We start from the raw sequence: 72,089 nt of genomic DNA on the forward strand, positions 1-72,089 counted from the left end.
GATGCTTATAGGTGAACTTCATAGCACCTATAATTTAACATTCATGTTCACAGAAAAAGTGATTTTTCTATGCTAGGCAAAATTTTCGCATTAAAAATAGTTCAACTATATCATAAAATAAATTTCTTTCCAATAGACTTTACACTTCCAAAACCCCTTTCCATTTAGTCCCATTTACACTAAAATGCTTACAAATTGTTTTTTTTTAAGTATGTTTTTATAGATTTTTAGAGAGAGAGGGAGGGAGAGGGATATATAGAGAGAAACATCATTGATTGCCTGCCTCCTGCACACCCCATACTGGGAATCAAGGCTGCAACCCAAGCATGTGCCCTGACTGGAATCAAACCAGTGACTTCTTGGTGCATGGGTTGACACTCGACCACTGAGCAAAACTGGCCTAGCAAATGGTTCTTAATTTGAAAGGCACTTACCGAAAATCATGGATCTATGGCTTACTGGTAGATTTATGAAGCTGACTCAAACAATGTTACTTTTCAAAGTGATATTATTAGAAATACCCCTTTTCATATTGGTATGCTGGCTTATTATGTAACCTTTCAGGTCTATTGTTTTTGTCTTCATCCATTTAAAATTTTTGTCATTCTCCCTGGCCTCAGTGGGTCGAGTGTCATCCTGTGCATCTAAGCATTGCTGGTTGGATTTGATCCCACACAGGAGGCAGACAATCTCACACTGATGTTTCTTTCTCTCCTTTTTCTCTTCCTCTCCCTCTAAAAGTTGATAAAAAGTAAAAAATAAAAAATAAAATTTACTTGTTATTCATAATACTAGAGGCCCAGTGCATTAAATTCATGCACGTGTAGGGTCCCTAGGCCTGGCTGTTGATCAGGGCCAATCTGTGTGGTGACCAGCGGGGCAATTGGGGGGCCCCCGCTGGCACCTGCCTTGGCTGGCCTGTGGCCTGCGGGCTGGGGGGAGCTCCTGTGTTGAGCATCTGCCCCCTGGTGGTCAGTGTGCATCATAGTGACCAGTCTTGAACAGGTCATTCCACCGTTAGGTTGATTTGCATATTAGGCTTTTATTATATAGGATTACTTATATAGTAGTCTTTCCCCTACCTCAAGAGGACTATGTATATTCCTTCAATTACATTGTGCAATTTGTTCAAAGGACAGAAATTTCAAGTCTATTTTTAATTGAAAATATGTTTATTCAAGGCAAATATTTGACAAAATTATTATTGGGTTTTCACTAGGTCTCCTACCTTTACTAAACTGTCAGAATCTGCCAGCAGAGCATAAGTCATGAAATAAAATGATATAGTTTGCTATTAGCATTTCAGGAACCCTAGTCTTGGTGGGATGAGGGACGTGGACCTAGAAAAAACTCTCCTAGAAGCGATGGCATCTCTATATGATTGGTGAACTGGGTTTGTTGAGGATGCGGAGTCAGTGACCAGCAATCCATACTTAATTTTCAATGTGGCCTGGGATCTATGCTGGGCCCCAACATGCCTGAGACTGTCATTCTTCCTCCTGTGATTGCCTCTTTAACTGGAGAATACCTGCTCCAATAGGAGAGGACTATGCTCTATTGGGAAAAAATTAAGATGTGGACATTCAGAGTGAGAAAGATTTATTTAAAAGAAAGGACTTTGGATTTGACATAGTTATTTTTGGTTTTCAATACCATGTATCAATGCCATCAAGTGATGTTGACCCTCCTCCCCTTTGAAAGGGGTGGGGGGGGGGGAGTTGCAAAAGGAAAACCCTTCAACTTAATCAGAATTCCAGTCCTTGATTCTCCAAATTATAGACTAATTGGTAAAAATCTGCTAATGTGTTACCTGTGCTCCATACATTTTTTTCACTATATTTTTAAATTAAATGCATTGGGTTGACCTTGGTTAATAAGGTTACATAGGTTTCAAGTACACATTCCTATGGTACATGATCTGTATATTGCATTGTGTACACATCATCCAAAGTCAACATGTGGGTCTAGCAGCCAACTGGGCCGCAGCAGACCATGCAGGCTCCAAAGGACTACGCATTAATATGAAACAAAACTCTGGACACTGGCCTTTGTTTTGGTCTTCATGAAGATAAAATTGGACTTTTTCTATGGAGGGACAGTCAGAGATGGGAAATTCGAAACCCAGGTAAAGCCTTCTATTTCCTGAATAAGCTGAATAAATCTTGCCACACAACCATCTCCCTGCATGGGTCTGTAGAATGCTTTCCACGCAATCCTGTGAAAGAACACAATCTCCCCCAGCAACAAAAGGAAAAGAAAGGATAAACAGAAGCAAACAGGAAGAAAAACACAATAATGAATGAGATCAGTTTCTTGTGGGAGGTGAGGAAAATAGGTTGAAAATGAAGGAGAGATTAATAGGGGAGAGAATGGATACAAGAAAGTGGCATTCAATATAAATATGCAAGTACAGTGGGGTCTTGACTTACAAGTTTAATTTGTTCTGTGACAGAGATCATAACTCAAATTACTCATATGTCAAATCAAAGAGTGAACGAGTGAGACACGTGATGCTGGGCTGATGTGGTGGCGTTCACTGTGACGTTCGCTGCACCAACTAGCGGTGGGGCATCTGAAGCTGGCTCATAACCCAAATTTTAGCTCGCAACTCAAAGCAAAAAATCGGCCAAGAGATGGCTCATATCTCGAAAAACTCGTTAATCGGGACACTTGTAAGTCAAGGCCCCACTGTACAATAATCTGAGATGCATGTTTAAAGAGTCACTCTAGCTACTTATTAGCAGCTTCGGAGAGAAATTTCTTTAAGGAAAAGATTTAAAGCTCGAGGCTAAAAGGAATTTTTTGGATTGTCTGTGGCTTTAATTCCACTCTTGATAATCAGGAACTTGGATTCTTTTCGGATACAAATCAGAAGTCAGCTTCTGGAAGGCTGGCCTTGCATATTCATTTCACCTTTCCTAGGGGATTTAATTTATCATATATTCTTCTATCTATATTATAAGTTGGGGATAATGTGGCTTAATTTAAAATCCCTTTTCTAAAACTACAATATTTTAAAAAATAATATGAAAATGTTTGATTTTAAAAGATTTTCATTAAAACACTTTTCTTCTCACCCAATCCCCAGAGGTATACCGTAATAACATGGGAAGGTAGTTTGAGATACAGTCCAAAAAAATAAAGAAAAGAGGGATTTCCTCTAAGTGTCTATTATATGTAAGAGAGATAACATTCTTGCAAGGAGAATAATGCTATTCAAGAAGACTTTCTGAATAAAGATTGTTAAGCCAATAGTAAAAATTATAGGAATCACTTTGAACCAGTTTTACGCCTCTTGAAATTTAAAAATCAAGCCGTTAAAATTAACAGTTGCAGTGTTAACAGTGAATGCCTGTTAAAATGAAGCAGTTAATCACCAGGAACAGCATATTAAAACTGTTAATTTGTAGGTTTGAAGCTTCCTTTAATTGGAGCTGTAGGAAAAGTTTCTTGTTCAGAGCAAAGCTGAGATCTCATGGCTCTGTCATGCTTGGGAAATTTCACAAAGAGAAGTCCTTTTAGAGGGGAGGGTCAGGGTAATGAAGGGGAAATTCAAACTGCTTGATTTGGAGGATTAACCGGTTTGTTTCTCGTGGCCTTTAGCAATAACCTATACTGAATGGCAACGCTTTTGATTTCTGGGAAGTGACAAAAGCCTACCGACTGGATAAGCATTATGTAGAGTAGCGGTTGCATCTAGATGACATACGTATTAAATGAGAAAGCAAGAAGACATTTCCAGAAATAAGGTCTAAAACGCTACCATCAAGAGGCCGCTTTTAGGAATAAAGGAGTTGTTGATGATGTATTTGAGGTCAGTAAGTTTTGGTTCCTGAGGGCAGCTTCTCTAATCAGTACCTTGCTGATTCTAGTATTACCTGGGAGGGGTTTGTAAAATGCAGGTTCCTTGGCCATTGCAAACAGAGATTGTGGTTCCATCAGTTTGAGGTTAGCCAGGATTCTGCATTTAGTATGCATGGTAAGAGATGTTTATGCAGGCGCTTCAGAGATTGACTTTAAGATATGCTTCCTTTGGCACATCCTGGAGAACGTTTTAGCCTCTGATTTTGGTGAGCTCTCTGTATGAATGAGAAGAACCAGAAGAAAGCAGAGGGTACTGTAGAAACTACATTCATAAATAAATGACAATTACAGCTATTGTAGAATTTATAATACCAAGAGGTGAAAATAGCAATAAGCTAAAGAAATGAAACTATTTCTAATATAGGTACATTTATACCAACTAATTAAATTAAAAATGTGCAGTGAAAATGGACAACCTCAAAAAACCCAACAACCAGGAAAAGTTACATCAAACTACTTCATGCTATTGAGTTCACACATGGACTTCTAATTCTATCCTATATAATAAAAGGCTAATATGCAAATTAACCAAACGGTGGAACAACCAGTTGCTATTATGTGCACTGACCACCAGGGGGCAGACACTCAATGCAGGAGCTGCCCCCTGGTGGTCAGTACACTTCCACAGGGGGAGAACCGCTCAGCCAGAAGCCAAGCTCACTGCTGGCGAGTGCAGCGGTAGCAGTGGCAGGAGTGCTAAGGATGTCCAACTGACTGATGTCCCTGGGGAGCGGGCCTAAGCCATCAGTCGCACATCCCCTGAGGGCTCCTGGACTGCGAGAGAGTGCAGGCCAGGCTGAGGGACCCCCCCTCCCCCGAGTGCACAAATTTTGTGCACCAGACCTCTAGTTTAAAAATAAAATAATAACAAATATTTTGTGTATATGTGTTTTGAGCATTTATCACTCATTCTGTGCCTAACCAAATAAAAATGTATTTCTAGGTTCTCAGTTCTAGCAAAATATATGGAATATAGAAGATGCTCTGTAAATGTTTTAGATTGTGATCAATTTCTATGAATATTCCTCGATTTCTTTCCACCTGTTACAGCCCAGCTAAAATACCCAACTTCACTTCCGGCAGCTGCCTGGCAGCAACGGCAGTATAGGGTGGCAGAAAATGATGCCAGCCCTGAGCCAACCTGACTAAATTGGTAACATTTAATATCCATGTGCAGTTACTCATGCCTTTACTTCACTTCTCTGAGTCTCACTATACTTAGTTATAAAATTAAATGATAAAAATAACTCCCTTAAAGGATGTTTCATAGATTAAAGTAAGATTGTGTCACATAAATGCATAATAAATATAACTTATTCATCAGAACAGTCATATAGAGTTATGAAAATTCTATTTACTAAAGGAAAACTTAATGTTTTAATCATATACTAGTATATGTTAGACTATTCATTATGTTGATGATTGTCAAGTCAGAAAACTAAAAATTCAGGCTATGCCAGTACATTGTAATATAAAGAAAGATAGTTATGGAGAATGCATGTACTCTTTTTAATGTTAGGAAAAGATCATTCAGAAGTAAATGCTACCAGGAACTCTTAGTAAAACTGTGATGTATATTTATTCACATACACTACACTCCAATACCTATGTGCATGTACATATGCATACAAACACTCCATACATATGTCCAGTAATACTTTTTTATATATAGGAATAACTATAATTGTTAACAGCTTTATTGAGATGTAATTGACATACAATAAAGCTATACATATTTAAAGTTTATAATTTGATAAGTTTTAGCACATGTATATTGGTGTGAAATAGTTTTTAAAATGTGTGTGCTTTTTATTTCTTCCAGTTTAGTCCATCAGCAATCATGTCAAACTCAAAGGCTAACATGGGCCAAATAAACAAGGTTTAAGTTTAAGTGGGCCACAAAAAAACAAAAGCTTCAATTTGCATAGAAATGCAGGTCTATTTCAATAGGGACATGCTAAATACAAATGGCTGAAATAAATGAGTAATCGTTAACATAAAATAATAGAACATTTTAATAAAAATTAAGATTTTTTTTGAACATTAACTTACCAGACACGGAATAACTGCACAAATTAATAAGCGTAACACAAATAAACCTATTTTTCTTGTTCTCCGATAGTGAAATATTTCCTGTTGGACACACCAAAGAAGTCAGTCCAAGACTAATGATGTGGCAATCGGCTGCTAAAATATTCACTGCTAGTATTAGTGGCAAGAAATGGTGCACCTGTGTGTAAGGTGCATAAGGAAATGAATGCAACACGATTATAGTAATCAGTCATTGGCGAACATTGTAGTTCATTGTTAATAATTATGTGTAACAGGATATTGTAAAAATTTAAGTAATGAAATTTTTATTAAAACGTTTCTTACAAATCGTTATATTGGCTGGGCTGCAAAAATATTCATTGTGGGCCACATGCAGCCCACGGGACATGAGTTTAACATGCTTGGTCTAGAGATTTATCCATTTTAATGATATTTTCTAAGAATCAACTTTCAGTGTCATTGGCTTTCTTCCTATTGAATTATGCTTTCTATTTTATTTTTTGTGTTAAAATATCTTATTATGTTTCTAATGTGGGAGTTTAGATCAGTGGTTTGTACACTTTTTAAATTAAGCATTAAAAGCTATAAATTTTCCTCTAAATACTTTTTTTACCTACATTTCACAAATTTTGAATGTTTTATTTTTGAGGAGATCAAGTTTAGTCTTCATCTTAGAGTGAATTCATCTCCTCATTTTTTTTATCATGTTATTCTTATACAACAAAATAGGTTTAACCCTCTGTATACACCTACAGGCAAAGTTTCATGAGGACCCCTATGCAGAATTCTGGACCTCTTTATCTGCCTAGCCTACATTTGGTGAATAAAAAATCCCACAAATAATAATGCTAATGTCTCACTCTACACATTTGGTTGCTTATTATCATATCATTAAAGCTTGAGAAAAATAATATTTTGAATTAATTTGCCTCAACAAACAAACAACATGGTACTTTTTTCTAGATCAAAAATATCTTTTCCACTTTACTATAGCAATAAGAGAAAGGAATCATTGTAATTTGAAAATAATTAAAATTGCCCCATTATATTAAATATTTATAAACAGTGATGTAAATACAGCATCAAATTATTATTAAAAAAACTCCAATATAGATCAAACTTTTAGTCCTCATCTTAAAAATTTTAAAATTATGTTATTTTTAGCAAGTACTCAAAACATACAATACATGTTATACCTAAAATAATCCTTTTCCAAACTAGGAATAATATGCATCTTTGGGTTGAGAATAAGAAAATAAGGTATTTTGTCAATACTATTTTAAAGAGTTTTTTAAGATATGGAGTAATTTGCATATGCATGTAAATTATAAAGTTATAATATGCTTTAAAACTTATTACTCTGAATATCTCTTAATAGCCTGAAAGTTATATCTTTTATAACTTAACAAATTCTTCTGTTCTTCTAATGAGTAATAGATTATTTTGCTTTATGGTACACTAGAGGCCCTGGGCACAAATTCATGCACCAGTGGGGTCCCTCAGCCTGGCCTGTGAGATTGGGCTGAAATCGGCTTTCCGACATCCCCTGAGGGATTCTGAATTGCGAGAGGGCGCAGGCCAGGCCAAGGGACCCCACCAGTGCACGATCAGGGCTGGGGAGGGATGCGAGAGTTTGTCCAGCCAGGGAGGGACAGCAGGAGGGATCTAGGGTGTATCCAGCCCATCTCGCTCAGTCCCAATCTGCCGGACCCCAGCAGCAAGCTAACCTACTGGTTGGAGTGTCCGCTCCCTGGTGGTCAGTGCACGTCATAGCGAGCAGTTGAGTGGCCTTAGCATATCATTAGCATATTACGCTTTGATTGGTTGAATGGAGGACCAGACGACCGGACACTTAGCATATTAAGGTTTTATTATGTAGGATATTTGGTTGTTACTATCTAAACATCATAGGAAATATTAATGCAATAAAATACTCATAACTCAAACTATGTGGTTAATAATTTGATATTTAATTTCATAATAAAATACTACAAGTTATGCTGATTTTTATCATGAAAATCCACTCGAATTACATAAGAGATTGCTGGGCAAATCTTGTGCACTCTTTAGCCACTACAGGTATAAAGTATGGGTCACAGTTGAAGTCTATTAAAATGTCTCCAGATGAAAACAAACAGGTCATAAACAACTAAGCAAACCATTAATTTTCCTCTCCAGAAATATCTGGTACAGCTCATATCATCAAATATGTAGGGTTTCATTCTCATATACATTTGAACTTGACCCCCTAAAATGCCTCCCTTTCTCCATTCCTCGCTAGACTCCCTCATCTACTTAAATGCCAGATGAAACAAGAGTGCAGTTGACCCTAAACATATGCATAAACTCCTGCCCAGAGTATTACACTGTGATAATTATCAGTGATCTCAATATCTTAGGAAAGAAGTTTTCCCGTCCTTATATAGCAAAAAAATTAAATATTATATAACAAAAAGTTATAATTAACCTTAAAATGTATAACTAGCTTTAGTGCATTGTCCCTTTCTCTTATATCCCAGCCCTCTATTCTACCACGGCTAAGCAAGTTATAACCATGTAAGAGAGACCAGGTAGTTTAAGTCCACATAAACTGAGACTTAAATCTTGGTGCACATGGTTAATATTTACATAATATTCGGCAATTATATAAACAAAATCTTAATTTATTCACTGATAATATTAGTTTCACAATATTATGAGAATTAAAAGTAAGCCATAAGTACCTAGAACAAAATAGGAACTTAATAGATGAATATATTATAAAATAAGCTTTAAATAAATGAAATAGCTTTGGAGTTTGTCCAGTCGACGCAAAATGAATATTATAGAAAGTTTTCCTGAAGAATTTAAGATCTCTAATCCTCGGAGGTTTCCACATTGCATGATCAATATCATGGATAACTTCCTGTGAGACATTCCATTACATTCTGAACTTTCATCTCTATTGCCTAACCTTTATTTGAAAATGAGATCTCTCTTCTTTTTAGAGGATGTGTTACTACGGCGCTGTGGAATTCTATTTATCTCTAGAGCTTTTGGTCTTCCTCAAGATTTTGTCTGTTTGTTCGTTGCTCAGATGGATTGACAAGATTCTTTAGAATGCGGAACCTTCTTATCATGAGAAAACTCATCTCCGAGTTTCCCATCTTCTTTAGATGAGTTAGTTCTCATGCAGGTGTATAATCCTGATTCCTTCTTACCACAGATACTTCAAGAGGATGGAACAATACAAAGCCACAGTCCTTTCACTGTACAATACTACCCCTACTTTTGGATGGGATTGTTCAGTTTTCCATGCAATCTTCTTCACCATTTCTCACATCTCTATTCCTGGACTTTCTAAGAGACAATTTCTGTTTGTGTGTTACTCCCAAGTGAACATCTCTGTCACAACTCCAAGATATTTTGTCTTTTATTGAAAATTTAAGAAACATGGCATTTGTTCTTAAAAGTTGGTAACCACTTTTATATTTTTGTTATCAATGGAGTAGAGAACGTTTCTTGCAATATACCTTATTCCAACAGAATAAAACAGCAATCATTTAAGTAAGCCATGTGTTATTTTTTAGTTTTGAGCATATTTAAGGGAGAAAAACACCTAATGGAATTTGTAGATGAGAGAATTTTTATTCACTATAATTTGCTACATGATGAGACTGATGAATAATTTATAATATTAGAACTCAGAGGGAAAATGTTATTTTAAGAGCTCATTCCCAGCATTTTTCTCAAGGAGAAAATTTGTCTGCTTTTGGACATACTTTAATGTGCTTATTTGGTGTGTAGTTGAGGCTAAGTATATCCTGAAGGACTGAGATCAGACCCAAAGAATTAGCTAGAAACAATATTTCTGCTAATAAACAAATATGATGAATGTGATTTGGGATGTGTAGTTGTGATTCAGCAAGCTGGGGGTGATAGAAGAGGAGCCAAAAGTGTGCTGGAAGGCCAGGATAATACATGTAGGAATGAGTTGTGTAAAGTTTCTGAGGAAAGGAATTACAAATAAAGTTTTAAGAATGTGAATTAATGATATTAATAACATTAATATGCTACATGTATAGCAATATGGTGTCATTTGTCTACAGTTATCAAAACATCACTAGATAGTTACCTCAGTCCAAGTCTTATGCTACTATCCATATATGGAAGGGGAAAAAATGGGATTTTAATAAAGAAATGTGGAAAAATACTATAGGCACTGTTTCAAAGGAATCACAGAGACTGAGTGAGGGAATTTGGATCACAGAGGTACCCTGAAGAGAGGGAAACTCCCTGCCACTTTAAAAGTAAATGAGTAGCCCTAACCAGTTTGGCTCAGTGGATAGAGCATCGGCCTGCAGACTCAAGGGTCCCAGGTTCGATTCTGGCCAAGGGCTTATACCTTGATTGCAGGCACATACCCAGAAGGGAGTGTGCAGGAGGCAGCTGATTGATGTTTCTCTCTCATCGATGTTTCTAACTCTCTGTTCCTCTCCCTTACTTTCTGTAAAAAATCAATAAAATATATTTTTTTAAAAAGTAAATGAGTAATTCTTCAGATATTGAAAGAAACACTAAAATTTCACTTGAGAAGATTCAGTCAAATTTAATCAAAATTTTCATAGACAGAATGTCTTGGTTAAACTATAATAAATGACTAAGAATACCTTAATCTGATATTGTGTCTGATAGTTTTAACATATAATTGTCCTCATTCAGTGTATTTCTCAAAGTCTCTCATTAATTTATTTTAATCCATGTGGTTGACAGTAACTATGCAAATGTGTTATTAGATCATGGTGAGGACATTTTAATAATGTGGACCTTAAAGAAGAAGGTCACATTCTAGGAGTCAGGTGGACATAAAATCATTGCATTTACAGATTCGGTTGTGTTTGGTATTAAGAAGTAAATATAGGTGGATTTGCTAACAATAGTAACATCTAAACTCTGTACTCATAATGACTGTCCTTCATTTAATAAACACAACTAGAGGCCCGGTGCACGAAATTCATGCACTCAGCATGGGGGGGGTGTTGCTCCTCAGCCCAGCCTATGCCCTCTCACAGTTGGGGAGCGCTTGGGGGATGGCTGACTGACGGCTTAGGCCTGCACCCCAGGGGGAGCCGGCCTAAGCCATCCGTTGGACATCTTTAGCATTGCCATGGAGGTGGGAGAGGCTCCTGCCACCACGGCTGTGCTCGTCAGCTGTGAGCCTGGCTTATGGCTGAGCGGCTCTCCCCCTGTGGAAGCTCACTGACCCCACTGTGTTGAGCATCTGCCCCCTGGTGGTCATTGCACGTCATAGCAACCAGTTGTTCTGCTGTTCAGTTGATTTGCATATTAGCCTTTTATTATATAGGAGTAGAGGCCTGGTGCACAAATTCATGCATGGGTGGGGGCCAGCCGGCCCGCCCCATAGGGGTCAATCAGGGCTGGGCCAGCCAGGAGGGGACATGGGAGGTTGACTGGCAAGCCCCGCCCCTGATCGGGGGGGTGGGGGGGGTTGGCCAGTGGGAGGGGCCATGGGTGGTTGGCTGGCCGGCCCTGCCCCTGGATCAGGGTGGGGTGGGTGATCATGGGCAGGGCTAGCCAGGGGGGATTGGCCGTCAGAGGTTAGCTGGCCAGCCCCACCCTCAATTGGGCAGGTTGGCTGGCTCCAGTGGGCATCATAGCGACCAGTCATTTTGGTCGTTCTGGTAATTCCGGTGTTCCAGTTGTTGGTTTTATATATATATTAGAGACTTGGTGCACAAAATTTGTGCATGGGGGTGGGTCCCCTCAGCCCAGCCTGCACCCTCTCCAATCCGGTACCCCTTGGGGAATGTCTGACTGCCGGTTTAGGCCCAATCCCCAGGACATCTCTCTCACAATCCAGGGCCACTGGCTCCTAACTGCACTCCTGCCTGCCTGCCTGATTGCCCCTAACTACTCCCACTGCTAGCTTGTTCACCCCCAACTTCCCCCCCCCCTCCCGCCAGCCTAGTCGCCCCCAACTGCCCCCCCTGCCAGTATGGTCGCGCCTAACTGCGCCCCTCCTGCTGGCCTGGTAGTCCCTCACTGCCCCTCCCCCCATGCCAGCCTAGTCGCCCCCAACTGCCCCCCCTCTGCCAGCCTGGTCACCCCACGCAGCCTGTCCAGTCATCTGTTTGGTTGCAATGGCTGCTTAGGCTTTTATATATATAGATAGATTATTAGCAAGGACTGTCATTGCTTTTCAACACCTTTTAAACTCCATACCTCTACATCTCTGTTTTCCCCTAAGGTTCAAATTTTCAGCTTTAAACTCAGCATCTCTAAACTTGAAATTATGTCTACCCATGATTCCCCAAGTTTGCACCATTAATTATGCTAATAAGATCACCATCTACTCATTTCCTAAACTATAAGACATGGCTTAACCCTCCCTATTCCTCTGGCCATCTCTTTGTCATCTCCATGTCAGGTAGTTATCAAGCCCTAAAGTATTGGTGTCTCCTCTCTGTCACTAGTTCAGTTCACATTTCCTAACTTTCATTTCCAGTCTCTTTCACTCCAATGTATTCTTTTTCATAATGATGCTAGAACACATATCTGAGTGTCACTCTCCTCAAGTATACCTTGTAAAAGCTTGCTTTCCACTATAATAGTAAGAAAAATTCTTTAAGATTATATCTTTGATAATGTTAACCAGCCTATCTTTTTAACCTTATTATGTAATACTTCCCTAAACATCCTCTATACTCTAAATGTATCTGTAATATTTTTCTCATTCCAAGCACAACGTACTTATATTCTTTCTAGACTATATCCTAACATATTTTTTTCCTTCTCCTGTGCAAATTACTGTTTTTCCTTAAAAACAGAGTTAAATCCCTAGCCGGTTTTGCTCAGTGGATAGAACATCAGACTGAAGGTTTCCAGGTTCCATTCTGGTCAAGAGCACGTCCCCCAATGCTGGCTCCTTCCTTGCCCTGGCCCTGGTCAGGGCGCAGGCAGGAGGCAACCAATCAATGTGTTTCTCTCACATTGATGTTTCTCTCTGTCTTTCCCTCTCTTTTCACTCTCTCTAAAATCATGGAAAAATATCCTCCAGTGAGGATTAAAAAAACACACACGCACACAAAAAAAGAGTTAAAATGTAGCTACCCCTCTAAGACAAGTTACACATTTCACTAGTAAATAAAAAAATAGATGCTGCTGATTAATACATTAACTTAGAGTTCATTGGACTCTACAAATGGCAAGCTGACTTTCTTTGATTTCAGCTATGTTTCCCAACAAGTTATAGCTTGTTGATGAGAGAGATCAGAGGGCAGTACAATTCCGTGTTATGTCACAGGATTCCACCTTATTGCAACAAGGGACCTGAACACTTAGGTCAGATAGTTGGTGTCCTTAAAGTCTACAAACAAAAGTTGTTGATATAGCCATCTGAGTGGAAAGTTAATGACTTTGCTCTGGAAATGCATATTTAAGGGACAGATTATAAACAGCTTTGCAGGGTCAGCAGTGCATGTAGGCTAAGGATCTGCTTGAAGAAGATTGAGGTCATGTAGCTGATTGCACTGGGGAATATTTGCATTTGGCTAAAGACCTTCCTTCAATAGACTTAAAGAAACAGCAGAAAACATTCTACATGAAGAAGAATCGGGCAATAAAGGGAGATTTTTATATGCTTCACCAGGACTGAGAGGCTAGAGAGAGATTAATTCTCTATCAAGAAAGTTTAAAAAGCCAGCTGACTAAAACACTGCTGTAGAGAGACCAGATACATACACAATTGGACACCCATGAAAAAGGAGACCTGAGCCAACTAAAGGAAGAGAGCGTTAGATTTAACCAGAAACAAATGAGATTGTTTGTGGCAAAAAGTATTTAAAAATAGAAAAATGATTTCTTCCGTATGCTGAACTACGTAAAAAGAAAATTTTTTCTGAGTTTTATGGGGCACCAAGCTTTGAACAGATGGAGAGGGTGGGGTAGATCGTAGCCCAGGAAAAGATTAGAGCAAGAAGAAATGTTATGCCTAAGTTAGTTAGTCCAACCCCATCATTTTGCAGATGAGAAAACTGAGACTCAAAGGGAAAGTCTTGCTCTAACTCACACTCCAGTGTCGATTCCAGTGGGATTAGAACCCCAGCCAGTTAACACCTAAATAGACAATGCATTTCTGGAATAATTTCCTCCATGACTAGGAGTGGGACTCCTTTTGTATGACTATTGTTATTCTTATTTCTGAAGATATAGTTATCTTGATGTGGTATAGATTGGAGGAATCAGCACAAATCTGTGTGTGGGATAAAATTGTCCTCTTTCTGGGTTTTCACTGGTGGAACCAGCTCTCTGAGGAGATGCCTTAGAGATGAGGACCTGAAAGCTCGGTGACGGCAAATTTTCTTTTTTTATTTTCTATGTTATGTCAATAAAGGAAAAGTCCATATGCCTCAAAACATGTTATACCTGCAAGCCAAGTGATGCATGTAGATTGTTTATTTATCCTTTGCCCCATTAAGCCTTGAGAAAAGTCTTTTTCTTTTTAAAATGTATCAAATTTTTCTCAGTTTTGTATAAATAAGTAAAAGAGAGTTTAAGTACATAATTGGGCAAATGCTTAAAAAGAGTAAACGCATTTCTATCTTATACAGTATCAGAGAATAAAACAGATGATTAAAATAAAAATCTCTATAATGTGGAAGGGTTAAAGCAATAGACCATTGCTAACTAGCTAATTAGGAGTTTAATTCTCTGTCCTTCGTGTTAACAGATTTGCATTTTTATAAATGACTTAAAGTAATGTATAAAATACATGTTTATTAATATAAAAACAAAAATCATGGAGAAATAAAAATTATAATAGTTATGGAGTTAATATCTAAGATGACCTCCTCAGGTTAAACAAAGGGCCAAATGTTTAATAAGATGAAATTGAAAAACAATGAATATACAATACTGCATTTAGATTTTTTAAAAATCAGTCAAACAAGTAAAGTTTCAAAGAAACTATGCTATTTCTGAAAGCTTTTAAACTTTGGAAGCATATTTTATTTTTTATACCAATCTTTAAAGTGTTGGTTTCCAGTTTAGTTGCTGTATGGTTAAAAATGAGTTTTGTGGGTAATCATTTCTTTGAAATTATAATGAATTTTGTATAAAAATATGTTGAGTTTAAGGATTTCTTTCTTTTAAGAAAAATCTTTACCTAAGGATATTTTTTCCCATTGATTTTCAAACAGAGTGGAAGGGAAGGGAGGAGGAGGGAAAGAGAGAGAGAGAGAGAAATGTTGACATGAAACACATCATGCCCCAACCAGGCCGGATTGAACCTGCAACCGAGGTACATGCCCTGGATTGGAAATCAAACCCTAGACCCTTCAGTCTGAGGACTGATATTCTAACTGGCCAGGGGCAAGGATTTATTTTTTTATCTGCTTGATTTATCAGTATCTAATGAAATTGCAATGCTTACAACTTTTACTTTAATAATTTCTCAACTATGTGGTTATATACATAAAATTTCCTAATTTTTCTTCATGGTAAATTTTTTTGGCTTATTATACCATATACCTATTAATAATTTTGTCTTGATTTTTATTTTCTATAATATTGTATTGGTTTAATAGTATTCTTCTGAACAGTTCTTGTTCAATATATCTTTTGTCCATTTCTTTATTTGGAACATGTCACTGTGATATTATTTGTGATGTAGCTTTTAAAAGTAAACAATAGCTAGATAACTTTATTTTTATCAAAAAAGTATTTGTGCTTTAGTAGATATTAATCCATTTACATTTATTGTGATTAGATAGTTTAATTTTTTTCAACTTTCTGGTCTGTATTTTATGTTTTCCCTTCTTTTTTTTTTCTTCTGCTACCATCAAATTAATACGTTTTCCCCCTTCAATCCATATTCTTCTTTTATCCATCATTTGGTTTGGAAGTTATAATATATAACATATGTAAGTTATTATAAATAGTATAGGATATAATTTTAATACAAATTTCTGACATATTTATCTGACAAAGCCAATTGTTATTAAGTATTTTTGTCTCCCTTCCAATATGGCAGTAAACCTTGTCATGCTTTACCATCCCAGTCTACATATCTTAATATTTCATTGTTTATTTTACTTTTTTAAACTCAGAAAATAGTTATTATTTTTACAGTTAAAAAATATGACTATAAATCAAATTTAAAGTCAATCAAATTTATTCACATCATTTGTTAAGCTCTGTGCTTGCTGTTCCTTTTTTTTCTTTTTTTCCTTGATCCTCACCCCAGGATATCTTTCCATTGATTTTCTGAGAGAGGGAAAGAGAGAGAAATATCGATGTGAGAGAAACACATCTTTGGTTGCCTCCTGCATGCACCCTGACCAGAGCCTGGACTGTGGAGGAGCCTGCAACCAAGAGACGTGCCCTTGATTGGAATTGAACTCGGGACCCGTAGGTCCGCAGGCCGACGCTCCAGCTACTGAGCCAAACCAGTGAGGGCTTGCTGTTCTTTCTTATACCCTGTGCATGCTCTCTGGCTTCACTTGCCTTCTTAATCAAGCGCATTCTGCAAGGGTCATTTGATACCTTAGGGTGCTAAATTCTTTCTTTTATAATATCTTGAGCTATATTGATTTAGCTCTCACTCTCAAATATTAATAAACTGGGTATAAAAGACATAAGATAAGTAGTTTCATCTTTTAATGGCTATATACATTTAGGAATGTCCCTTATTTTCCCTGAGCCTCAATTTTCTCATTTATAAAATGGGAATAATAATAATAGTAACTATCTTCTCAGATATACAGATCATTTAGAACATGAGTAAATCCAATGTAACAATTAACTACCATTATTACTTAAAGTAACTCCATTTTCTTCTGGAAAATATTGTTGCTAATGATACCCATTTGTTCATATGTATCTGTTTTTTGTTTTTTTGTTTTTCCCTTTCCAGTAGATTTTAAGATTGTTTCCTTTGTCTTTCTTTTTTTTATAAATTTACGACAGTATTTCTTGAAATGGACTTACTTTTTATTTTAAAAAATGTAGGTTACTATTTCAAATGAACTTTTTAAAACTGGAAATTCATATCTTCCTTTAAGTCTAGAAACCTCTCAGCAATTATTTATCCAAATATATACTGTAATTATTTCTATTTATTATTTCAAAATATACCATTAAATAAAATCTGGTGTTTCTATGTCTAACCTCTATGTTATTAGAATGTTTTTAAAATATGCTTAAAATATGCTTCCATGCTTTCTAAAAAAAAAAAAAAATTCTTTAGTTTGTTTTTAAAAAGCCACAGTAATACCTTCCAGTTCTTTCATTGGTTCGTTACTATGTGCTCTAAATTTTCTTCTTTTTAATTTTTATCTAAATAAATAAATTTAATTTTCAACTATTTTAAATTAATGTATATGTTATTAACCTTTTCTAGTTTAGTTTCTGTGTTTTTGTTTAAAATTTTTTGTATCTTTTTAGAGAAGTCATGTCTTCCGTTTAATTTCATCAGTCATAATAAAATACTTACTTTGTACTTTAAGAAAATGTTTGCATAAAATTAATTTTCATTGTGTTTCAGTGAATTCCTGTCCTGCTTGTACTTTTTTGGCAGTATATTTCTTCATGAATTTAGCTGCTCTTTCTGTAAACTCATTTTAAGTGAAGGTTATTTCCTTTTAAAAAATAATATTTTTCTCTCTCCTCTCTCTCTCCCCTCTGTACTTATTCTACAGGGCCAGGGATTGGGCAACCTACTGTCCCTCCAGGCGTCTTGCCCATAACCAGATTTTATCATTCCCGTTCAGGTGGTGTTCCTGGGAAGGGTAACAGAGCCATCAAGCAAGTATTTTCAGATTCTGATGAAAAGGGGCTCCCTTATTTCTTACTGTCTCCCTAGCTCCTGGTGTGTGTGTGTGTGTGTGTGTGTGTGTGTGTGTGTGTGTGTTAGTTCATTTCCCCTGTAGAAAATAAATGCAAATTTTGTATTTCTTCACCCCGCTATAGTCGCTAAGGGTGGCAGAAGTCCAAATCCAGTCCCTAATTTCTAGACATTAGCCTGGCTCGGTCCTTTGTTTTATATAGAATACTGTTAGTCATGTTTAGGCCATATTAGTCAAACTCTAAATATCCCTCCCTGCTTCTAGTTGTATGGTCATTTCTTTCTTGACAGCTGCATAGTACTTTCTAGTTCTTTTCTGTTTCTTAGTCATAGACATACTTTTTTTTTTCTTATTTTCCCAGGTCATTTTGGTTTATTTACTTATTTATTTTGAAAATTGTCTCTAGTATTGTTGTTTAGAGCAAAGGAGGTTTCAAGGCAAACACTTTACTAACTGGGTCAACTTTTCCAAAAGTCAAGATACCTATAATAATAAAAGCATAATATGCTAATTAGACCAGACGACCTTCCGGATGAAGCTGGGCTGTGAGGGAAGCCGGGGTCCTGGGTGCCAGAGGGAAGCCGGTGCCAGCAGGTGGGGGGAAGGAAGGCCTGTTCTTACATGAATTTCATGCATCAGGCCTCTGGTAGGGGTATAATACCTTACAGTGTTTCCACTAGTTCACCACGGCCACTGAAACACAGCATAGAATATTAGTTAAGAATATAGGTCGCAGTTCACACACGCTCAAATATTAGCTCTAGCATATACCTTAGTTGTGATGACAAAGTGTTAATTCATTTAAAACATTTGGAACACTATCTGGCACATAGTAAGTTCTCAATAAGTACCACTGTCACTGATTATTATGCTGAAATAAACAATCATCATTTTCACAGTCGTTAGAGAAGAGGTGACCCTATATATGTAGGTGAAGACGTTGACCTAGTGAAATAACAAGTCACTCATAATGCCTCAGAAACTTACATAATCCCCTAGAGTGGGCACAAGACCTCTAATTTGTTTCTAACCAATAGCATATGGCAAAGGTGATGGAATGCCACTCCCATGATTGGATTACATTGTGTATTATATAAGGCACTGTTTAGCAGACTGGAGGAATAGACTCTCTACGTGTTGTTTTAAGCCACTGCTTGTTACAATTTCTTATGTGGCAATACAAACCTAACACGGCAATGTAGGCATGAGATTCTTTGTACACCAAGAAGACATTTTCCTTTTCTAGATATGCATTTGCCCTCTACTGGTCCAATGACCATATAAGCTATATAGGGTTTTTTATTGCTTTCGTTATTTTGATTGTTACACTATTATTATCATAAAATGTTAATAACAACAAGGCATTAAACAGCATTTTAACAGAGCCTAAAAATGCCAAGACTCTTCTATACAGCAGAATGCTATTCAATGCAAAAAATATTCTTAGGAAAGGCATTAAAAGAAAGCCAAATACAAATAAATGCACTTTATACTACTAAAACTTTTCAAGTTTATTTCAAAGCCACTTCAGGGGGGAAAATGTACTTTGAAAATAAGATCTGTGACAGTGCTATTTTATATAAGGGTGCCCCAAATCCTTGCACAAATAAGAACGCCCACGGAGAGCTAAACCCATATTATACACAGAAAGGGTCATCTGTCAGCATCAGCAAATTGCTGCCTCGTATAAGACATTTCTCAGTGAGAGTGGGTGTGGGGGTGGGAGCACGTCACCTCTTCCGTTAATGATATTGCAGCGGTGAACGTATTCAAATGGCCTTGGCTGTGAAGCTAGTGCCGCTTAATGAGCATAATCACAGCATACAACATATTGCCTCAACTCAGAAATACATATGCAACACACAGCTCCGAGCGTTTAACAGCTTTAAAGATCCCTCATAAACTACGATTGGTCACCTCCTCTCTGATCCACCAGACACATACAGGGTAGTGCTGGGGTTAGGAGTGTGCATACGTGCATATGTTATCTCCATCTTCCCCAAAGCATTATATTTGTATAAACTATACGTGTTGCACCCATTTCCAACAACCTTGTATTTCACTCTTAGCTCAAAGGTGGCAGTTATAAAAAAAAAAAAAAAAAATCCTGATATAATATATGGATAAGTTCACACAAATAACTTGTAATGTTTAATTAAAATAAATTGTTATCAACAGACCTCATCTGTCAACAACCATGTATCAGGAGCTTTATCTGTTCAAAATTAGCTGTAAGATTGACTTGACTTTTAAAGGCAGTATGTGAGTTTCTCATTAGCCTTATTATAATTTCGGAATCATAAATATGTAAATGACGAGTTTCACACCGGAGATTTAATGCTGCACTCTTATTTCTGATTAGCTGGAAACACACGCTGGCTCTGTCAGATAATTGGTAACACTGCACACCAATAAGGCATTTCCCTACGCTTCATCAGAAGGGGTTGAAATTAAAGAAGGCAGGGCTGTTACATTTTTGACAGTTTTGTTACACCAACTTGTTAAAGTTTTAACTCAGCCATTAATATGGTCCATGAATTATTAATGCAATCTTTATGTCAAGGTTCTTTTTCAAAGTTGAGATCTAAGACTAATGTAAAATGTCCTGGAAAAGAGAATGCTTTCACTTTTCCATCATGTTTTTAAAAAGTCTATAATAAACAATGAGCACCAATGTCATTTGAGTACAAGGGGAGGAAAACATATTGCCCACTTACCACAAACCATCTACTCCTTAGCTCATAGTGCCAGAATATTTGTAAACCTCTAAAAGTTTGACACTAGGTGAATTTTTACTACGTTAATATATGATGTTTCATACTAAATATGTACAACTTAGTTTCTTTGTTAATAGGAATTGCACATGAGGAAAACGTATACCAATTTTTCTCAAGTTGCCTACATTCTAGAAAGGAAAGCCTTTCCATTTACTTCAAATTAGAGAAACGTAAGCAGTTTTCATTCCTAAGGAATCACATTTTTATACCCAGAAAATAATGAGCTCCTATGGATAAGAAGTAACTCTGTGTCTGTACTTTGTCTTCCACACTAGTATACAACAAAGGTATGCACTGAATGTTCACTAAATAAACAAATAAGCTGCCTCAAAGAAATATATTTCAAAGTATGCTAGTCATAACCTTTAGTGGAAATTTATTTTAAAGAAGTTGTTCATACTTATATTCATATAACTTACAAAGTGAGCAACCCGATAGTCTAGGACCCATCTGATATCATACACATTTATTACAATACTAGAGGCCCTGTGCACGAAATTTGTGCAAGAGTAGGCCTTCCTTCCCCCAGCTGCTGGCACTGGCTTCCCTCTGGCACCCAGGGCCCAGGCTTCCCTCTGGCCACCAGCAGGCACCTGGGACCCGGGCTTCCCTCACAACTCCAGCTTCATCCGGAAGGTTGTCTGGAAGGACGTCCTGTCTAATTAGCATATTATACTTTTATTATTATAGACTAGAGGCCCAGTGCATGAAATTCATGCACGGTGGTGGGAGAGTCCCTCAGCCTGGCCTGCACCCTCTCACAATCTGTGACCGGTGGCTCCTGACTGTTCGCCTGCCTGCCTGCCTGCCTGCCTGAGCTCCCCTAACCGCCTCTGCCTGCCAGCCTGATGACTCTAACTCAGGGGTGGGCAAACTTTTTGACTCGAGGGCCACAATCGATTCTTAAACTGGACCGGAGAGCTGGAACAAAAGCATGGATGGAGTGTTTGTGTGAACTAATATAAATTCAAAGTAAACATCATTACATAAAAGGGTACGGTCTTTTTTGTTTTTTAGTTTTATTCATTTCAAATGGGCTGGATCCGGCCCGCGGGCCGTAGTTTGCCCACGGCTGCTCTAACTGTTCCCCTGCCTGCCTGATCACCCTTAACTACCTCTGCCTGCCTGCCTGATCTCCCCTAACCGCCTCTGCCTCAGCCTCTGCCACCATGGTTTTGTCCAGAAGGACGTCCAGAATGATGTCCGGATGGTTGTTTGGCCTAATTAGCATATTATGCTTTTATTAATATAGATTATTTATTATATTCCCTATGCTTTACTTTAGAGTCCCATAACTATATTTTGTTGTTGTTAATGCTCACCTGAGGATATTTTTCCATTGATTTTTAGAGAGAGTGGAAGGGAAGAGAGGAAGAGAAGAGGAGAGAGAAAGAGAAAGAGAGAGAGAGAGAGAGAGAGAGAGAGAGAGAGAGAGAGAGAGAGATATGAGAAAGACACTTCAATTGGTTGCCTCCCTCATGCACCCTGACTAGGGCCAGGGATCAGACTTGCAACACAGGTACATGCCCTTGACCAGGAATCAAACCCAGGACATTTCAGTGTGCGGGCCAATGCTCTAACCTCTGAACTACACTGGCCTGGGCCCATAACTATGTTTATAACTTCCAATTTGTACTTCTTAATCCCTTTATCTTTTACACCTATCCTCCCAAATCCCCTGCCATCTGGTGACTATCAAATTGTTCTCTATGAGTTAGTTTCTTTTTAGTTTGTTTATTTTGTTGTTTAGCTGCCATATATAAGTTAATCATATATTTGTCTTTATCTGTCTGACTTATTCCACAGCGTAATACACAATGTTGTTGCAAATGACAATATTTCACTCTTTTTTATAGCTGAGTAATATGTCATTGTATACATGTACTACCTCTTCTTTATCCATTCATCTATCAGTGGATACTTAGGTTGCTTCCTGATCTTAACTATTATAAATAACACTGCAATGAACATAGGGATACCTATATCTTTTTGAATTAATGTTTTGGATTTCTTCTGATAAATACCCAGAAGTGGGATTGCTGGGTCATAAGGTAGTTCTATTTTTAATCTTTTGAGGAACCTCCATGATGTTTTCCATGGTGGCTACATCAATTTACAATCTGAGCAACAGTGTAGGAAGGTTCTCTTTTCTCTGCATCCTCACTCACACTTGTTTGTTATTTTATTGATGATAGCCTTTCTGGTAGGTGTGAGGTAGTATCTCATTGTTGTTTTAATTTGTATTTCTCTTATGATTAATAACCTTGATCATCTTTTTGTATATCTATTGGCTATCTGTTTATCCTCTTTGGAGTAGAGGTCGTCTGCTAATTTTTTAATCAGATTTTTTGTGTTAATTTACATGAGTTCCTTATATATCTTGGGTATTAATCCCTTGTCAGATGTATCATTGCAGAATATGTTCTCTCATTCATGGTTTCTTTTGCTGTGCAGAAACTTTTTAGTTTGATACAGTCTTATTTGTTTACTTTTTTGTTTGTTGCTCTTACCCAAGAAGACATACCCCAAAATTTTTGCTAAGAGCAATGTCAAAGAGTTTACTGCCCATGATTTCTTCTAGGAGTTTTGTGGTTTGGGGTCTTACATTTAAGTTTTTATTCTATTTTGAGTTTATTCTTGTATATTGTATAAGAAAATGGTTTTATTTTTGCATCTATCTGTCCCGTTTTCCCAGCACCATTTATTGGAGACACTGTCTATATCCCATTGCATATTCTTGCCACCTTCATCATAGATTAATTGACCTTATGGTAGTAGATTTATTTTAGAGCTCTCTATTCTGTCCCATTGATCTATGTGTCTGTTTTTAGCCAGTACCATTCTATTTTAATTACTGAAGCCTTGTAGTATAGTTTGATATCAGGTAGTGTGATACCTCTAATTTTGTTCTGTGTTTTTTTCAAAGTTGCTTTAACTCTTCAAAGTTTTGTGGTTTTATATAATTTCTAGGATTATTTGTTCTAGTTCTGTGAAAAATGCTATTGGTATTTTTATAGAGATTGCACTGAATTTGTAGATTGTTTTGAGTAGTATGAGCATTTTAACAGTGATAATTCTTCCTATCCATGAGCATGGTATATCCTTTCACTTATCTGTTCTTCAATTTCTTTCTTCATAGTTTTATAGGTTTTTGACTAAAAGTATTTTACCTCCTTTGTTATATTTATTGCTAGGTATGTTTTTTATTGATGAAATTGGAAATAATATTGTTCTCATAATTTCTCTTTCATATAGTACATTATTGGTTTATAAAACTGCAACCTATTTCTGAATATTAATTTTGTATCCTACAAATTCACTGAATTCACTTAGTTCTGATAGTTTTTTGGTGGAATCTCCTCTATATATAGTATCATGTAATCTGCAAACAATGCCAGTTTTACTTTACTTTCCAATTTGGATGCCTTTTATTTCTTTCTCTTGTCTGATTGCTCTGGATAGGACTTTCAGTAATGTTTTTAATAAAACTGAAAGTCAACAGTCATGTCATATTTCTGATCTTAAAGAAAAAGCTTTTACCTTTACACCATTGATATGCTATTAGTTCTAGGTTTGTAATATATATCTTTATATGTTGAGATAAGTTTTCTCTGTTCCAACTTTGCTAAGAGTTTTTATCATAAATGGATATTGGATTTTGTCAAATGCTTTTTCGGCATCTATTATATGACCAAATGATTTGCATTCCTCATTTTATTAATGTAGTACATCACATTAATGGATTTGTAAATATTGGGCTAACTTTATATCGAAGGAATAAATCCTACTTGATCACGGTGTATGGTCTTTTTAATGTATTGCTGAATTCAGTTTTCTAATATTTTGCATCTGTGTTCATCAGGGATACTGGCCTATGAAATTCTTTTTTGTAATGTTGTCTTCTTGTTTTAATATATGGGTAATACTGCACTAATAAAGTGAGTTTGTGAGCCTTCCTCTCTCTTCAGTTTTTTAGAATAGTGTACAAAGGATAGGTATTAATTATTCTTTGAATGGTTGGTAAAATTCACCTGTGAAACCATCTGTTCCAGTACTTTTGTTTATTGGGCATTCTTTGACTTTTGATTCAATTTCATTAGTAGTTATCTGTTCAGATTTGGTTTCTTCTTGATTCAGTCTTGGTAGATTATATATTTCTGGAAATATATCCATTTCTTCCATGTTTTCCAATTTGGGGCATGTAATTGTTCACAATATTTTCTTATAATCTCTTGTATTTCTGTGTTGTTGGCTGTCTCCTCTTCCATTTCTGATTTTATTTTATTTATGATGAGTCTATTTTGTTTATTTCCAATCTGATCTTTATTATTTCCTTCCTTCTACTCACTTTGGCTTTTGTTAGCTCTTTTTCTGTTTTCTTTAGATGCAAAGTTAGAATGTTTATTTGAGATTTTTCTTGTTTCTTGAGGTAGGCCTGTGTTGCATGCATTTCCCTCTTAGAACTGCTTTTCCCCGTGTCCCACAGATTTGGGGTTCTTGTGCTTTTATTTTAATTTGTATCAAGGTAACTTTTCATTCCCTCCCCCACTTGATCTTGTTGTTAACCCATTTGTTGTTTAGTTGCATGTTATTTAGTCCCCATGTGTTTATGTGTTTTTCAGTTTTTTCTTGTAATTGATTTCTAGTTTTATACCATTGTCATTCAAGAAAATGCTTAATGTGATTTCAGTTTTTTTAATTTAACGAGACTTGTTTCGTGGCCTAACAAGTGGCCTATCCTAGAAAATGTTCCATATGCACTTGAAAAGAATTATATTCTGCTGCTTTGGAGTAAAATGTTCTAAAATAACAATTTAAACCATCGGTCTAATGTGTCATTTAAGGCCACATCGCCTTGTTAACGTTCAGTCTGAATGACGTATCCATTGATGTCAATGAGATGCTGAAGTCTCCTACTATTATTGTATTACAATCAACCCCTCTCTTTAAATTTGTCTATACTTGCTTACATATTTAGGTGCTCTTACATTAGGTACATAAATGTTTATAAGAGTTATATCCTCTTGTTGGATTAATCCCTTTATAATTATGAAATGCTCTTGATTGTACATTGTTACAGCCTTTGGTTTAAAGTCTATTTTGTCTGATATAAGGATTGCTACCCTAACTTTCTTTGTTTCCATTTGCATAATATACCTTTTCCCATTTCTTTAGCTTCAGTCTGTGTGTATATTTCATGCTGAAGTATGTTTCTTGTAGGCAGCATGTGTACAAGTCTTGTGTTTTTTTTTAATTTATTCAGCCACCTTAAGTCTTTTAATTGGAACATATAGTCCCTTTACATTTAAAGTAATTTTTAATAGGTATGTAGTTATTGCTATTTTAGTAATTTTTTTTCAAATTATTCTTGTAGTTCTTCTCTGTTTCTTTCGTATTCTCTTGTTCTCTGATGATCTTTCCATAATGTTGTATCTGGATGTATTTCTCTTACTTCTTGTGTATATCTTGCAGATTTTGGGTTTGTGGTTACCAAATGCTTCATATATACAAAGTATGCTTGTAGCAGTCTATTGTTTTAGTTGATGGTCACTTACATTTGAGTATATTCTAAAATCACTACAATCTTTATTCACCCCCTCCAGTTTATGTCATCATTATGTTTTACTTCTCATGTGAGTGTGCTGTGTTTATTCCTTAATTTATTATTTCAATTACACATGATCTTTCTACCTTTTCCTTTTAACCTTTATATAAGCTTTATAATTGGTTGATCCACTGCTTTTATTAAATGTTTGTCTTTGTCCATGAGAAAATTTTTTCTTTCCTATATTTCTTTATTCATAGTTTTTAATATATGATTTTATTTTTAAAGAAGTCTCTTTAACATTTTTTGTAATACTTGTTTAATGGTGATGAACTCCTTTAGCTTTATCTTGTCTTGGAAGTTTTTCATCTCTCCTTCAATTCTAAATAATAGCCTTGCTGGGTAGAGCAATGTTAGTAATAACTCATTGCTTTTCACTACTTTAAATATTTTGTGCCAATCCCTTCTGGCAAGCACAGCAGTTACCTACTCCACCATTTTGACAGGAAGTCTGGTGTACTATTGATCTTGCACTCATTCAAATTTATTGTTCCTACCTGCTTTTATTGATTTTCATGACTTTTTCCTAAGCTAATCAATACACAACATCAATTTTCAATATTGAGTCCAAACAAAGAGTATTCCATGCCAGTTAAAATAGTAATATTTTAAATCAATACATGTTTTTCTAGAGTGGGTTAAATATTTTAATAAAACTCATAATGTATATTTTTTAAAAGAAGACTACGTTTAGAGTTGAATAAAGAATATCTGTGGTATAAATAAATGATCGACACAGCCATTTTCACAGGCCTTTATTCTGGCTTCTCTAATGCTAATTCTTTTACACCTGATTTTTCAGCTTAAGTAAATTTTTCCTAAAAAAAAATGAATGAGCTATTAAATGGAAATCCAGATTTGGTGCAAAATTTAACTCGAATTGTCAGCACACACAATTGAATAAAGTACATTGTCTTCAATCAATTTGTACTTACGTTCACTCACTTCTTTGATGAATCCACCGTAAGTTATGAAACAAAATAGAAATATCAGAAAATGTGCTGATTATTGCTCAACAGAGAGATGGCTAAATGTGTAGAATGTTATATCTAAGACATATAAATCAGTCATATGAGAACTATGTAGACAGCAGGATACCTAATGTAAGTGGTAAAATTTCCACTGAGATAGAAATGTAGCTCTTAGATATGAAGCATCATATCTATGAATATAAAAACATGCGACTACATATTCTTGGTAATTAAGAATGGGTGCTCACTACCGATCTAAGAACTGAGCTCAGGTGCACTTCGCACATGAACCAGCCATATAACAAAATGAGAAATGAGCTATTAATTCCCAACTCAATTATCAGCCATCATGAGCTGAACAGTAGGGCAGCATAATGCCACAATTAACCACATGTACTGTGGGCCCAAGTAGGCCAAATTTCAAACTCTGTCTTCCCCATTAATTGGGCACCATATCTTTGAGCCTCACTTTCATTATTAATAAGCCAGGGGGAGGAAATTTATTTTATATGTTTTAACAACATCTACAAATGCCTTAACAATAAACATTTTGTTTGAGAAAGGTGTAAAACTTTATGCCCTAACTGGTTTGGCTCAGTGGATAGAGCACTGGCCTGTGGACTGAAGGGTCCCAGGTTCAATTCCGGTCAAGGGCATGTACCTTGGTTGCGGTCACATCCCCAGTAGGGAGTGTGCAGGAGGCAGCTGATCGATGTTTCTCTCTCATCGATGTTTCTAACTCTCTATCCCTCTCCTTTCCTCTCTGTAAAAAATCAATAAAATATATTTTTTTAAAAAATTAGTGAGAGGACGTTAATAGTCAAATACCCCACATAAGAGCAGTCTGCATGGTTTTAGCTTGTCTTCTTTTAAAACTCTGGTTGCCCTTCCCCTACTTCCAAGCATGTAAATGGTTTCTAGTTTTGGTAAAATCTTTACCTTGACATCAGGGCCATCTCTGCCCTCCTCCCCATTCTTTGGCTGAGCCAGTTGCTGGAAAACAGCTTCTGGATCAGGCCCTGATTCTGGCATTTGAAAGTTCCATAAGCTTAATAAATTCTCTTCACTCACATCTGGACCATCTTTGGCCTCACCCCCAGTCCTTGGGTGAGCCAGTTCTTGGAATTTAGCACCCAGGTCAGGACCTTGAACCTCAGGGTCTCCTGCATCTTCTTCCTCTTGATCAGGTTAATATATTGACTCTCATTTGGTAGTTCCTCTTGTTAGGTTATTCATCACAGGACTACTGGGCAACCACAGGTCCAACTGGCTGGGAATATGCATCATCTTCTAATCATATTTTCCATATGGATCTTAATCATACATGCCCACTCATACTTCACCTCATACATAAAATCCTGGCAGAACTGATCTGTAGACCTACCAATTGAGTCTCTAATAAATATTTTTTACGATTATATTTGGTGCCCTCTTTCATTTTCAAAAGTCTCTGAGTATGGAACACATAATATCTGGCCACTCTAGCTAAGTTTGTATTGAAGAATGCCACTTAGATATGGGGTAATATTTGACTTCTGAATAATAAAGTCCATAATTAAACAGACATGTCTAAACAGTTGCAGGCAGTAGGCAATCGCCACAGGTATTCTCATGTTGTGAACTAACCCTGACAAACTTCCAAGAGGGAGCAGAGCAGAATGCTTGCAGCTGTCCTCTTGGCTCTTTGGAAAAATGAGTCAGAAGGTCTGTGTGATGCATGCCCGACAATTTTCCCTGATCTACCAACTTGGTAACTTACTCTCCATCTACAGGTAGGAGTTAGAGCCAGGGCAAGTGCCCAAGAGTGTTTTACTACTGGATGTTAAGCAATGAACAAACACAAGGTCAGGAAAAGGAGTGACTGTCTCCTAAAAAATGAATCTGGCTTTCTGTCTTAGAGAAGTCACTCAGTAAAAGCCTGAAGGAGCATAAAAGTTGGTGCCCATTGCATTTTTCAATGTGACCTATGTTTTTGTTATATTATTATTAAAGAAATGGAAAATTTAGAAACATAATTAAAAAATAAAAGCCAACAATCAAATGACTATGACATGTTTTCATATATATCCTTCTGGCATTTTTAAATATATTTCATTGATTTTTTACAGAGAGGAAGGGAAAGGGATAGAGAGTTAGAAACATCGATGAGAGAGAAACATCGATCAGCTGCCTCCTGCACACTCCCTACTGGAGATGTGCCCACAACCAAAGTACATGCCCTTGACCAGAATTGAACCTGGGACCCTTGAGTCCGCAGGCTGAAGCTCTATCCACTGAGCCAAACCACTTAGGGCTGGTATTTTTAAATATATATGTAGCTAGATGAATGGAAAGAAAGCATAAATATAGGTATGTGGTCTTCCTTTACCTTAAGACACTTGAGAATTTGTCCTTTGATTAAATCATCCTTTTAATGGTAATTCAAGAAACATATTAGAGTATAACAATATCCTAAAAAAAAATGTGATTCCAATCCAGGTGGCATGTACAGGATCAATCTGAAGCTTCTTGCCATATTTTTTTATTGAATAATACTTTATGAGATGTGGTTACTGGAGAATGGAAATTAGTCATGTGTCCCTCAAAAGGCTACAGAACTCTAAGGTATAAAAGCTGAAGGCACCACAGATCTGTTGGCATCCCTGAACTGAAGTGGCCCATACCCAGCCAGTGTAGAATTTTGTGTCCATAAGGACCCCAGATACAAAATGGATAAAGTGGATGGGACATTGAAAAGTCACAGCGAGGAGTATTTTGTATTTCAGCACCACTATGGAGTTGTCCTTTGTCTTGGTTTTCTATTGTGATGTAACAAAACTCAGTGATTGAAATGAGCACCAGGAGGGAAGCACATCTCTGTTCCCTGTGGCACCAGCTGGGATGGCTCATGTGGGGCTCAAGGATTAACATCCACATGTTCCCAGGATGCTCAACTGGGGCTGTCATCTTGGCACCTTTATTCACCACATGAACCTTTCTATGTAGCCTATTAGCAAGTGGGTCCCAAGAAGGAAGGAGCACAAGTTGCCAGGCTTTCCTCATGCTTAGACTCAAAGCCCCAGAGCATCGGGAAAAAGTGAAAGGTCCAGCCCAGATTTGAGGGGAAGGAAATAGCTCTGCCTCTTGCTTGGAGAATGATATAGTGCATAGAGCAGGGGTCCTCAAACTTTTTAAACAGGGGGCCAGTTTACTGTCCCTCAGACCGTTGGAGGGCCAGACTATAGTTTAAAAAAATACTATGAACAAATTCCTATGCACACTGCACATATCTTATTTTGAAGTAAAAAAACAAAACGGGAACAAATACAATATTTGTATTTGCATGTGGCCCATGGGCCGTAGTTTGAGGACCCCTGGCATAGAGTGATGGGGAAGAATCGTGGTCTCTAGATACACAGGGTTTATTGGATTACCTGTTTTCTATCCTTTCTTAACCCAATATAAACTTTTTTCTGGGAAAACCAAATCTTAACTCATGAACTTGGTTTAAAATCCAAAACCAAGACCACTGCTTCTGGATGAATAAAGTGAGTGTTGCAATAGACATATTTGCTTTAAATGCATGAATATCATCATGTTATACTGATGAGTATCATTTTATATTCACTTACTATTAGATTTTGGGAAAATTTCTATGTCATCTAATGTTTTCATAAACACGATGTTTATATGGTGTTTTTGTATTTCATTTGGTGAAATATTCAAATTTCTTGGCTAATGTTATTGTTGGATAATTTGTTTGCTTTTGCTTTTTTATAAATATACTAGAGGGCCGAAACCGGTTTGGCTCAGTGGATAGAGCGTCGGCCTGGGGACTGAAGGGTCCCGGATTCGATTCCGGTCAAGGGCATGTACCTGGGTTGTGGGCACATTCCCAGTGGGAGATGTGCAGGAGGCAGCTGATCGATGTTTCTCTCTCATCAATGTTTCTAACTCTCTATCTCTCTCCCTTTCTCTCTGTGAAGAATCAATAAAATATATTTTAAAAAATATATATATACTAGAGGCCTGGTGCACAAAAATTTGTGCACTTGGGGGGAGGGGTCCCTCAGCCCAGCCTGTGCCCTCTCGCAGTCTGGGATCCCTCGGGGGATGACCACATGCTTGCTTAGGCCCACTCCCTGGGGGATTGGGCCTAAGCTGGCAGTCAGACATCCCTCTGGCAGCCCGAGAGCCCTTGGGGGATGTCCACTTGCCAGTGGGGAGCAGGCCTAAGATGCAGTCAGACATCATTACCGCTGCTGAAGAGGTGGGAGAGGCTCCCACCACCACCGCTGTACTGGCAGCTGTCAGCCTGGCTTGTGGCTGAGCAGAGCTCCCCCTGTGGGAGTGCACTGACCACCAGGGGGAAGCTCCTGCATTGAGCATATGCCCCCTGGTGGTCAGTGTGTGTCATAGTGATCAGTCATTTGCAGTCTTTCTGCTGTTAGGGTCAATTTGCATATTACCCTTTTATTATATAGGATAGAGGCCTGGTGCATGGATGGGGGCCGGCTGGTTTGCCCTGAAGGGTGTCCCAGATCAGGGTGGGGGTCCCGCTGGAGTGCCTGGCCAGCCTGGGTGAGGGGCTGAGGGCCATTTTCAGACTGGCCACACCCCCTTCAGGGAGGGGGGGTTCCTGCTGGGGTGCCTGGTCAGACTGGGTGAGGGGCTGATGACTGTTTGCAGGCTGGCCACAGCCCCTTCAGGATGGGGATCCCCACTGGGGTGCCTAGCCAGCCTGGGTGAGGGGCTGATGGCTGTTTTCAAGCTGGCCACAGCCCCTTCAGGGTGGGGGTCCCTCCTGGGGTGCCTGGCCAGCCTGGGTGAGGGGCTGATGGCTGTTTGCAGGCTGGCCAAGCCCCCCAGCGGAGACCCTCACCCCATGAGGGTGTGGGCAGCCTGAGTGAGGGGCTGATAGCTGTTTTCAGACTGGCCATGGCCTCCAGCCACCCAAGCTCCCAGTAGAGGCTGGCTGGAAGCAGGTATCTGGGATTTATTTATCTTCTATAATTGAAACTTTATTTCCTTGAGCAGAGGCCACAGCCGGCCAGGGCAGGCGGGAAGCTTGGCTTCCTCCATCCCTGGGGCAACCAAGCCTCCTGCTTGCTCTAGCTCCATGGCTGCCGGCCGCCATCTTGGTTGGATTAATTTGCATATAGTCCCTCTGATTGGCTGGTGAGCGTGGCTTAGGGCTTAGCAGAGGTGTGGTCAATTTGCATGTTTCTCTTTTATTAGATTAGATTATTTATTGATGATGTTGCTGCATAAATATTGGTGCATTCATTGGTTAGATTCCTAGGTTAAATTCCTAGAAGTAGACTTGCTAGGTCAAATTGGTTTAAGATTTGTAATGTAGTTTCACAAAATGTCTTCAAGTAAGTTTTTTATATTTTATTGCCATTTCCAACCAATTTTGGATTTGTTATTTAAATATTCTTATCCGTACTTACAAATGCCATCTTGTTGGGTTTGGTTTGGTTTGAGTTTTTCCCGCTACTTTAAATATAGTACTACTTGTTAAACACATTTATTATTTTTAAACATCTTTCATGTTTCCTCAGAAATGACAAAGCTGTCTTTTTTTCCTTTCATTTTACTCTAGAAGTTAATCTTCTAAATTTTAAAAGTCAGTAATATGTACAACACAAGATGGGTTTTCAATACAATCATTTTGCATATCACAGCCTGGCATACCCTTTCATTACCTTGTGGATAAACACCTCCACCTCCTGTAAATCACATTTCCATCATCATGGTATCTGGGCTGCAGTCCCTGACTTCTCTGAGTGAACTTTTTTTCCTGTGTCCCTACTGTGTTTTCTGCATACTGTTAAAGACTTTTCTTAACATGTTTGGGACTATTTCTGTTCCTTACCAGACTGCGAATTTTTAAAATTAAAATTCAACAAAATTTGTGTGCTTACTTTATGACAAATAGTACTTACTTTATGCAAAGTACTTAGGATGCAAATGTAAGAATATATTGTTCCTTACTTATGGACAAAACAGCACATCTTTTTCTTGTACCTTCCACTAGAATACAGTAATTGTAAAATGTTCAATATTGAATAAATGAATTACTAGAAAAAATAAGCTAGTCTCAAGCCGTTTTCAGAGAGAGAGAGATCTGACTGAAAGTCCTTTTCTAAAAGGATTAATCAAGAAATATAGTCAATTATATTCATTTTGGAATATAATGAACAACATAAACTGAGGAACAAAACCAGATCCAGAGACAGAGAACCTTGAATCAGACCATCAAACCTCAGAGGGAAGGTAGGGGAGGGTGGGGGTAAGGGGGAGAGATCAACCACAGGACTTGTATGCAAGCATATAAGCCTAACCAATGGACAAAGACAACAGGGGGGTGAGGGCATGAGTAGGGGGGTGGGGGAGCAGTGGGGACATAAGGACATATATGCAAAACCTTAATAAAGAAAAAAAAGAAATATAGTCAAAACTGCATCATTACGGCATAGCCTATGGAGTTTTTAAATGTTTTGTATCTCAATGAGTATTTGTCTCCTCAAGCATAATTATTAGGCATCACAAACAAGACAAAATGAAGATTTGCTTTCATCTTCCATTATTTTCATTTAAAAATCACAAAGCATCAGGGGACCTTTCTATCTTGGTGGTTAGATGCTTCTATTCCCTGATGTTATTAGTCCCAAGGATAAAAATGTGAAGTTTCTATAAATGACTTTGTCAATTTTATTTAGAAATCCAAGTTTCAAACTGACACCAAGTCAGGCAACTCCAAATGTTATTGAACTTCACCCTCATGTGTGTACCTTCAGGGGAATTTCCCGGCACAAAGAAAAGAAGTGGCAGCAGCGAACTGTTTGCTAAAGCACAGAATGATTTCCCTTGCTGGTGGTGTCACCGATGTAATGACAGCAATTTCAGAAAAGATATCTGAGTTTTCCATTTTGTTTGGTTAAATCAATCCTCGGAAGAGATAAATAGTTTTTCAGTATGTTAGATACATTTATTTTGCTTTATTGTTGTTTCTGTTGGGTTGTATTACTTAATTTCTGCACAGCCTGCCACAATACACTCACACATCTGAGGATAATTAAAATATTAAGGATGAATATGTAGACTATGAATATGTAGAATAAGTAGAAACAGGTTAAGTAATATTTTAACTGGGTTAAATAAATACATTTCTTTGCCTATACTGTAAGCAAGAATAACCTGGTCAAGTTCAGCCAGTGTGGCTCAGTTGGTTGAGCATCAGCCCATCCACCAGGAGGTTGCCTGTTTGATTCAGGTCAGGGCACGTGCCCATATTGTGGGCTCAATCCCGGGTAGGGAACATGCAGAAGACAGGGTTCAATGTTTCTCTCTCATCGATGTTTTTATCTCTCTCTCTCCCTCTTTCTGAAACCAATACAAACATATTTTAAAAAATAATAAGGTCAAAATTTGAGAAACAATAACTTGTAGAACGAGTGGTAGGAAGGGGAAGCAATGAAGTAGCAAATAGAAAGACTAAAGGGCTTTTACATTGAAATTAGATTGGAATTGAAATTATGATTTGAATTGAAGTCCCAATGGAAGTATAGATATGAGGAAGTTCCAGATTCTGAAATAGTGGCACGTCTTGGAGTTATATCAAAGTTATTAGAGAGTCAGAAAAAGTAGTCAAAATAAGCTTGATGACAAAGAGAAGCTTCAAATTGCCTTTGGGGGAAAAAAGTGTGTGTCCATTTACAATACTGTATTTGAGTGAGTGTGCTGAGATTTTCTGTATTTTTAGAGAAAGACATAACAAGTCATCTCATAATGCAGCGGTTCTCAACCTGTGGGTCGCGACCTCTTTGGGGTCGAATGTCCCTTTCACAGGGGTCGCCTAAGACCATCGGAAAACACATATATAATTACATATTGTTTTTGTGATTCATCACTATGCTTTAATTATGTTCAATTTGTAACAATGAACTTGGGGAGTCACCACAACATGAGGAACTGTATTAAAGGGTCACGGCATTAGGAAGGTTGAGAACCGCTGTGACATAGTATCTTACAATAATATGCCATCACTCCCTCAACTCATGTTGCTCAACCTCATCTGCCTCTAGGTTTATTCTAGCCCTACTCTCACTTGAATCAGAATGAACTTCATAGATCCTTCCCAACCATTTTGAAAATATGCTTTCAGATTCTCTTGATTCAGATTTGACTCTGACCTCATGATCTCAGGTCTATAGCTGGACTTAAACAGTGTTCCTGAGCCACCACCTCCACTTGTGTCCCAGTTGGGATAACTGTGTCTGTGTTCCTTCCTTTACCTTAGTTCCTATTTTTATCATCTGAGAAATCCCCTAGCACAGCGGTTCTCAGCCTGTGGGTCACCACCCCTTTGGCGGTTGAACAACCCTTTCACAGGGGTCGCCTAAGACCAACCTGCATATCAGATATTTACATTATGCTTCATAACAGTAGCAACATTACAGTTATGGAGTAGCAACAAAAATAACTTTATGGTTGGGTCACAACATGAGGAACTGTATTTAAAGAGCCAGAAGGTTGAGAACCACCGCCTACCAGGGGTGGGCAAACTTTTTGACTCGAGGGCCACAATGGGTTCTTAAACTGGACCGGAGGGCCGGAACAAAAGCATGGATGGAGTGTTTGTGTGAACTAATATAAATTCAAAGTAAACATCATTACATCAAAGGGTACGGTCTTTTTTTTTTTTTTAGTTTTATTCATTTCAAACGGGCCGGATCCGGCCCGCGGGCCGTAGTTTGCCCACGGCTGTTTAGGACTATACCAGTCCTTTGTTCATGATACTCTCCTACCCAGAGAAGTATTTGATATCTGCATCCCACCAAATACTCAAACTCTGGCATTCGCTGATAGACACCAATCTTTGCCTGATGGCTTATGCTATGGTTGCCATGTTACACCGGCTTGTTTTGATTGCTATTACCTACACTGAAGAACATTATAGGAACTCGCCAGTTCTGTGAAATGTATTTCATGTGCACTAGGAGGCTGCTTTGAGGACTGTTTCCCACCAGCTTTGCACAGTGAGTTCTTTATTTGGATTCATAGGAAGACTTTCTCTTTGAATCCAGAAGCTGGAATCATTATAATTTATCTAAACTCACTATTTTTTTAACTGGCTTGTTTATTTTTGAACACTGACTCTTCTCCGCCTGTTGATAGCTGTTAGAAAAATTCAGCATTCACCTCTATCAATTATGCAGACTCTACAGCCGATATTTGTGTGCACTTATCTCGTTCCTGACTCTGTCTCCCAAGTTTATCTCCCCAAAGTCAATAAAGGCTACCTAATAACTTTTAGTTTGCTTATAACTTGCTGAATCGAGTATATTTTTATAAGCTGTTTGTAGGTTGGGGGACGATAAAAGAGGACTCAAATGAATAAATTCTACAGAAACACTGCTTCCTGTCCCACCTGCAGTCATGGAATGCCAGTTACTTCAGGGAGGAAGCTCCCACTGCACACTGCTCTGCTCTGGCTGCTGGGTTCAGAACCTACATGTAAATTCTGCATCATCAGTATTTGATGAAGGAGATGGGGAAGGGAAGCTGCAGGATCTAAGTCTTCAGTGTGCTCTGTGCTGCTGAAGATGACTTGTAAAAACCAAAGTCAAACAGTCTAATCTTTTATCCCTGGCCCTTCTGGTAGAATCAGGTTCAATAGCATCGTTCTCACCTTTTTAAAGTTCTTTAAAGAAAGAAATTCCACTACCTCATTCAATAATCTATCTTAATGTATAAGGCAGTGATGGCGAACCTATGACACGCGTGTCAGAGGTGACGCGCGAACTCATTTTTTTTTTTTGGTTGATTTTTCTTGGTTAAATGGCATTTAAATATATAAAATAAATATCAAAAATATAAGTCTTTGTTTTACTATGGTTGCAAATATCAAAAAAATTCTCTATGTGACACGGCACCAGAGTTAAGTTAGGGTTTTTCAAAATGCTGACACGCCAAGCTCAAAAGGTTCGCCATCACTGGTATAAGGCATCCCAGGTTTAGGAATTAATCCTATTTGTATCTAACAAGTCGTATTGCTTTGCATTCAGCATATTGTCAAGGCTCAAGGGTTAAAGAGAGCATCTATTCATTCTCTCCTCATTATTTCAAAGATGACCATGAACCATAACCCCTAAACATTTTAAGAAGATTCAACTAATGCATTCTTTAAGTTTGAAATATGTCACCAACCATTTTTCAAGCAATGTATATGGGTAAGGTACATACAGGGTTAGCTAGTATTATTATTATTGCCTGTCAATGATCTCACATTCAACTATACCTATGAATTTATATAATCCTCTAAAAAATATCATGAGGTGGAAGCTATTATTACCCCTCTAGTGCAGATATGGAAATTGAGACACTGAGATACTTAGGAGTATTCTGTTAACCACCAACTTCAAGGGATGAGCCAGGATCCAGACGTGGGACATCTGTCACTAGAACCTATTTGTATGCCCTCCTGCCTCTAAACTCCCAGGCCTATGCAAGTGCCCAGATGTACCCAGTCTTTGTAGAAATATCTTTTTTGTTGTTGTTTCTTTATTATCACCCAAGTAATTCAAGTTTTACTGGAGCAACATCTAATATAACACTGCAAGTTTTATATGAAATCTGAGTATTTTGATTTAATGAGTGCTATTATAACCAGGCAATTTTCTATTGTTTCCAGGATTCCAGGGACAGTATTTTAGTTAAGGCTTGTGTGAACTTGCCTAGACTCAACTCTTCACGATTGTGATCTTGTTTCTATGGACAGAGGGAAAAAAGAATTTCTACTTTCTATATATCTGGACTTAAGGACTACCAACGAATAAAGAAACGATATTCATAACTGATAAGTTAAGAATCCAACTCCACTTTACATAAAACTGGGCAGAACTATCCTTACCTCTATCAGCTATCATCATACAACTATCATATCACACCTCTCATTTCAACAGTCATTTCTTTCCACAACCTAAGAACCCTCTGACTGAGAATTATTAGCCCAATTTTACAGGTGAGAAAAAGCAAGGCTCATTTAGTTCTGAGGTAGGAGCAGAATGTTTTTTGCCAGGTGTGTCTAATAGGAAAAAACAAGGTTTTATTATAGGGGTCTTATCATCCAAATCCAAGCATAACTATTTACAAGCATGCAACATTTGGTCAACTCACAGAAGATTGCCCCTTTGCATCAAATTATAGTAAAGTTAGTTGCAAACTCTCACTGAACCAATTTTGCAAACCAATAAAAAAAAGAAGGATGGTGGAGTATAGCCCCTTGGCCACCAGGGGGAGCAAAGTCCAGAATCCATCCTAAGCGATGTCCCAAACTCAGCAGGCCTTTCCTTGTTTGTTTTAATTTGGTGGCATGTAGAAAGGGAAAAACCTCTAAGGAAAAGCATAGAGTAAATCTAAGGGACTTTTGTAAATCAAAGGTCAACATCCTTTTAACTACACGTGGTAAATGTATGTCTTTGAGTTTGAAACTTGATCAAGGACTGACAGGATGTGATAAAAAGATTAAAGATTTTAAAAGTTTTAAAAATTAAAAACAAAAGAAAAGAAATCAAAGACATGGAACCTCTACTTCCTCTACACTATTTTAAGCATCATAAAAATTTGAAAGTATCTGGCAGAAGAGTTAGCCACAAGGGTTTTTTTTTAAGGTATTGACTTCTGGGAGACAGTTTTTCCTGATAGACAGCCTGCATTTTAATGACGACCACTTCTGAAGGTGATCTTACCTGTCTCCACGTCAAATCATGCAAATTGCATTGAGTTGGGTACATATGCCCAGTAAGACAGAATGTGGATTCAACTTTGTGTATCTTTCTTTCTGGAAGCACGGTTTGTCTATCTAAAATTTATGTGAAAGTGTTTTTCCTTGGAGGTATAATGCAACTATTGTCGTATACCTGGGCCAATTTTGCTTGAGTCTTTCTATTGTCATACAAATTGTCAGCATGGCCCACAATTATGAAAAGTCTCCGATTATAAAATCAAATAATAAAGAGTAAAATCAGTAGGAGAATGCCTGGGGTGAATTTATAATTCATTTGGAGTGTGAAGCTGTCCATTTAACCCTTAACAATATTCATTTTCTTCACAGTGTGTAAACCTTGTCAGTAGTTTGAAAAGCCATGAATTTAAATAACCTTAAGCAGCCTGAGAAATGAATAATTTGATACGTATATCTGCCAGATGGTTGAAATGTCTAAAGCTCCCCCCCACCAGACTATGTTGTAGGATTTCTGCCAAATTTAGGTTGTAAGGAGGGCAAAAATCAAACAATAAACGCTCCATATTTGCAAACTACCAACACTAAGGTAACAGTTAAGGACAATAGTTGCCAGCCCCACCTCCCTGGACTCTTAGAGGAATGACCTGAAAAGCAAGAGGTTTTTGTTGTTGTTTGTTTTTAAAAGATTTTTTTAGTTTGTCAAATGAATATTTAATCTGACTAAGATGAAAATCAGTGCCTTGCTGGAGCCTCTCCAACTTGTCTTTATTCTCTTGTAAAGCTTAATGCTCCTTTCAGTATTAATGCAGCACTGATAACTCAACTAACATACTATGATTGACATCTCATTGAAGAGACCCTACAGAACATTTTTTTTTCCTTCTGGCTGTTGTTGATGTGTGCAGATACACTCCTTATCATGCAAATACCTGAAAATAATATTGTAGACCCAGGTGAACACACACCTTTATCAGGATCCATTTATTAAAAACCAGAGTCATTACCAGAAGCATGATCTGGATATAAAATAATGCAATAGCACCTGGGGCTGTGAAAGGATTATGATACAAGGATGCCTAGGACTGATCTGATTCACATTGACCACTGGTTATGTATGCCATGATCCAACAAAGGAATATATATTCCCAACTTTCCAAAATTAACACCCCAAAAATAGTAACATGGTAGCATTCTTTGGAAAGTATCAAATGGGCCCTAGCGGGTTTGACTCATTGGATAGAGTGTTAGCCTGTGGACTGAAGGGTCCTGGGTCCATTCCGGTCAAGGGCACATGCCCAGGTTGTGGGCTTGACCCCCAGTAGGGGGCAGGCAGGAGGAAGCTGATAAATGATTCTCGTTGATGTTTCTATCTCTCTCTCCCTCTCCCTTCCTCTCTGAAATCAATAAAAATATATTTGGGGGGGAAAAAGAAAGTGTCAAGATGGGAGAAGACATTTTTAATTAAGAATCAAGAATATACTAAACATAAAAGGCCATTAATTTATTAACCCAAAGTTATATTGGCCTTCAGAGGATATGTACAAATCCAAAAAGTTATTGGAAATTTCTGATAACAAAACTCTAAATTTAATATGATGATTATAATTTCTTAAATACTTCAGAACATAGGGGTAAGAATAACAGCTAAAAATATAAAATATTTTAACATGTCAAAACAACTTATAGATATGGTTTTATTCAGACCTCACATCCTAACAATGATACAGGTGCATCAAAGCAGTGAAGTCATCCAATTAATGATAGAAATTAGAATACAGATTCTTTTCATTCATAACTTAATACACAAAGTTGTGACATGTTTGTAAAAATTTATTGAAATATTTTTGGTTTTATAATCGAAGGTGAAATAAAAATCACCTCTATCAATATACCTTGAAATTTTATATGAAAGTTTAAAAACTCTGAGGTTATAAAAGGGAGGGATCCAAGTCATTTTTAGGGAGGTAAGAAATTAGCTGAGATCCAAAGAATTCATTAGCTTTTTTTTTTTTAAAAAAAGTTAGAGTTCAGCCTGGTCAAGGGAACAACATATGCAAAGTCATGAGACTACTTGAGGGACAATTATGTTTGAGGAACCTAAATAGGGCCAGTGAGCCAGAGCGCACTTGCCAAAGGGAAGAATCAGTTCATCCTTGTACAGCAGATAGAGACCAGATTGTATGGATCCACGTGAGGACAGGCGAAAGGTTTTGCTGCTCATGCAAAGAGGTAAGTGTTTTATACAAGAGAGTGACATGGTTCCATGTACAATACTGAGTGTCCATTTGCTAGCCTCGTCTTCCGATCCTTTGTGGCTTAAACCTTTGTTCTAGCCAAACGAATCTACCCATTAACTTTTAAATATATCATTTAATTTTCTATCTTAGCACCATTATCTCCATCATTTCTCTGGCCTAAAATTATTCATACTTCCTTCCCAATAGCCTCTATTTGGAAATCCAACTAGGCCTGGAAAGCACTGAGCACACCTGTATTTTCACATATTATGAGTACACCACTGATAGGGACAGAAAAAACTTTTCCCCTCTGTTTTCTTGGGTTCTGTGCCTGAGCCCTACAGATTGAACTGACAAAAGACAACTTATCATGGGAAAATAGCTATGTCTTATGCATATGGAGGCGTCACAGAAATTAAATGAAAAACCCCAAAGAGGCAATCAGACCCTGAGGCTTATATACTGTTTTAACAAAGGGCAGCAAACTTGTGCGGAAGCTACAAGAGAATAGAAAAGGGTTTTGGGGGTGGTAAATTTTGGGAAGGCAAATAGATGAAGAAGATATTGGAAAACAAGGTTTATTCAGTAAAGTTTGCACAGGCCCATGTGGATGCTTGCTTTCTATTTTCTCATGGCAGCGCAACTCCCCTGGGAAATGGGGTTTGTGGCGTACCTCATTTCTCCGAAGTTTGTACTGTCAGTCAGATAACAGCTCTGAGAAGGTATCTTTCTGCATCTGTTGATATTCAACGGCCTTTAAATTGAAATAACCCATATGTGAAAGTAGTATGGTTGGGGGCGGCATATTATGATTCCCTGCACCACTTTGAATAACTATGATAACGCATCCGGGCGGCATTTTACCCTGGAGAAGAGTCTTTGTAAATAGGGGGAAATTCTCCAGTTCTCATCGAAATAAATGCTTCTGGGAAAGACTCAGAAGAAAAAATAAAAAGGCCAGGAAATGGTCAAGATGTATGCCTGAGTATCTAGACCTATCCTTATAGCCAAAATTTCTAACATTCCAGACATGTATTTACTTACCCACTTATTTACTTATTTATTTATTTAGTAACATGTTGCTATTGATTTTTAGAGAGAGAGGAAGAGAGAGAGAGAGAAACCTCAGTGTGAGAGAAGCATCAGTGGGTTGCCTCTTGTATGCACCCCAACTGAGGATCAAACCCGTGACCTGGGCATGTGCCCTGACTGGGAATAGAACTGGCAGCCTTCTTCTGGTGCATGGATCGATGCTCAACCAACTGAACCACACCAGCCATGGCAGAACATGTATTTAAAAAGAATAAATACGGAGTGCAAACAAATAAATACTGAGTGCTGAGAAACACAGAATGCTATATGTGGGCCTAGAATGTTAGAAATTCTTAAACGAGAACTATAGATCGGATTTATGAAAGTTCCTAGGGCCTATGTATGTACAATAGTTCTGGAGAAGTGAGGAGTTTTTCATAACTATCCTAAACTCAGAAGTAATAGATAAAAAGTATAATTAGAATTCCTGGGTAAAGGTGAGGCTGATACTCTGGGATAAAGCACTTGGAGCAGCCTGAAGGCTGGGCCTCTCAAGGAGTGAACAGCTGGCACATTCCCCTGTAAGTATGGGCAGTTACACCCGAGAAACAGGCAGTGGCCTGAGAGGCGCTGCACTCTTTTATGCAGGTTTTATGGAAAAATTAGTAATGAATGTCATTGAGCAAAATAAAAACGAATTTCTTGTAAACTCCCTAGGGTGAGCTATAGCACATTCAGTACTGGCTACTCAGCAATTACAAATTACTCAATAAGCTAATTCAATAGTGAGTTTCAACTGCTCAGTCAGTGTGTAGCATTGATCTTGGAGACAACATACTTCTATAGGGTCTTTGACTTAGAATTACAAGTATAATTCCACCAACAGGCAAGTCTTCAAGTGTTTCTAATGACAGAGCAAAGGTCACAGGCCACCTTTCATATTTCTCCTTTCAGATCTTGGTGATAAGATCATTATAATTGGCAACATTGATATACTTGATAATAGAGAACACTGCACACAATTGCAAGATACATATGGTTTTTAAGCACATATGAAACATTTTCAATATTTATAATATAATTCAAAACTTCTGAAAAATTCCAATGACTTGACCAAAATACATTAAGTTAAAATCCATGTGAATAGATAAGCAAAAGATACTCATATATCAGAAATTGGAAACTACATACATATCTAAATAATTTAGGATAAGATTAGTAATTAAAATGAAAGCTAGAAGATATCTTTAATTAAATGTTAAGCAAGGTGCACATAAATCTATCTTTAAAGAAAGTTATAATCTTAAGTCCATACATTAAAAAAGAGAAAAGGCAGAAGAAATAAGCTAAGTATCTAACTCAAGAAGTTAGAAATATAAAGCAAATTAAATACAAAGAAATTAGAAAGAAGGAAACAACAAAGATAAAAACACTGATAAAAGAAAATAAGGAAAGAATCAACAAATACAAATGTTAGATATTTGAAAAGCCAATAAAATGATGTCCTCCTGGAATACTAATCAACAAAAATAAATAGAAGCACAAATCAATGACATTGAGAATATAGAAAGAATATTACTAAAAATTTTATAGTTATTAAAACTAGTATAATATATTAGTAATAAATTAGTGGCAATAAAATTTTAAATATAGATATCTGCAGGATATATCCCTAGGAATAAACAAAACTGACATTAGAAGATATAGTAAATCTCTATAGTCTTACTGTTGGAAGCAGATCCACCCTGGCTGCTTGAGGCAGTCCCTGCAGGGATGTTTCAAGGGACCTGGCATATATGCCATATTGTTCTTAATATGTTTGTTCCCCTCTTAACAGCTATGTGTTTTAAACAGGACCACCTCCCTGGGAAAGGTTGTTTTCCCAGAGGGGTGGTTGGTCCTTTGATCTTTGCTTGGAGTGACCTCCTTCAGTTACTTCCTTGTAGCTTAGTGGAGCAATAGAGTAATCTCTGAATGGAAATGGGAAGCCCCCTGGCCTTTTGTATAGAATGGATAGGATTGGGACCAAATAGTATAAATACAGATGTTAGGTGACGATAAAAAAAAAGAACCTGGCTATGATGATCACCTAAACACTGACCCTGTGTCCTTCCTTCTTCGCCTACTCCGTCCACACCTTGGGGAACCCCTGGACCCACTGGGGCTGGACCCCAGCACCTTACAACTATTAAAGAAATTGTTCATTTAACTTAAAATATTTACATATAAACCCAGCTGAGGCACAGATGGTTACTGTAGGAATTTCTGCAGGAGTTTAAATTGCAAGTCTGATAATATTAAAATTTCTGCCATATCTGACTCCAATTCTGATGCTTGATAACACAGTTGGTAAAATTCAGTGTTTTTTATGGAAAAAAGAATGCATTTACAATTAAGAATAGAAAGGATCTTCCTTATTATGGATTTAAAGATCTACAAAACTTTTTATAATACTTATTACAAATATACCCCAAAATCTGTAACATATTTAATTGACAATATTGAATGTTTTCTCTTTCAAGTAGAACAAACCAGGTACCCAAGACCAACATTCCTTTCCTATAATCCTATTGATTGACTTTTGTAACAGGGACATTCATTGTGTTAGGTTTCCATAAACTTTGAATTTTTAATGTCATCTGGAATTGACCAAATGCTTTGTGCCTGTCAGAGAGATTATTTATTGTGTTAATATTTATTTTTCTTACCTCCCCAAAGCAGTTGTTACTAAATTTCTCCCAATGTATTATGGGTTACTCATTCTACCTATTCTCTCTATCTGTCTCTCTCCAAGTTGAAGGAGATTGGTTTGATTTTCCTGGATTTAGTGGCCTCGCCTTTCTCTATCTGACTATGTATTTGAAGCATGACAAGTATCCTCACCAAACTATACAAAACATTTCTGTGGATTTTGGACACTACTTCCTTCTGGTTTGTTTCTTTTCAAGCAAAAGTTTTCAAAGATTTTGGGATTAGTGGTAACCTACCTTTTGTTTAAGTATTCATATTCCCCCTGGTTCTAATTTAGTTTAGATCTTCAGGCCAGACATAGTAGAAGTTCAGATCTGCTATCTTGGTGTAGTTTACATCCAAAAGTGTGCACTCTGAAAGTTTAACATTACGTATTAAATAATGTGATATTCTTCCAAGCATTGACCTAATAAATAACAGTTGAATAGTCAGACCATGTTAAATACTGTTATTCAAAATGTATAGCAAAAACAGTTTTTTCTTTGAGTAATTTTTAATTGCCACTGAGACTAATTAAATCTATCCTTCTCTCGTGCTTTATACCACCGTTGAGAGAAGAGGGATAGAGAGGTAAGAGGAAAAGAAGGAAAGATACAGGGTGAGAGAAATAGAAGGAGGACAAGCTAAAGAAAGGAACAGAGTGGAGTAAACCTAAGAAGGGAGGAAGGTTGGGAGAGAGGGACACAAACTCATTTAGGCTAAAAATATGTAATTTTAAATATAATTTTATTTTAAAATGAATGTTCATGTAGAGTGATATTATCATTAATTTAGATAGGAAGTTCTTCTCTACCTCACTTCACAAATGAGGACCCAGAATTCTACTGTGATTGTTATGATTAAAGAAGTGGTCGAGAAGTGACAGATGTTTATAGTACTTGCATGGCTGTTTTACACATGGATCAAACCTATGTTTTAAAAGATAGTAATATCTAATCTGCATCATTTAGCCATCAGAAGAACAAGAAAGACCATGAGTAAATCTTCTACATTCCCCTTTTTCCCAACATAATTAGGAGAAAACAATGAAACGCACAAAATTTATTTACACACACGCACGCACGCACGCACTCACGCACGCGCACACACACACGCACACACTCACACCAGGCAAATTCATCTTAAAATTTAGGAGCCAACGGTGAAGAGACAAAGGAAAAGAGTGGGTAGAGGTGTATTGTGATAGCAGAATCACTTTTCTTTTCATATTTCAGCAAGACAATTGTTTACAACAGAGTGTTGGAGAGCCTGCATGTATTAAATCGGTTACATTTCCCAGCACCAATGCAAAGTATTCCTTTGCTTTATTTTCATACTTTTATAACTGTATGCATTGTGTTGAGACCTTGTAAAGCAGAGTGTTACACGTGAAACTTTGATCTCCAAAAAAATTTCAGGATCAAAGTTTTTTCCTGATTAGGACATAAATCACAGCTAAAATAATGTGATAATGGTCTAGTCAAGAAGAAGCCACCTGGTACAAATGCTTTGAATTGGTGTTACTATATGTGGTTGGTGCATTCCTGAGTTAATTAATCATTTCTTTGAACTTCCACATTCTGCTGTCGCTAGGTGAGGAGTAAATGCCAGTCACTGTTATTCTATTTGACATCCACTTCCAGCACTAATATTTTGTAAATAGAAAGAAAAAAGAGAAAAATTGTAGCTCTGAGAAACACTGCAGAGAAAGTTCATGATGTAAAGAAATTCACAGACACGATTTAACATCTTTACTGTTTCTAATTGGAAAATTCTCATCCTAAATAAAGGGCTGATTGAATTTGTGTGTGTCTTTTTAGTTCATTTGAGTGCCAACTGCTTTAATTAATGCACTTACTAATGTGACGTTGGGCAGCCTGAGCTTGAATCACAGCTCCTCCAATTACCAATTACTTGAACTTGAGTCAATTGCGTGACTTCACTAAGCCACAGTTGTTCCGTTTGCAAAATGGGGATGTTAATAGTACCCCTCATATAAGATGGTCATAAGCATTAATAAGATAACAATCCTAAAGTATTTTATGGTGATTGTGCAATATTTCCTGCTCAAAATTAATTCTTGTTGCAGAGATTCCAACATTTTTAATGGTAAGGATGTTGAAGTCTGCTCTGGGGAATGATAGAGATTCTCTAGAAGCAGCTCAGGAGAGGAGTAGACTGGACTGAGACTCTCCACCCTGACCCAAATAAGACAGTTCTACTCATAACTGCACTTACGCACGTGTTCTTTTATGGAGAGTTTTTAAGATATTTAAAAGGAATGAGAACATTATAATAAACACACATGTGCCCATCACCCAGCTTTATATACAATTATCATTTAACTATTTTATTAGTCTGGTTATTCACAAGATTTGCCTTGCAAAATATTTCTGACTCAAAAAAAACTAAATAAATTTGAAAACTACCAACTTACAGGCTAAATGAATTCTAGCAGGAAAAAAAAATCCTTTAGTCATCAATTTGAATTAAGGCACCAAAAAGAATACCTGTATGAAAAGAACTTAAATTCTGATTCAGTCATGTATTCAACTTTCTTATCTCTGTCTCTTCTCTCTCTCTCTCTCTCTCTCTCTCTCTCTCTCTCTCTCTCTCTCTCTCTCTCTCTCTCTCTCTCTCCCTCTCCCTCTCCCTCTCTCTCTCCTATTCAAATCAGAATGTTGGTACTGAAAAAAAATACATCTCAATTCTGTTCACTCCTAACCATATCCACTACCACGACCCCAACTGGTCTTCGCACCTATTCTCTTGCCCTTTATAATCCATTCTTAAGGCAGCAGTAACCTGAGTTATTTTTGAAAAAGCGTAAATTAGTCTGGCTGGCATTGCTCAGTGGTTGAGCCTTGACCCATTAACCAGGAGGTCACAGTTCGGTTCCCAGTCAGGGTACATACCCAGGTTGTGGGCTCTATCCCCAGTACGGGCCATGACGGAGGCAGCTAAGCAATGATTCTCTCTCATCACTGATGTTTCTGTATCTCCCTCTCTCTCCTTCTCTCTCTAAAATCAATAAAAGCATATTTTTTAAAAATAAGTGGAACAATTGATGTTTCTTTCTACAATAGAGAAAGGAAAAGCATAAATTGATAGCATCAATTCCTGGCTTAAAGTCCTCCAGAGGAGTTATATTGTTCTCTCAATGCAATCCAACCTCATCCCACATCCTCTGTCTTCCACCTCCTCCTGTATTGCTCTCCCCCAATTTGTTTACTAATCTCCAAACACAGGACTCTCGGGCATTCTTATGCTGTTCACATCACCATCTTAGGCATGGTCCTGTCTTTCCCTCGGCCTGGAGCATATTTCTGTTAGATTTTAAGAGGTTGTCCTCTTTACAGCCTCTACATATCCCACAGGTCTCGGCTTAAATAGCATCAGAGAGTCCTTTCCTACTCACCCAGTCTGAAGAATTCCATCTCCTTTCCCAGTCACCACAGAGTACCTGAGAGTACTAAGCACTTAGCATTGTCTGAAATGATCTTTTCCATGCATTTGTTTTATTTTCTCTCTTCTCTTTTCCTATAAAGTAATCTCAATTTCAATGATAGCAACAACTTGGACTTTCCTGTTAAGTGATTTTTTTCTCTCCAGTGTGTAGATATTGGCTGACATAATATATATTTGTTGTGATAATAGTCAAATAAATAAAAAATATTATTCAATAATGGAGTGTGCACCACCATCCTAGTGGGTCAAAGACTTTACTCTAACTCAGTAGTTCTCAACCTTCCTAATGCCGCGACCCTTTAATACAGTTCCTCATGTTGTGGTGACCCCCAATTTCATTGTTACAAATTGAACATAATTAAAGCATAGTGATTAATCACAAAAACAATATGTAATTATATATGTGTTTTCCAATGGTCTTAGGCGACCCCTGTGAAAGGGTCGTTCGACCGCCAAAGGGGTCACGACCCACAGTTTGAGAACTGCTGCCCTAAGTGTTTATTTGAGATCCAATAATGGGAGAAACTTTTTCTTCTTGTTGTGTACCCATCCTCTTGCTGTCAGACTATGGTTTCTCCACCAGCTGATAATCGGAAAGCTTCTGCATGGCAGCCTCTCTTCTCTCCGAAGCCCCAGCTCTTGTCGGGCACTGGCAACACCATCCCTTCCTTTTGCCCTTTCAGAAGTAGCTATACAATAATTGGGTAATGTAACCCACCCAACCATTCTTTTGACATTGTTTCTGTAAATGCTGACTGTGACTAATATGTAGCTTATAAATGAACAGCATGTTTTTATAAGAATCCTAGGAACTAACTTCAGAAAATACAGATGACCTTCGGTCATCCAAGTTCCAAGAGATTTGCTGACCTTCAACTGTAGAACCAGGATGAAATAGGACCAGGATGACAAAGACCAGGATGACACACACCAAACCATCACTTGACCAGTTTCAAGACCTTTATCAGATTGGACTGTGCTAGCCTGCACTTAGAGAACTTTTCAACTCCCCCCACCTTGATTTCTTTGTTCTTCTTTCCCTTTCCCTCTTTATATAACCCTCCGCCTGCACTGAGGCGGGGAGATGGGTTTTGCAACAAGAATGCCCCATCTTCTCAGGTGGCTGACACTTGAATAAACCTCTTTCCTTTTTCACTAGCAGCTGTCTCATGAGTTTGGCTTTTGTGGCAGCAGGAAGCCAAGCCTTGGCTTCTGTTACAGTTATATCTTCCTGCTGTTGTTAGTGTCTGGATGCCTCACTATCCAACACTTTGTAAATAGTCCTTTCCTTAATTAACATTAGCTAAACCCTTTTAAGTGAGCATTTGTCTCCTGCCAGGATCATGATTGACATATATATTATATGCGGGCACTTTCTACATAGCCTACCTAACACATACTTTCAAAAATATGTATTGAGTGTCTATTGCATACCAGGCACTAAGCAGGCAATCAATACTACTTTGTATCTGACATACATACATAAGAGTCATGCCAATGCTTTGATTAAAAAAGATAGCAAGGTTTTAGGCAAAATTAAAAGTTAAAATAAAACAAGACCAAATTAAAATATGGGTTAAGCAAAAGCAGCGAACAATCTGTGTTCTGTTACGTTGCTGTTATGTTATGTAAAGTGGGAATGAAGCCACCTGAGTAAGCTTGCCTCTTGATGAAATCATCAGGGAACACAAGTGTAGGTCTCTTTTCTATGAACTCAGGTTTTCATCCCTCATCTACAAAGCAAAGGAAGTGAACCTGTTTAGTGCTTTTCAAAGAATTGTACTTGAAACATTTGATTAAGAATGACCTAGGATCTTGCCTTTTAATAACAGATCACTGGCCTCTATGCCCACACCTACTGTCTGAAGAAAGAAAGGCTTTTGGCCGAAACCGGATTGGCTCAGTGGATAGAGCGTCGGCCTGCGGACTGAGAGGTCCCAGGTTTGATTCCGGTCAAGGGCATGTACCTGGGTTGCGAGCATATCCCCAGTAGGAGATGTGCAGGAGGCAGCTGATCGATGATTCTCTCTCATCGATGTTTCTAACTCTCTATCTCTCTCTCTCCCTTCCTCTCTGTAAAAAATCAATAAAATATATTAAAAAAAAAAAAAGAAAGAAAGGCTTTTGGAGAAAGGAGAAGAGGCACCAGAGCTACCTTACTTAAACAAGGATCTCATTCTTTAAAGCAAGGATTTTCATTCACACGTAAGTACTATTGGAAACTGTTGGGGTAGAAATGGTATATCCCATTGTCAGTACTCAATGAAATATGTCAAATCAGTATCATTATCATGGAGTTATATTCCTGAACTGGTGCCCGCCCCCATACATTAATGTGAAAGTCGACAATGGTCTAAAACATACAGACCTTTCTCTCTATGTTAAAACCATTGCCATTTACCTTACCTTTTAACTGGAGTTTTTGCATCACCTCAGTTTTAACATCCACAAAAAAGTGTAGCCTTAATGGACTGTAAAGCAGTGAGCCAATCACAAAGGCAACAGAAAATTCAATCACAAACACCTGCAACTCATTACAAATTTAGCAGCACAAATGCCAGAGGCTGTAATGGGTCTCAGATAGTTTGTGCAACTCTGCCAATACTCACCTATAATTTGGACTTGACATTTACAAAAAAGACAACATTTACAAAAAGAAAAGGGCAGAGAGTTTTACCGAACAGTCCCACTCTTTCAACTCCCCCCTTCCATCCGAGGCACCGCAGAGGGGAAAAAAATCAATTCTAAATGCAGGTGCTATTTGTATTCCTTCTGGAGTGCTTATGAAACCAATTTAATTGATGAAGAATTAAACCAATATTCATTAAGGGATTTGCAAGTATTACATCTTTCCCAGAAAGTAACATTCTCTGTAAATGTCTTTAACATTTAAAAAAATAGAAATAAAAAGGAGAAAAGGAAGGAAAGGAGAGTGGAAATAAAACAAATGTCAGTTTTCTTCTTGGATTTTCTTTCAATTTTGATTTCAGGATTAGCAATATTCTATACATGTAGACTTGAAGTCTTACAGATGAAAACTGTCACCCTTGCAAATATGGATCATTGTGCTTGTCACTGTGTGGAGTGGAAAGGGAGCTGAACTCAAGAGAGTAATTCTGATTCTGGATTCACTGACAGCTGGGTGACCTTGGAAATGTCGTTTCGCAGTCTGGGGTTCTGTTTCCTCCATTTCAGCTTTTGCGGACTGCAGACTCTGGCTTGATGTCCCCCTCAATGTTCTCACTTCCAGAATAAGGACTCCTCATAAGTAAGCTATGACTTATAGACAGTTAATTATTTCCTCCACACTTCCTTCCATCTTCATTCTCCTCCCTGTTTCTCTCAAGATTAGTCTGAAAAACAGAGCAGATCTTTAATGTGTTACTGTTAACACACCTGCTACCCTCAGGAGAAATTTCGCTTTGTACCTTCTTCTGGGAAGTTTCAAAATCTTAGCATGATTTTCCTCTGCCTGTTCTCTCAGAACATATTGGAAATTGCTTTAATGTCATTTGATGTAAAGTTAGGAAAGTAAACTTATTTTAATATTTGAAATACAAATAGAAAAGTAGTGTGTTATTAAGAAAATTGCATGTCCTCCTGTGCCAGAGAGAGGGAAAAGGAGAGAGAGAGAGAGAGAGAGAGAGAGAGAGAGAGAGAGAGAGAGAGAGAAAGAGAGAGAGAGAGAGACTCTGATGTGAGAAACATTGATTGTTTGCCTCCCCCTGACTGGGGCCAGGGATCAAGCCCATATCTAGGCATGTGCCCTGATCAGGAATCAAACCCATGACCTTTTGGTGTACTGATATCACGCTCCTACCAACTGAACCACACTGTCCAGGGCTAAGGCCAGTCTAATCAGAATAGGATCTTGCCCTTATGATCCCAATTTAATGTTAATTAAACATTATCTATCTATAGGTCCCTATCTATCTCCAGATACATTGAGGGTTGGGGCTTCAACAAGATTGAGCTCAATCTCCAATGATCAATAATGTAATCAATCATGCCTATATGATTAAGCCTTCATAAAAAAATTAAATAAAGGACTGGATTTGGAGGCTTCCCAGTTGGTGAACATGTGGAAATTTGGGGAGATGAGAGTGACACAGCCTGAAGGAGTGTGGAAGTTCTGTGCCCTTCCCCCATACCTTGCTTATGCCTATCTTCCATCTGACTGTTCCTGAGTTATATCCTTTTATAATAAACTAGTAATCTAGTAAGCAAAATATTTCTCTGAGTTCTGTGAATAGCCCTAGCACATTAATTGAACCCAAGAAAAGGACAGTTGGAACCTCCAATCTATAGCTGGTAGGTCCTGCACAGGTGATAATGTGGCCTTTGCACTAGCATCTGAAGTGGGGGTGTGGGTAGGCAGTCTATAGGACTGAACCACTAACCTATAGAACCTATGCTATTTTCAGGTATACAGGGTCAGAAGCAAGTTGAATTGTAGTACACCCAGCTGGTATCAGAGAATTGCTTGGTGGTGTGTAAACTCCTCCCCTGCCCCCCGCCGCCCCAACATGCACACATTAGAATTGGTGATGAGAACCTTTGCTTACAAATAATATATCTTACCCATTAAGAGAAAAATAAATAGAAAGATATGTTCAGCTTATTTATAATGGTTGCTTCTGGGTGGTTGGATTATAAGTGATATCTAATTAACTTTAATTTTCTTTATACAATTTCTTATAATTCAGAAAAATATTAACAAATGTTATCTGAGTGACCTGAAATATTCTGGAAAATAACCTTCTAATGCCTATAGTGATTTATGACCCTTTACCTCAGATCACTATAAGTGAAACTATTTCTCTGTTCCAATGAACTCTCAACCTCAAAATGCGTTTGTGAGTTCTCCTGGAGTGTAAATTATGAGATTATTTCTAACCTTGTCAGGTTCCGGTGACATATTGCCTACTATAGTATAATAGAAGCAATTCGCAAAATATTCCTTCACCTGAACCAATTTCAAGTTCCATGGCTTGCAGCTCCATTGTTCTTCTTGCTCCCAGAATGTTTAGTCCAGGGATCCTTTATGGGACAGAACAGATAGTTGAGAGCTATTTTACCTGCTAATTCTTGACATTGATACTCTGACTTTAAGATGGTGTTAGAAGGATGCACAACTGATTTCTAAAAGCTGAGGACCCATGCCCATGTTGGTGCTTTGCAAATGCTTCAAAGGTGTGGCACATGATATTGAGCCAGTACATCTTTGGAACTGCCAGGCAGAGTCTGGGGACAGATGGAAACCCTAGGTTGGTAAAGACCTGTGCAGAAAGCCTCATCAAGGAATGCTTGGGTAGCTGAACAATGCATCCCCCTGTAGTTGTCACCGGCAGCAGGCATAGTATGGGACACACTCGGCACTCACCATTCCTTAGAGGAAAACACAACATGGTCCTACTTCCACAGCTCAATGCAGAAGGTGAGCCATCTTCCATCAAAGACAGCCAGGACTTCGCTAAAGGAGCTGTGCTCCAGTCTAAGGCGCACCATGGCAACCTCAGGTGTGGGCAGTTGAGTCTGGGGTGAGGGACAGGAGAGGCAGTTAAGGGTTCTTAGCATGCACTGTGCCAAGCACCAATCTTCACATTAAAATATGCACTTTGTTGTGCAGCTGATGAATTCTTTCAGTGGCGTCCACACTTGCTTCATGAGTGACACCTGCAACAATGTGTGTTATTTTTAATACTCACTGTCTCTGTTCGCTATGACATTAAAATGCTTGTGAAGCAATGGGTTAACCAAATAGCCTTTTGTCATCATCTAAATCCAATTATGAGAATAAAAAGCAAAGGAAGAAGATTTAAGATATTTGGTAAATAAAAATCATTAACTATGTAGACTCAGTGTCTGCCCACTTAGCTGCCTCTTTGACTAACGGTCTAATTGATAGATGGCTTAAAATTCAATTTATTTAGTACTTCCTTTGCTGCTGAACAAATCCTACTGCACACGCTTCTCTGAGAGGTTCTGCTTAGTCGCATCTTCAGGCGCACACTACTTTGACTGGCAGCTTACCGCATCATAGAGCTAAGAGACCTTGAAGAGTGTTTATTTCACATCCCACTAATTAGGTGTGTGTATTTGACCTTGCTAATCTCTTCAGAGGAACTTGAAGCAAAGCATTGCATTTTTTGACATAATATTCTCTGAGTGAGAGCTCGTATGAGAGGCAAACCTGTTACTTACTTTCTACCTCCCTCCTCCCCACACAGCTTCCCACCATTTTAAATCTGATAACAGGAAGGAAGCTATCATCAAAGACCCAAAGGCTTTATTTTTGTTCTCCACAGAAGAGGAAGTATAGGGTCATAATTGAGAACGTACGTTCAAGAATTAACAAAGCAGGATTAAAACCTTAGCCTCACGGTGCAACCCTGGATGCAATATTTAATCTCAATTTCTTTGTTTTAAAATAACAACCCTCAGAGTGTTACTGAACTAAAGGGGTTCATTTGCCTGTGCCCATCAAAGCCCAATAAGACTCGAACAGGAGTTTGCAGCACAGAAAGTAAAGGTCTTATTTTAGGAACTAGAACAAGCCTGAAGACACAAATGAGCTAGTGAAGCTGGCTTCTGGCTTGCCTCTAGGGGATAGATTATATAGGGAGAAAACTCATTAATCATGGCAACAAAGGGACTTGGGTTCATGATGTCTACTGATTGGTTGGGGCCAGGGTAGGAGTAGTTGATCACTGTCACAGGTCCTCATGTCAGCCATGGTGTTGGTTCTGTCTAGCTTTGAGAGTGAGGGTGTGGACAGTGGAGTCATTCTGCCTTCAAGGAACTGAGGCTGAAATGCAAATGAGGTCAAGATGTTATCTTCAGTTTGACCAAAACTGTGTTCCCTTGGTCAATAGCCCTGAGGCTTTTTCTTAAGGCAGTTTTGATGCTGACCAGAGCCTGAGGTCCTAAGGGAGTAGACATGCAGTGTGCGCAAAGGTAGGAGGATCTGGTTGAAAGGAGGCAAGTGAGCGCTGGTGCTCTTAGGCTGGCCAAGACTAGTTTGAATTAAGGAAATAATCATCTTAAAGAAATGAAGTTCCATGCGGTTACAAGAGTACAGCTTGAGGATGAAGTGAAAAGCAAGTACCATATAGTGATGACACAAAAGAACTTTACTTTCCTATTATCTACAAACGTTCACTGACATAGTAATTATTATTCCCAATTTACTATAGAAAAATAAAGGCTCAACGTATCAAATATCATGTCAGAGTTTACATGGTTGGGAAATCACTATTCATGTATTTTTAACTCCAAAATATATTTTCATCAGTATGCAATCATAGATACACCAGAGGCCCGATTCACGAAATTCATGCAAGGGGCTCGGCCCTCGCAGCCTTGCCCTTGCAGATCTGGCTTTGTCCGGAAGGTCCTACAGAAGGTTGTCTGGAAGGTCGTCTGGATGGTCATTCCGCTGTTCGGCTGTCCAGTCTAATTAGCATATTAAGCTTTTATTATTATACGTTGTGTTGTTTTTTTAAGTGTCAATAAGCTGTCATCAAACTTTAGAAAGGAATTAAAAACAAATGTTTTACCCCCCTAAGTATATTCTTGATAGAACATATATTAAAGACTAATGAAATCCCACCAGAATGGCCAGCTTCAACCTTCGAATCCATCAAGTTATGACTGACCTGAACCAACAGGAAATATGCAGAATGCTTTTTTGCTAACTGAATTTGTCTGTGTGTTTGTCTCTTTCTCCCCTGCCAGGTCTGCATAAACATTCTCTAACTTTTATGAAAAAAAACATTCAAATGCCAAGAGGAAGCAAAACATTTAATCCACTCTAGTTAGGTCTGTGAGACATTTGGCCTGGGAGTAATTTAATCCAGCCACCATGGAATTTAAAAATTGCTTCTTCCGGCCCTTGCAGTACCCAAATCTGAATGTGGAAAGAACAGTTTCAAAAACCAGAGCTCCTGAGTGCAGTTTCTAAGAGGCAAGGCCACAGAGTTGTACCACAGTGGGGGTTAACTGAATTCAATTTATTCAAATTAAGAGAAATGACTGTAGTTCCACTCTCTTACAGAACTCTGGGATGGAATTAAAAAAAAAAAAAGAATTCAAAGCATCTGACTCATTTAAGCATATACGAGCTAGATTGGGCCCAGAAGCAAAGGGGGAATCTCTGGAAATTCAGATAGCACTCATTGATAAATTCAGATAGCTCCCATTGATAAAATAATCCCTTCTGAGCCAAAACTAACATTGTAATGTTGGAGCCTTGTACAAACTACCCTAACACAGGCACACACACACACACACACACACACACATGTTAAGAGCTGCTGACTTATAATATTCTAGATTCTTTAAGAAAAAATAATACAAACTTGTTTGAACCCTATTTTAAAAGGTTCTTGGATATTTTTCTTCAAATACATATGATTACAGTACTTAATGATGCCTCTTTGCCAAAATATAAAAGGCTCTCCTGTCCTGTAATAGTCCGGTTAATTTGTTGCTTTTTACTGCCTACTCTAATTTATTTTATTTTATTATTTTCTCTTTCTTGGGTTCTTTAGTGGACTTTCATTTATCCATATGGCTGGAGCATATCCAAATATGAGCATCATAAGTATATAAAGTTAATCCAGTGGCCAAGAAATGTAATTTTCATAAAATATAAAAGGCATCTCCAAGAAACACAATTTGGTAGAGATATTTTCAAAGATTAAAATAATTTCTTCCCCCCCCAAAAAAAATAGTCACTATTATATTCCAGAACACAATAACACATACAAAAGAAGGCATAGAAGCCCCTTCGACTCGATGCCATTGCTGAGTTTGGGGTTAGAGAACCTGCTACCAGAGGTTGGTGGTGACTCTTCACCCAGCTATCCATTCAGTCAGTTGGTTTAACAAATCATTTTAAATATTTTTTACGTCAGTAGAGCCTGTACAATAGGCAAAACTGGAACAGCTAAAGTCCCTGAAGGCTGGTTTAATGGGTTAGTCATCTCATAGTTCCTCTCTAAACTGAGCCAAGTCATTAAACTCTCTGAGTTCTAGTTCTAGCACTTACTGAGTGGGGTTACTATTACTTTATAGCCTTCTTGAGAGGATTAAACGAGGTTGTCTATGTAAAAATACCTGATACATGCCGAATGTTTCAGGCATACGATGATAGGTGATGACTTCACTCCAATGTTAAAAAAAGATACACAATTAATAGGGAATTATTACCTTATCTCTGTTCATTTTACTATGATCAAGGAGAGGCTTCTCACTGAGAAAAGATGATATAAGGAACATTCACTACTGGATCAATTGACAAAATGTAGGTACAGATAGTAAATTAGATAAAGTTGTTAGATCAATGTTAAATTTACTAAGGTTGGAACTAGTATACATTGAGTGTGTAACAGATTATACTTATTATTTGGAAATACACACGAAAGCATTTAAGGTAAAGGACCATAAAGTAAACAATTTACTCTCAAATGGTTCAGGAAAAAAAAAAATACACACACACACACACACACACACACACACACACACACACACCAATGGAGGAGCGGCATGTGACAAGCAAATGGGGCAAAACATTAATAATAAGTGAATCTGGGCAAAATGCATTGTAACTTTTCTGTAAGTTTGAAATTCAAACTTACAAATAAAAATTAAAACAATTATAGTCATAAAGACAAACAATGTAATATAGCTATAGTTCAGCACTGCTGTAACCCAGGGGTGGGATAGGACAGGGGTGGACAACCTTTTTGTGAGTGTGTGCCAAAACCAGCAAAATCTCTGACTCAAAATTCTTTTGCGTGCCAACCCTAATTTTTTGAGAACATGTTATGCCTACTTGATATCTCTTAAGGTGTACGTATGTGAAGAACCTTGAAGAAATAATAAAATTTATTCTAGCGATAAAAACACAGTATATAATGATGAAAAATACATTTATTTTTTAAAGTATACATGTACACTGATAGTCCTACAGAAAACTTTATGACTCCATTTGATATTATCAGTGGGACTTTTGCTGCTGCATCACTGATGACAGAGATTTTACACCAGGTTTATATTTCGTGAGATATGCAGGAGCTACTACTTTCATCCGTCAGGCTACTCCTATTACGAGACTTAACAAAATTCATCATTGAGAACAAAGATTCACAAGCGTATGTGGATGAAAACATGGAGAGTAACACTATTGCAAAGTTTTTTAAACAGAAAAAATTTTCTGGAATGGCATTCCAAGGCTTCAATAGTTCGTTTTCGACACTTCTCTCTGGTACTCCTGTCTCTACTTGCTTTTTTTCAATGTTTTACAAGTCAACTCTAAGGTCAATAAATTTCTGCTTCCAAATTGAGCTAATCTGAAATTCAACCAACTGCATTTCAAAGTCAGCCATGTCTATCCATGAAAACATTTGTAAGTTTAGTTCCTCCAGTTTCATGCTGTCTGGAAACCTCATGAATTTTGCTGTCTCTTCCAGTTCTCTGAATTTCGCAAATCATGAGAAAAACCTCAATAGTTAATGCAATGATGTTTAAAAACAGCTTTTGAAGGCTTTGACAGTCTGTTCTGTCATCTTTTGGGAGGTCTTTGATGTGCCTCTTGAGGTTTGGGAAATATCTAAATCTCTCACCATCCACATCCCTCTTAAAGACTTCCAGTTTCTTTACAAAAGCCTTTATGTATCCAAACATAACATCAAGTGTCTTCCAGGGGTCCTCAAACTATGGCCTGCAGGCCACATGCGGCCTGCCAAAAACATTTATCTGGCCTGCTGGGTGTTTTTGCCTCCGCTATATGCATAGGAATTTGTTCGTAGTTTTTCTTTAAAGTATAGTCCGGCCCTCCAACGGTCTGAGGGACAGTGAACTGGCCCCCTGTTTAAAAAGTTTGAGGACCCCTGGTTGCCAGTTCCTTGTAATTTAACATTTAAGTCATTCAAATGTTCACAAAAATTGTAAAAGGAAGATTATAAGAAAGGGTTTCACGTGCCAGCAAAAGTTACTGGCATGCCATGTTTGGCATGCGTGCCAGGGGTTGCCCACCCCTGGGATAGGAGGCAGTGGGTGCTTAGCATGTGAGGAAGCACCAACAGAGAATCTGAATTTGTCCTGGGGAAATAAGCTCTGAGATGACAAAGGTCTCTCTTGTGGATTATAAAGATAGAGATAAAAAAAAAAATCAGTTACAATTTCATTTCTAACAGGCAGAAAAAAGAAAACTTTAGATACTCCTTAGTCTCTAACAGGAGGTACAGTGAAATGTAATATGTTCACAAATATTTATCTGAATTCATGGCTGAGAAGTCAACCTATGGTGGACCATGGGAATTGTTGTACTGATTCTCTAACTTACTTTTCTGCAGAAAAATAATGTGGTAAATTGCTCTTATGAAGGGAAAAACTGTCAAGTTTGGGAAACACTGCATAGCCCCACCTGGTCTCAGATTCATGATGTGTAACAGAAAGTTATAGGCTCTGAGAATTTCGGAAGTAATAATCTGGATAAAGGCCCAAATGCTGAATGAGGAGTCTTTTTTTTTTTTGGTGTTATGGGTTGTGTTTTCTGATGTAGACATTGAGATGAAGTTTGAGGTGCCAGGGGTGGTGGGGAGGATGGGCACATATTGCCCATCAAAGTGGCTCTGCTTGGCCCAGGACCTTGAGCCACACCCCACTTCAGTCACAGGTTGAGAAAGAGCAGGAAGGCAGTTACCAGCAGCCGAGGCCCAGCCTGAAGGAGCTGAGAGCCGGAGGTGCTCACATGACTTTAGTTTGCTCTCCACACATCCTGTAGCTCAGTAACAGTCCTTCCTTGAAGAGCCTGTATCCCGATGTTGATCACAGTTATATCAATTTCCATCCTGCATAATAAACTTTAGGAAATGATGCTTTAATCTTTAAAATATATATATTTACACACACACACACACACACACACACCCTGAGTGGCCAGATTATTATGACCACCTGACATAGGCAAATTAGCTATAATTTCACACTGAAGTTGCTAGAGGGCCAGACCATTATAAATAGGGAAGCAAGTTGTTTACCACAACAGTAGAAGTGATTTTTTTCTGAAGATATGGGTAAACAATGCGATTTAACAGCCTTTGAACTAAGGATATATGCTTTCATGCTGTTTCCGCCAAATTCTCACTCTGCCATCTGCATGATGCAACTGGAAACGTGATTCATCGGACCACATGACTTTTTCCCAATGCTTGACTGTCCAATCCTTGTGTTCCTGTGCGAATTGGAGACGTTTAATCTTGTAACTACACACAGCAAAGGTGTTCGAACAGGCCTTGGGCTTCCATATCCCATACGATGCAATTTGCATCGTACGGCTAATTTGCCTACACATGTCAGGTGGTCATAATAATCTGGCCACTCACGTTCAAATATATCCCATGTTCAAAGGCTGTTAAATCACGTTGTTTAACCATATCTTCAGAAAAAAAATCACTTCTACTGGCCTGGTAAACAACCTGCTTCCCTATTTATAATGGTCTGGCCCTCTAGCAACTTCAGCGCGAAATTATAGCTAATTTGCCTACAACCGTCAGGTGGTCATAATAATCTGGCCACTCAGAGAGTGTGTGTGTGTCTATAATTGATTTCACACACATATACATAATTGATTTCAGAGAGGAAGGCAGATGGGGAGAGATAGAAACATCAATGATGAGAAAGAATCACTGATTGGCCACCTCATACATGCCCCAGATGGGGGATCTAGCCCACAACCCAGGCATGTGCCATGACTTGGAATTGAACTGCCACCTCCTGGTTCATAGGTCAATGCCCAAACACTGCGCCACACCAGGTGGACTAGAGCTTTAACCTTTTAAGAGCAAACACATTATCTCTCAAACCAAATATATACTAAACTGCCAAAGACAGAACGCTGCAGTATATGACCATTGTTCTCAAATGCAAATTTTCTTTGATTCTTTCATGTCTGCCCTTGATTGCATGTTCCTGGTAATAGGAAGGAAGTTATTCAAGGAGTGTATTTGCTTGGCATAGTATTCACACAACATCATAGAAGTAGACAGTTAATATTTTTTTATGATGATACCCCCTTTGGCTAATGCCTGCTTTAAATAAAACCTGACATGTTTAACATTATGAGCTCTCCTCGCTCCTAAATATATTACAGTTTAAGATGACTCATTATGGTCACAGTTCGGTATAATTAAAGAAGCACTAGAATTGGTGACAAAGAGACATACTAGGATGGGAATTACCAGTACTAACCACCAATAAAAACTTAAGTGAATTCAACCCCTCTTCCCTTTCTCTATGAAAATTGGTTGTCAATATATGTCAAAATATTTTACAAACTGTAAAGCACCCTAACCATAGAGGGTTTGCTTTGTTATTATTGTCATCCTCACCAAGCCTGGCAATATTGCTATGACATAAACAATGGAATATAGTTACACAGAAAGATATAGAATAATTAGGCCTTCATTTATTTATGCATTTGTTCGTTCAACAAATAAATACTCTTTTTGAGCGTCTGTGATGGATCAGGCGACGTTTCATGCATTGAGTGCATTATTGCAGACAATGAGGCATCAGCAGGAAAAGGTTTAATAAGATGTGAACATAATTTGTTGTTGTTGGGAGGGCTGTAACTTCACGCACAGCCACCTATTAATTAAAGCTGACTATTAGTACCAGGAATCTGTGCCAGAGGACAAGCAAGGGAAGAATAAGTGTCTGTTATTAAATATTTGCCATTTGGGTCCTGCTCTCTCATCTCTGTCAGGGCACAAGCATTGGCTCCTTTGGAAACTACTTGACATCCAATTCATCACCTGTGCTTCCCCTCAAAGAAATTGAAGATCAAAAACACATTGGTATATTCTGGAAGGGTGTTATCAAGGCAATGAAAGTGGACTGCCAGAGAGCCCAGCTTGGTCTCAGTGAGAAAGTGTTTCCCTCAATCTTTGTAGCTTATCAGTAGAAAGGATTGGGGAGCAGATGGCAGAGAAAGGCAGGCGAGTTATATCCTTTAAGAAAAAAATAAGAACTCTGCTAAAATCTTCCCAGGGCTCTTAAACATATGAATCATGTATTCACTCATCTGAAATGTTCTATCCTGACACTGCTAGGACACAGAATAAATTAATTACATCTCTGGTATATTGCAAACCCCTCCTGTTATCATTCATCTCTTGGAGCAGAGAGAAGTGGGAGAAGAAAAGCTGGGAGGAATGAGAAGATGTGGAGGGAGGAAGATAAAATGAATATGTGTATTTCATTTTATTAACTTTCAGAAGACTTTATAAGTTATTGGGGAAAGGTGTTTAGACAACATTTAAAGTGAGTTGTTTAATAAGCAGATGCCAAGTGGAAATGCATAATTTATTGCTAATCTGCATCAGCTAGTTTAAGAATTCCAAGGTTTTTCCTTGTTGGCTAGAGTAAGATATTTCCACACATAACCTTGGGTAAAAACTGAGGGAAAAGTCATAATCAAGTATTTCTCTATTTAGTGCAGCAATTACTTACATAGCATATATATTTTCTTATGTGTCTTGTGGGGTACAGATGTAATTGAAGTTACAGGGACTTAAAGAAGAAAATACATAAACACAAAAAATTGTGTTTGGAGTCATCTCTTTCATCAAATTTCATATAATGCTCACCTTGCCCAATTGAACTAATTTTGACCACATCTTCATAGATCCAGGGCCTGGAATGCTTCTCTTCACTTCTCAGCCAATAAACATATGTTTCTTCCAACCCACAATTCAAAGGCACTTTCCTCACCTCCCCAGATGGCAAGTTGATTCATCTACTGCATTTCATATATGCATTTGATAAAAATGTATTATAAAACATATCACAATATGGAAATTATCGGTTCAGATAAAAATGTCAGCCAGTTTAACTGTGAGTTCCTTGAGCTCAGGAAAGATATCTTATTCTGCTCAACAAATAGATAAGGTATTATTATTGTTATTTATTGAAATGCTAAACATTGTGAGAAAAAGAGTGAAGAAAAGTATGAGGTTAGGAATATATGCAGAAACATACAGACTGGGGATTCTTAAACTTTAGCATCCGTCCCTCAGTGCCTCAGTTTCCTCATCTCTAAAAAAGGTATAAACGCATTTTATTGATTTTAGAGAGAGGGAGAAAGAGATAGAAACATCAATAAGAATAATTGATCATTGCCTCCTGCATGCCCCTACTGGGGATCAAGCCCACAACCTGGACATGTGTCCTGACCAGGAATCCAACCATGACCTCCTGGTTCATGGATCTGCCCTCAACCACTGATCCACACTAGCTGGGCAAATTATATTTATTTTTAAAAAGTGGTCTAGAGCTAGTTGAAGAGTAAAAACTTGAAAGGGAACAGGACTGACACATGGTAAGTTCTCAAAAAGTGTAATTATTGTGATGATGATAATGATAATGATGATGGTCTTTGCAAGTTCCTTGGTAGTTTGGAAGTAAATATTTGAATGGGTGGTTGTCAAGAGATTTTAGTTGTTGCTTCTGTTCTGCCATGAGCCAGTGATATAACTCTGCTAAAACATGACCCTCCCTGAGTCAGGATCCCCATCTATAAAGTGAAAGGTTTGGAAAACAGTTTTGCTAAGGTTTAGAGATTTCCCCCATTGAATTTAGTCCTGTTATTTGTGGGTTTAAGGCAGAATATTGATCATAGGCGTTTTAAAATTAGATCTTTTTAATGCAGAGATAGGATAAAGAATAGATCTGTTACTTAATATGGAGGCCTGTGATGTCACAAATATAAATGATAAGAAATTTTCTCTGTAAAAAATAATTACTTTACTTAGTAAGTTTTGAGCAATGACTACATTAAGCCTCATCATACAAGACACTCATAATAAACATTAGAATGGATATTTCTGTCCGTTCAGCCTAAGCCATCATGGATATTCCATCAAGTAAACCACTGTTAGCAAGGAAAATACATAGAGGAAGGGGCTAGAGATCCTAGAAATGAAACTAATCTTGCAGACAGTCCTTGTTACTTCCAGCATTTCTGACTCAGAGAATAAAGGTAAAAGAACTTAGGTGGGTTTCATAATTTCTTTGTTCCTGAAGCAAGATGCTCAGTTCCAAGCACCCCAATAGTATTTGGCTTCACCACAAAGCTCTCTCCTGTAGAATTAAACTGTGAACTTGCCTGGACACTTTTTCCTGCCATAGCAAGAAGCCTTCCGGTTAAGATTGCGTATTTCCTCTGTACAAAGGCTTGTGTGACCATTGCTTCATGTGCACCCAGCATGCCGTTCCCTGGATGTCTAGTGTCTGTGAAGGTCCTCCATCCAGATCCTTGCCTACTTTAGTCCTCATCTGCTTGCCTGGCTTTTAACTCACTCTTACCCAGTGTCTGATCTTTTGGACATGCTGTCCTATGTCTGTCCACTTTGCTCCCCCTTCCTAAACTATCTGAATCACTTAAAGGTCTTCCTGACAAGGCACCAAGCCTACCACAACAAATGTAGAATATTTACGTGTCCTTTTGGGCTAAAATTCCAGTCTTTTGCTAGTCTCTACCAACATGTTATAATATGAACACAATGGGGCTGAGTTCAGGTGTCTGGTTTGCAAATAACTTACTATAAAACTACAAGTTAAGTGGTTTTTCTCTCTCCTAAACCTTCTTTGTAGGTTATTATTAAAATGCAGAGACATGTTGCTGGAGTATATGGAAAAAAAGGCAATGTAATCAATGATTTATAAATATAGATGAATATATGTAGTAAGAGAGAAAAGAAAATAATATTGTGTTTAATTATCTTGGATGTACTCTAAGTGTGAGTTTGTGATATAGCAAAAGAAAATATGATTCCTGACTTTTAGTAACTCATGACTTGAAGGCAATAATATGACTTACATGAAATTTAGGGAATTAGGATAATTTGCATAGAATGTTGAGGCTTATTGAACTTGATGTATTACAGTTACCTCTGCTGCTGAAACCTTACTTAAAATCCTATTACCCTGACCTTTTGAAAAATAATTCATAAAATATGTAATATTTATTATAAACATTTTACTTCCACGGATGAAGTAAATTGGGGGAATAAATAGAACATGGTATGGGGGTTTTTTTTGCCAGAATATCAGACATTTTTGCCTTCAATAACAAAGGAGAAGGAGCTAACAATAAAGACTTACTAAGAATCAGTGTTTCTACTAGGCTCTTTACATATATTAGTGCACTTAATCCTAATAGGAATCAAATAATCAAAATGTATTAATAAATTTTATACAATGGGGAACATGTGACTCAATATAACTGACAAATTTATAAAAATAAAATAACTAGTAGATGGAGCATAGTCACAATTTGAATGCATGTCTATTTGCCTTAAAAATTCATACTCTTTTAATTTCATCCTAAGAAAAATATCTTCTTAAAGTAGACCATAGGGGATTAAAGTCCTGGATAATCCTAACATTGCCCTCCATTAATGTAATAAAATTGTATTGGTGATTTTTCCTTGATATCTACTTACTCCAGTATCCTTACATTAGGATGTTCTTTGTTTGTATATTTTATTTTATGAAAAATTTTCACTGAGTGGGTCTAAGAAACAAATCTGCTTAGGCTGTTACTGTATTTCTATTGACCAATCCCTAAAACATGACAGGAGCTCAGTATATATTTATTGAATAGAATAAATATCTGAGAGTAATGATATATATAAAATTTTTGAATCACTCATATACCTTGGTTTTATAGAAATCTAGTGATTATAACCAGATTTAAATTATTTGAATTATATATTATTTGAATGATATATTATTTTATGTTGGTATATGTCTTCTTTCTTTTCCTTAAGCCTTTTTTTGTAAATAGAATAACATCTGGTGTTTATTATTCTGAATTTTATAATTTGACATATTTACCATAAAATAGCATTGGGAAATTAATGGGTATACTATCTGGTTTCAGGAATATTATAGTGGAAAAAGGTGTATTGACTACTTACTTCTGAGTGCAAGGAGACCTCTATCACACTGGGGCTTGGCTGTCACCGTCTTGCTAGTACTGGGCTTCGTGGTTACCTGTAACATTTCTCCAACCATAATAATTGTTTACGGCACGCTGACAGAGACTCACAAACTCACCTGAATGTTAGCTGTCATCCTTTATATCCTTATGAATTTCCAAGTTGGAAGGTAATTTTTCATTTCATTATCACTCTGTGCATTTTCCTTTTTATGTACTTTTCCTTTTTTCCCCTTTTATTTTGCTTCCTTTGATAGCCTAACATTTGGATGTAAAAGAATGTCACATTTATTTAGTCTCCCTTTTCTTTCTGCCAGAGGCAAGGAAATTAACACCTTGATGGAAGGCAAATTGTATAGAACACATTAACATCATAGGACTCTTGAAAGTATCTCACTGTATTAATATCACAGAACTTACAGGAACCATCACAATTTTCCAATTGTTTTACTTTCCACCTCAAATCCCATTATCACACAAAATGGCAGTGATAAAATATGAGTATTAAAAAGCAACTTGAACCTCTTTAACATTGTTATCAGCCCAAGTGAGGATCAAGGATCAAAATTCTGCCCGTGTGAAAAGATGAACCATATGTGTTTCTTGGACACTCTAAAGACTTTTATTTGGCCTTTGCACTCAAAGAAGGTCTAGAGGATTGAATATAGAAAATAGAAGTTTGTGATGCACTTCTGAATAAAATTTGAATCACTAATAACATTTTAATAAAAGTATAAATAGTTTTGTGAGGATAATTTTATTATATTATTTAAGACTTGACTCACAAAATGTTACTTGGCAATTTTTTTTTTATTTTATAAGGAAATTATCCACATTTTCTTCACCACTGTAAGATTAGCAGTTTGCTCTGTATAAATTAAAGTACCATAGGTGACATATAGAATGTACCTTCAAAAGTTTACAGCATGATAGTGTATCACTTAAAAACATCATATTTTTCTCTGTCTGACTTATTTCACTTAGCATAATGCCCTGTAGTTCATCCATGTTGTTGCAAATGGCAATATTCCATTTTTTTATGACTGAGTAATATCCTCTTGTACATATGTAACATGTCTTTTTTATCCAATCATCTATTAATAGGTACCTAGGTTTTTCCGTATATTGGTTCTGTAATCAATACTGCAATGAACATAGGAGTATATAAACCTTTTTAAATTATTTTTTCAGGGAAAGATATATAAGTGAAATTGCTAGGTCAAATTGCTGGATCACTGATCATAAGAGAGATGCAAATTAAAACAACAGTGAGGTATCACCTCACAGCTGTCAGAATGGCAACCATCAATAAATCAACAAATGACAAGTGCTGGCAAGGATGCTGGTGGGAATGCAGACTGATGCAGCCATTAAGGAAAACAGTTTGGAGTTTCCTCAAAAAAATTAAATATGGAACTGCCATTTGATCCAATGTTCCTTCTTCTAAAAATATATCCTAAGAAGCCTGAAACACCAATCAGAAAGAACATATACACGTCTATGTTCATAGCAGTGCAATTTACAATAGCTAAGATCTAGAAACAGCCCAAGTGCCCATCAGTAGAGGAGTGGATAAAAAAGCTCTGGTACATTTATACCATGGAATACTACAGCAGTAGAAAAGAAGGATCTCTTACCCTTTGAGACAGCATGAAGGGACCTGGAGAGTATTATGCTAAGTGAAATTAGCCAGTCTGAGAAAGACAAGTATCACATGATCTCACTCCTATGTGGAATCTATTGAACAAAATAAACTGTTGAACAAAATAGATCCAGAGACATAAAAGCATTCAACAGACTGTTGAATCTCAGAGGGAAGGCTGTGGAGGGGGAGAGGGAGGGAAGAGATCAACCAAAGAACTTGTATGCATATATGCATAACCCAGGGACACAGACAATAGGGTAGTGAAGGCCTGGGGTGGGGCATGAGGGTGGGCTAGAAGGGGTAAATGGGGGAGAAAGGAGGACATATGTAATCCTTTCAACAATAAATGTTAAAAAAATGTAAAATATATATTTTCTAATTGGTTCATCAGGCATATCTCAAAAAACTCTATCCTGATAAGCATCAAACCTAAGAGGGAAAATTACTAAAAGCAAAATTAAAGACAAGCACAAAGGAATATGGGGAAAATGCAAGCAAAATAATGCAGAGGTTTCAATGTTGCTATCTGACAATAACAATCAGACAAGAGGCATTAAGCAAGAGAAAGAACAATGCTTCATAACACACAGTCTGTAATTCACAATGAATATAGATCAATTCTGAGTATCTATGCGCCAATCATCACAGCAGCAAACTTCAGAAAGTAAATACTGGAGGTCATGCAAGAAGAAATGTACAGACTGGCTAATAATAGGAGACTTTGACAGAGCTTCTTTCTTGAAACAGGTCAAGTAGACCTCCCCTTCCCTAATAGTGAGGATACAGAAGACCTGAACAATTTAATCAATAAGGTGTAACTTATGGATATTTATCTAGATTGCCACTCTGGGATATATTCTAAAAATCCTTCCTTAGCCTGAATTTTATGCTCATCTTCATAACAATAGGACTAGCTTTATTCTTTCAGACACCATTATTCAATGAATTTCAGTTCTCATATACAGTACCATAATTTTCATCACCATCACTATTAACAAGCGAGGATCAAGAATGTGGGAAGTGAAGTGTGCATTAGTAAAAGAGGGAAGAGATTTAATTTTCCCTTAACATAATTACAATTGAACTCTCTGCCTCTCGCTGCCTACTTTCTTTTTTATTGATTGCAGGGATGGTTTTATATGTTCATTTTAAATCAAACATTTTCCCATTGTTTGGACTCTTGATTTTTTTTTTTTCATCTCTTCAGTCGGCAGCTGGCATGTACGTAATCTTTTATTTAGAGTTTGCAATGATTTTGGAAAATGGCATGGGCAAAATTTCCATCACAGACTCAGACAGCACATTTTACTGACAGTTAATCACTTAGCTCTGAGAAGTTTGTATTTAAAACCCTAAGAAAAAATGTGCACATTACAAAATCACTTTGAATTTTCAAATTATTCTGCTTTGGTAACAATATTTATGGACTACCAGTTAGCTCTCACATGTGAATCTCTGAAACTGCTAATTGAATTTTCCTCGTTTGAGAAGCAGATGTGCATTCATAAAGAGAGATGATGGTCAGCAACTCTTTGAAGATGATAGTAATATTTTTGATTGTTGAATTTGTTATAAAATTACTACTCCGACCAATATGGGACTGGCAGGTTTGCCACATTTTGGAAAGAGGATTCTCCTTTGGGAAGCATGATGTAGATGCCCTACTTGCTATTTCAAGCTGTTCTGTTTTCATGGTTTTATTATAGAAATGTATTCAGTTCCTATAGATTCCAAGTTACTTTATACTTACTTCGCTAGTGATACAAACCACAGAGTCTCAAACTATAGTATCTACTTTTGTTCAGTTTGGAGAAATAATTATCACCTCTCACCCATCAACTGTGAGATCCTAGAATATTCAACACAATGATAAGTTTCTTAGAAAACTTTTCTTTAATTGTGACTTTATTTGTAGAACTCTGTGCTCCCCTCCCCCATAGTGAAGATATAGAAAACCCGAACAATTTAATCAATAAGGTATAACTTATGGATATCTATATAGTTTACCACTCTGGAATATATTCTAAAAATTCTTTCTTAGACTGAATTTTATGCTCATCTTCATTAACAATAGGATTAGATTTATTCCTTCAAGCACCATTATTCATTGAATTTCATTATTTGACAATAAATCTGTTGTGTTTTTAAATAATAAAGTATATAATGTTAATTGATGCATATTGCTTACTAAGAAATATTGGTATCTGCTACCCTTAATTATAAAAAAGATAAGATTGAAAGTGGTATATGGATACCTTTGACAGAAGGAGGGTGAAAAGGGGTCCATTGGGGTAGAAAAAAACACAACTTTGACATTTACTTTTTATTGTTATATTCTATTAAGCTGACTATTTGTATATGTCTTATGTTATACATAATATATTTATGTAAATTTATAATAATTTAATTTTCTTGATTGGTACTCAAGAGAGTATAGAATCCACTGGATTAGATGGGTTTTGCTCAAACTTCAGTCCCTCACATACGATTTTATGAATTTTGCTATATTTGACTATTACTAAAGGTAATTAATACACTGTGAAGGGCTTGGAGATTCAGAAAGTGAAAATCCATACTAGATAGAATATATATATATATATTAGATGAATTGGTAGATAGGTGGTTGAATAGGAAGAAAGAAAGAAAGAAAGAAAGAAAGAAAAAAAGAAAGAAAGAAAGAAAGAAAGAAAGAAAGAAAAGAAGGAAGGAAGGAAGGGAGGGAGGAAGAGGGAAGGAGGGAGGGAGAGAGGGAAGGAAGGAGGGAAGAAGGAAGAAAAGGAAAGAATGGAGGAAGGAAGAGAAGAAGTAGAATGACATTTTCTCAGCTAAAATATATTTAATAAACACTTGGAACATTCAGGGTCTCCTCAGAAACACACCAGTAATTTGTGTTTTCTTTATAAACTAGATTACAATAACCTACCTTATTTTTACTTCGTCCTAAAGAAATAATATAGTTGGATACAAATTATAGCACACTATTGACATGTGTATAATACAAATTAAAATAAATACATAACTATTAAAATAATTTCCAGCCAATGCCATTTAAATATCTTCCTCATTTACTCCCCGTACACATGTTCCCTTCTGTACTTGGGAGTAATTAACACTAAATGCCCATTTGGCTTGGTCATCAGAGGCCTGTATATATAATGAACATGAGAAGAGTCTGGGGGTTTTTTCTTACCACTGTCACATTCAGATTTAAGTCATTGAGCAAATAATTCACGTATTCCGACCCTCAGATTTCACGGCAAAGTGGAGATGGTAATACTTACCCTGCAAGGAGAGTAGTGAAAATCTGACACTCTGTAGGGGACTAGCTCAGTGTTAGGCACATAGTAAGGGACTTAATAAAGTAGAGCTACTCGCCTTTGTAACTAATAGTGTCTTTGTGTTTCTGTTTCCACTTTGTCAGAGGAACTTTCTGTTAATATCAGTGTCGTGAATCTAGTCTTAATAAGCCTGCAGATGCTGTCCTATCTCTCTCCTCTGTGTTGAAAGCTTGGATTTATGACTGTGGCAAACCAGGAAATTAATTTCAGATCCAATTTTGCAATCTCCACTATTCCTTTCTTCAGGTATCTAAATGTTGATTTTTCTATATCGATGTTCACACACCACATATGAGGAAATGATCTGGTATCTATCTCCAAAATCATGGCTATATCTCAGTGCTCACAGTTAATATGAAGGGTCCTCTCAGACTAATTTCTCCAAGTTTCTGAGTTCCTTGAACTTCATCGAAGGTGGATACCCATATCAGCCTTTCTCATTTTCCGTTTGAAATGAGATTTCCTTTCTGCCTTCTTCTCTGCCCAAAGCAGGAAACAACTCTCCTCCTCCCAGCAGTTCTCACTATGTTTTGAGAGGCACTGTTTGCAATTTGGAATCATTTTGGCTTATTATAAGGGCTCATACTGTACTTCATTAGCAGGGCTGCTGTGAAACTATGAAACATTTTTGTGAAAATTACAAGATATTTACACTTGTTTCTCACTGAAAATATGCAAAGCCCTTCAGGGAAAATACAGGCAGATGGTGTTTGAGATGTTTATTGTTTTCCTATGTATTAAGAAAGATATTTAGGAAATATAGTAGCATATTAATACACAAACTAT

This window comes from Myotis myotis, unplaced genomic scaffold (assembly GCF_014108235.1).
Source record: "Myotis myotis isolate mMyoMyo1 unplaced genomic scaffold, mMyoMyo1.p scaffold_m19_p_12, whole genome shotgun sequence".
NCBI classification, from domain to species: Eukaryota; Metazoa; Chordata; class Mammalia; order Chiroptera; family Vespertilionidae; genus Myotis; species Myotis myotis.